This window comes from Ochotona curzoniae, unplaced genomic scaffold (genome assembly GCF_017591425.1).
Source record: "Ochotona curzoniae isolate NIBS_2020 unplaced genomic scaffold, NIBS_Ocur_1.0 contig_3437, whole genome shotgun sequence".
In the NCBI taxonomy this organism is placed as follows: Eukaryota; Metazoa; Chordata; class Mammalia; order Lagomorpha; family Ochotonidae; genus Ochotona; species Ochotona curzoniae.
Genome location: NW_024465862.1, coordinates 942,181 through 1,014,269, shown reverse-complemented (window position 1 = coordinate 1,014,269; position 72,089 = coordinate 942,181). Strand labels below are relative to the sequence as shown.

Below are 72,089 nucleotides of genomic sequence, written 5' to 3'. Positions count from 1 at the left end.
GCTGGTTGGGCGCTGCGGTCCCTTCTGGTACAGGCAACCTCACCTCGGCATTCCATAATGTGCACTAGTCTTTGTTGCGACCGACCCTGGGTCGACCCACACTGGTGCCTGGATTTGCCAGTGGATGATGTGGACAGATTCAGCCTGGTCTTGCCCCCACGTCTGCCAACTGTATGCCAGTGGGTAGGTTTCCATGGCCTTTTCTGGGCTGTTTCCTATCATGTTTCTTGCGTTTACCTGCTGGGTCTGTGTCCTGCCAGAGGAGTTGCCCAGGCTCCTCCATCAGAACCTCTCCCAATGCCAGGTTTCACGCTTACCAGTGGGTCCATGAGCCAACCCTACTCAGTCCACCTCCTGTCATAGCAGGAACTGTGGCTTTTCCTGACTGGCCTTCAACCCAATCTGGTTCTTGCTGTTGGATGTTCCAGCCCAGCCATGGTTTGTCCATACCCACGTATGGCTCACACATGGCTCAGTAGGGGTTTGAGACCCTGCCTAGTCCATCCCACATCTGCCCTGGTCCTCCAGAACACCAGGGGGAGTCGGGGTCCGGCCCAGTTCGGTGCATCCAATCCCAGTCCACACTTGTGCCAAGGGAGACTACAACTGTTTCCAGATCAGAACGCAGCCCCCTTCCAGGCCACGCGCCTCTTGGTGGGAACCTCAGCCCAGCTAGGGTTGTCCCCTTTGCTCCCCAACCGGGTCCGTTCCCAGGCATAGATCACATGCCTGCCAATGGATGCTCTGACTCAGCTTGGCACAGCCCCTCCCCTGTCCCGAACTCTGCCTTAGACACTGTGGCTTAGCGTCCCAGGCTCCCACAGACCAGCAGGTACAAGAGCCTAGCTCGGCATGACCTCTGCTCCCTCCTGGTTTCTAGTTTTACTTGTGGGCTAAGGTTTGCTCAGTCGTGCCTAATCTACTCTGTTCCATTACCAGTTGACACATTGGCCAACTGTTGGAGCTACTTGTGCAGGGCAAGCCCCAAGCCATAGCTTCTGCATGACTGGTATTTGGTGCTCAGCATTATTAGTGATTACAAGTTTTGCTAAGGAAGAGTTACTGCCTGTTTCAGGTCCAAGAAGCACAATGGGTTCAACCTGGAGCTAATTAAGCAGCAACTCAAAGAACCAAATCCCCAGAGCTCCCCAGCCGGGCGGCCAGCAGGCGGAGCCTGGCACCAATGGCGCACTGGCCGCCCGGGGAGGACGGCTCACCATGTGCCCATGGCGGCCGTCCGGGATCCAGGCATGAGACGCCCCGTCCTGAGACCCACCAGCTGCCAGGAGGCTGCTGGAGGTTTAAATAACCCAGGCCCAAGGTCGCGCCCCTCCCAAATCCCATTCACCGCCCCATGAAGGCGGCGGGTGGGCCCCGGACCTGCCCAGTCCCGGAGGCCTCCCCCCCTCGGTCTACTCACCCCGAAGGAAGCGGCCCCCGAAACCCAGCAGGCCCGGGGAGGACGGCTCACCATGTGCCCATGGCGGCCGTCCGGGATCCAGGCATGAGACGCCCCGTCCTGAGACCCACCAGCTGCCAGGAGGCTGCTGGAGGTTTAAATAACCCAGGCCCAAGGTCGCGCCCCTCCCAAATCCCATTCACCGCCCCATGAAGGCGGCGGGTGGGCCCCGGACCTGCCCAGTCCCGGAGGCCTCCCCCCCTCGGTCTACTCACCCCGAAGGAAGCGGCCCCCGAAACCCAGCAGGCCCGGGGAGGACGGCTCACCATGTGCCCATGGCGGCCGTCCGGGATCCAGGCATGAGACGCCCCGTCCTGAGACCCACCAGCTGCCAGGAGGCTGCTGGAGGTTTAAATAACCCAGGCCCAAGGTCGCGCCCCTCCCAAATCCCATTCACCGCCCCATGAAGGCGGCGGGTGGGCCCCGGACCTGCCCAGTCCCGGAGGCCTCCCCCCCTCGGTCTACTCACCCCGAAGGAAGCGGCCCCCGAAACCCAGCAGGCCCGGGGAGGACGGCTCACCATGTGCCCATGGCGGCCGTCCGGGATCCAGGCATGAGACGCCCCGTCCTGAGACCCACCAGCTGCCAGGAGGCTGCTGGAGGTTTAAATAACCCAGGCCCAAGGTCGCGCCCCTCCCAAATCCCATTCACCGCCCCATGAAGGCGGCGGGTGGGCCCCGGACCTGCCCAGTCCCGGAGGCCTCCCCCCTCGGTCTACTCACCCCGAAGGAAGCGGCCCCCGAAACCCAGCAGGCCCGGGGAGGACGGCTCACCATGTGCCCATGGCGGCCGTCCGGGATCCAGGCATGAGACGCCCCGTCCTGAGACCCACCAGCTGCCAGGAGGCTGCTGGAGGTTTAAATAACCCAGGCCCAAGGTCGCGCCCCTCCCAAATCCCATTCACCGCCCCATGAAGGCGGCGGGTGGGCCCCGGACCTGCCCAGTCCCGGAGGCCTCCCCCCCTCGGTCTACTCACCCCGAAGGAAGCGGCCCCCGAAACCCAGCAGGCCCGGGGAGGACGGCTCACCATGTGCCCATGGCGGCCGTCCGGGATCCAGGCATGAGACGCCCCGTCCTGAGACCCACCAGCTGCCAGGAGGCTGCTGGAGGTTTAAATAACCCAGGCCCAAGGTCGCGCCCCTCCCAAATCCCATTCACCGCCCCATGAAGGCGGCGGGTGGGCCCCGGACCTGCCCAGTCCCGGAGGCCTCCCCCCCTCGGTCTACTCACCCCGAAGGAAGCGGCCCCCGAAACCCAGCAGGCCCGGGGAGGACGGCTCACCATGTGCCCATGGCGGCCGTCCGGGATCCAGGCATGAGACGCCCCGTCCTGAGACCCACCAGCTGCCAGGAGGCTGCTGGAGGTTTAAATAACCCAGGCCCAAGGTCGCGCCCCTCCCAAATCCCATTCACCGCCCCATGAAGGCGGCGGGTGGGCCCCGGACCTGCCCAGTCCCGGAGGCCTCCCCCCCTCGGTCTACTCACCCCGAAGGAAGCGGCCCCCGAAACCCAGCAGGCCCGGGGAGGACGGCTCACCATGTGCCCATGGCGGCCGTCCGGGATCCAGGCATGAGACGCCCCGTCCTGAGACCCACCAGCTCCCAGGAGGCTGCTGGAGGTTTAAATAACCCAGGCCCAAGGTCGCGCCCCTCCCAAATCCCATTCACCGCCCCATGAAGGCGGCGGGTGGGCCCCGGACCTGCCCAGTCCCGGAGGCCTCCCCCCCTCGGTCTACTCACCCCGAAGGAAGCGGCCCCCGAAACCCAGCAGGCCCGGGGAGGACGGCTCACCATGTGCCCATGGCGGCCGTCCGGGATCCAGGCATGAGACGCCCCGTCCTGAGACCCACCAGCTCCCAGGAGGCTGCTGGAGGTTTAAATAACCCAGGCCCAAGGTCGCGCCCCTCCCAAATCCCATTCACCGCCCCATGAAGGCGGCGGGTGGGCCCCGGACCTGCCCAGTCCCGGAGGCCTCCCCCCCTCGGTCTACTCACCCCGAAGGAAGCGGCCCCCGAAACCCAGCAGGCCCGGGGAGGACGGCTCACCATGTGCCCATGGCGGCCGTCCGGGATCCAGGCATGAGACGCCCCGTCCTGAGACCCACCAGCTCCCAGGAGGCTGCTGGAGGTTTAAATAACCCAGGCCCAAGGTCGCGCCCCTCCCAAATCCCATTCACCGCCCCATGAAGGCGGCGGGTGGGCCCCGGACCTGCCCAGTCCCGGAGGCCTCCCCCCCTCGGTCTACTCACCCCGAAGGAAGCGGCCCCCGAAACCCAGCAGGCCCGGGGAGGACGGCTCACCATGTGCCCATGGCGGCCGTCCGGGATCCAGGCATGAGACGCCCCGTCCTGAGACCCACCAGCTCCCAGGAGGCTGCTGGAGGTTTAAATAACCCAGGCCCAAGGTCGCGCCCCTCCCAAATCCCATTCACCGCCCCATGAAGGCGGCGGGTGGGCCCCAGACCTGCCCAGTCCTGGAGGCCTCCCCCCCTCGGTCTACTCACCCCGAAGGAAGCGGCCCCCGAAACCCAGCAGGCCCGGGGAGGACGGCTCACCATGTGCCCATGGCGGCCGTCCGGGATCCAGGCATGAGACGCCCCGTCCTGAGACCCACCAGCTCCCAGGAGGCTGCTGGAGGTTTAAATAACCCAGGCCCAAGGTCGCGCCCCTCCCAAATCCCATTCACCGCCCCATGAAGGCGGTGGGTGGGCCCCGGACCTGCCCAGTCCCGGAGGCCTCCCCCCCTCGGTCTACTCACCCCGAAGGAAGCGGCCCCCGAAACCCAGCAGGCCCGGGGAGGACGGCTCACCATGTGCCCATGGCGGCCGTCCGGGATCCAGGCATGAGACGCCCCGTCCTGAGACCCACCAGCTCCCAGGAGGCTGCTGGAGGTTTAAATAACCCAGGCCCAAGGTCGCGCCCCTCCCAAATCCCATTCACCGCCCCATGAAGGCGGTGGGTGGGCCCCGGACCTGCCCAGTCCCGGAGGCCTCCCCCCCTCGGTCTACTCACCCCAAAGGAAGCGGCCCCCGAAACCCAGCAGGCCCGGGGAGGACGGCTCACCATGTGCCCATGGCGGCCGTCCGGGATCCAGGCATGAGACGCCCCGTCCTGAGACCCACCAGCTCCCAGGAGGCTGCTGGAGGTTTAAATAACCCAGGCCCAAGGTCGCGCCCCTCCCAAATCCCATTCACCGCCCCATGAAGGCGGTGGGTGGGCCCCGGACCTGCCCAGTCCCGGAGGCCTCCCCCCCTCGGTCTACTCACCCCAAAGGAAGCGGCCCCCGAAACCCAGCAGGCCCGGGGAGGACGGCTCACCATGTGCCCATGGCGGCCGTCCGGGATCCAGGCATGAGACGCCCCGTCCTGAGACCCACCAGCTCCCAGGAGGCTGCTGGAGGTTTAAATAACCCAGGCCCAAGGTCGCGCCCCTCCCAAATCCCATTCACCGCCCCATGAAGGCGGTGGGTGGGCCCCGGACCTGCCCAGTCCCGGAGGCCTCCCCCCCTCGGTCTACTCACCCCAAAGGAAGCGGCCCCCGAAACCCAGCAGGCCCGGGGAGGACGGCTCACCATGTGCCCATGGCGGCCGTCTGGGATCCAGGCATGAGACGCCCCGTCCTGAGACCCACCAGCTCCCAGGAGGCTGCTGGAGGTTTAAATAACCCAGGCCCAAGGTCGCGCCCCTCCCAAATCCCATTCACCGCCCCATGAAGGCGGTGGGTGGGCCCCGGACCTGCCCAGTCCCGGAGGCCTCCCCCCCTCGGTCTACTCACCCCAAAGGAAGCGGCCCCCGAAACCCAGCAGGCCCGGGGAGGACGGCTCACCATGTGCCCATGGCGGCCGTCCGGGATCCAGGCATGAGACGCCCCGTCCTGAGACCCACCAGCTCCCAGGAGGCTGCTGGAGGTTTAAATAACCCAGGCCCAAGGTCGCGCCCCTCCCAAATCCCATTCACCGCCCCATGAAGGCGGTGGGTGGGCCCCGGACCTGCCCAGTCCCGGAGGCCTCCCCCCCTCGGTCTACTCACCCCAAAGGAAGCGGCCCCCGAAACCCAGCAGGCCCGGGGAGGACGGCTCACCATGTGCCCATGGCGGCCGTCTGGGATCCAGGCATGAGACGCCCCGTCCTGAGACCCACCAGCTCCCAGGAGGCTGCTGGAGGTTTAAATAACCCAGGCCCAAGGTCGCGCCCCTCCCAAATCCCATTCACCGCCCCATGAAGGCGGTGGGTGGGCCCCGGACCTGCCCAGTCCCGGAGGCCTCCCCCCCTCGGTCTACTCACCCCAAAGGAAGCGGCCCCCGAAACCCAGCAGGCCCGGGGAGGACGGCTCACCATGTGCCCATGGCGGCCGTCTGGGATCCAGGCATGAGACGCCCCGTCCTGAGACCCACCAGCTCCCAGGAGGCTGCTGGAGGTTTAAATAACCCAGGCCCAAGGTCGCGCCCCTCCCAAATCCCATTCACCGCCCCATGAAGGCGGTGGGTGGGCCCCGGACCTGCCCAGTCCCGGAGGCCTCCCCCCCTCGGTCTACTCACCCCAAAGGAAGCGGCCCCCGAAACCCAGCAGGCCCGGGGAGGACGGCTCACCATGTGCCCATGGCGGCCGTCTGGGATCCAGGCATGAGACGCCCCGTCCTGAGACCCACCAGCTCCCAGGAGGCTGCTGGAGGTTTAAATAACCCAGGCCCAAGGTCGCGCCCCTCCCAAATCCCATTCACCGCCCCATGAAGGCGGTGGGTGGGCCCCGGACCTGCCCAGTCCCGGAGGCCTCCCCCCCTCGGTCTACTCACCCCAAAGGAAGCGGCCCCCGAAACCCAGCAGGCCCGGGGAGGACGGCTCACCATGTGCCCATGGCGGCCGTCTGGGATCCAGGCATGAGACGCCCCGTCCTGAGACCCACCAGCTCCCAGGAGGCTGCTGGAGGTTTAAATAACCCAGGCCCAAGGTCGCGCCCCTCCCAAATCCCATTCACCGCCCCATGAAGGCGGTGGGTGGGCCCCGGACCTGCCCAGTCCCGGAGGCCTCCCCCCCTCGGTCTACTCACCCCAAAGGAAGCGGCCCCCGAAACCCAGCAGGCCCGGGGAGGACGGCTCACCATGTGCCCATGGCGGCCGTCTGGGATCCAGGCATGAGACGCCCCGTCCTGAGACCCACCCGACATATTCCACATTTTAAAGGGAAAAACTGTCAGCACAGAATAGCATACCAAGCAAAGGTTTCTATTGTTTTTCCAAAGGAAATAACATTTCTCCATAGTAATGGAAAGCTCTTCCACACCTACCCTAACAATGATACTGAAAGATGCTTTCTTAACAGAGAAAAGGAATAGCAACTACCAAACCAAAGGCAAACATGCAGACCATGCCAATAAAAAGAGAAAAGCCTGTACTAGTTAAGAAGCAAGACCTCCACCTGCCATCTTAGACAAAAATTTGCTCTAAGTGAATCAACGACCTCAATTTGCACTCAAAACCATCAAACTTATCAGAGGAAAACAAAGAAAACACTGCAAAGCAATGAGTAACACATTGTTACAATGACAGGACCAAATCAATGCCTGTCAATAATAACCCTGAATGTAAACTGAACGGGAAAGGATGAAACAGGATATTCCAAGGTAATGGAAAGGGAAAATGAGCTGGTGTAGCCATTCTCATATCAGATAATACAGAATTTGACTTGGAAACCTTTACAAAGATGAAAGGGGACATCACACAAGGATCAAGGGATCCATTCAGCAGGAAGAAATCACGTTAATGGTACACCTTAATTGGTACACACACCAAATGCCAGAGTACCTAATAACATGGAAGAAATATTAATGGATTTCAAGGAACAAATTGACTCCATGCTCTATCCCACAGAAAGATATGGCATCCTGACACTCACTAAAAATGGTGAACCCTGAAGGTACAGAGCTGGGGGAAAGCCAAGACAAAGACACCAGGGATGCCACCAGCCCACATGTGGACATCAGTGACAGAAAGCTGACCTGTCCCCAGAGGCTGGAGTAGGACTGGGCATTGAGGGTCACTATGTCCTTGAGGTGTTCTGGGAATTTTTCTATAGCTATATGGTGCAGATGGCTGCACAGCCCTGTACATGTATTAAAATAACTGGCACTTACATAAAGGAAAACCATAGGTCACATTCTATTAATTGTATGTTAAGAAAGCTGTTAGGGGAATGATTAGAGCAATCCAGAACTGACTCTGCTCCTTCACATGTGTGGAGTATGCACAAGTGACCATGCTGGTGGCAGGAGGATGCTGAGGCCATGTCTTCTGGGAGACTAGAAGGGATGTCACAGCAGAACCTGGCAGAGGGGAAACACAGTGGCATTTTTACAATCAAGAGTGGGCAATGTGAGATCTGGATTCAGTCACCATTCCTGAAGTCCCAGTACATTGCACAAATTCTGCCAAAAAGGACATCATGCCTCTTAATGGCTTAAACTCTGTGCCTCTGTATCCTCACCTGTGAGACACTTCTGTCCCCCTCATTTTCCTCCATCCCATTCCACCCCTCCTCACACCATTTCCCATGATGTTATAATGGTATTGTCATTTATCAACAGCTACAAGTTTAATATTCTGCTAGTTAAGTATATAATGGCATTGCAGGCCTAGCAAAGTTAGAAAATCTGACACCATGCAGCCAAAGTATAGGAACTTGTAACTAGGAGCCTGCCCAAGTACACCCTCTTATCCTAACAGGCCTGGAAAACCCAAGAGGTCACTCCTACTTGCCAGATGACAAAGAAAAAGATGTCTGATATAAACCATTACATATTGGGCATTCTCCATGGAATCCACGTGGACTCTGCAGACCCCAGCTGAAAACACCTTCTTTCACTACTGTTAGACACCAATGTCAATATTGCTAGACCCTGTATGCAGTCAGTATCCCTCTACTCACCAGCTGTTCAGTTATAGCTGCTCCTGCCCACCATGGCTAATGCAGCAAAATAAAAGTACAGCAACACCAGGGATGGGGAAACAGCATCCCGGGGGCTCCAAAGTCAAGTACAAGAGTTGTGGCATGCGCATTCCAGATTACTGCACAGGAATGTAAAAAAGGACCAACTGTTCATTTTCATATTGAGGACATCAAATTGAGGAGGCCTTCCCTTTAGTAACAGGTGTGGGACTCAGCCTGTAGCCCAGGGGAAGAGAAAGCTGGAGCCCACACTCATGGACACTTCACTGAGCAAGTCCCATTGCCAACAACGTGTCCACTGCAGGGAGTCCAGAGCCACCACCACGATGAAAAGGCCTGGCCCTGCTCAGGACAGCCAGTTCAGAACTCACCAGGCTACAGTCTCCAAGGCAGTGAACGCTCCTCAAAACAGCCCTGGCAGCTGTTTTGATCAACTTTATCAGTGCATTCAAATAAAGTCTTCACCAACCCCCAGACTTCCTTCCCTCAGCCCCATCCTCCCACTGAGGTGCTCCAGCCCCTCTCATAAGCACAAACCAGCACACAAACAGGGGATCAAGGCCTTCAACCTGGCCTCATCTCCCAGCTCTGCAGCGGGGATTGGCAGGGGTGGGGAGGTGATGAGGGGCGGGAACCCAGGACACCTTGCTTGCCTGGTCAGTTCCCTTAGGCTTTCCCATTCCCCACCCAACTCCATGTCCCCCACTCCACCCACGTGGAGGTCTCAGCGCTCCTCTGAGTCCCTGAGCCCATTGTTTGGGTGTATATGTCTCATGCTTTTGTTCCAGCAGGACAGGAGGCATGCCCTGTGACAGCCCCTCAGGTCACCCCTGTGATTCTGGGAAAGCCTGGTAAACCCAGAGCAAATCACCACCTGGGCCTCCTGCCCCAGCCCTGCCACTCAGGCCAGCAGCTCTCCTGGGAGGCCATGTCTGTCCACCCCCACAGCCTTTGGTGAATTTCAACATCCTCCCGATCCCGCCTGTCTCCAGCAGCCTGGAACCCACGCTGTGTCCCTGCCACGCCCTCTCTAAAGGGCGCTGTCTCAGCTAACTCCGGGATCTACATGGCTCAGCCAAGCGAAACCAGCCTGGAGTTCCATCCTCCCTGTACACCTTAGCCACAGAGGCGGCAGCACCCGGGCTCCACCCTGGGGCACCCCGTCATCTCTCAAAGGCAGGAGTCCTCGCCTGTGAACAGAGGAGAAGGCCTTGTGTCCCAGGCAGGGGCAGGATCCGCCCCTGGGTGCCATCCACACTGCAGCTGTGCCTGAGGAGCCCAGCAGGCCCGCCGACACCCGGGTGAAGGCCAGAAGCAGCGCCAGGGAAGAGCACTGCGGGTTCATGGGCGTTAACGGCCTCTTCAGCAAGGCACTGTGGGCCGCAGCGTCCAGTGCTGAGGAGGGAACAGAATGTTCCACAAGCACAGTTAGACCCGCCCCTTGTTCCGCTCCATTACCCCACATGACCTGCTAATCTTGCCTATGCCCGCCTCCTGTCACCTCACGTGACCTGCTACTTCCGCCTGATGTCCTGCCCACTGAAGGGCAGTTTAAGGATCAAGGGCCATATTGGCCACCACATATATAATTAAAATATAATCTTAAAAGTAAAATATATGTAAAAAATATATATTTAATTATATAAAATGTGAATATAAAATACATATTTTGAGTTAATTATATAAAATACATTTAATTATATATCATGTATTTTTTAAAAAATCAATTTTCTTAAATATATATTTTACTTGAAAAGCGAAGTGTTAAAGTTGGGATAACAAACACATAAAGAGAGAAAGGCAGCATGTACGCAAGTGGGACCTTTTCCTGTCTGATGCGTGAATTGAACTAAAACTAGACGGAAGATGCTTCTAGCATCAGGATTGGTTTAAACTTCATATAATTCCAACTAGTGTCTAACAAATGTCTTAGTCATTCTTAGTTTACGGGAGCCTGGAGACAATTTTCTGGATGCTACTTGAAACTACTTTCAGGTAGGAGAAACAGAAGACGGAATATAGGTTGGCCCCAAAGAGGACAAAGATCAGACTGGAAGTTTCCATTAGAGGAGAGAAATGACCACATTGTATCTTCTTTGTCTGAACAAGTAGGCTGTTTTCTGCTCAGGATTCTTAATCTCCTGGGCGGCGGGTGGGGGTCTTCCCTAGCCTCACACTCCTTCCCCTTATTCTCAGTCCTGTGCTATCTGCTCCGTCAGCCCACCAGCATGTGTGCCCCCTGCCCTCTGCCCGCCCACCCTTCTGTGTGTGCCCAGGCTTCACCTGGCAGAGCAGAAAGCACACAGGGCCCCTGAGCTCACCCACGGACACTCCTGCGCCCAGTGCACCCCTGCTGAGGCGATGGAAGGCTCGGCTCCACCTAGACTCTCACAGAGGGGCACCGCACACACCTCAGAGAAGCAGCACCAGTGGAAGGCTGGCCGTCCTGGTCTCCAGCCTGGACCAGGCCCTCCCCGCGGCCCTGGACGCCTCCTCTCCACTCCACCCCACCCAATAGACATCTCAGAGGGGACCTCGGGCTCCGGCTCACGAGGTGCCGGGACGTGCCAGGGCCAAGCAGCTGCAGTGGAAGGAAGATAGCGGCCAGGGGCGCTGTGCCCAGCCCCCAGCGCTGGGGTTGGGCAAGGGGCGCCAAGGAAGCCACTGGGGTGCAGCCCGTGGCCTGGAGCGCCCATGGATCAGGATCTTGCCAGATCCTGCTGGAGAGCAGAGCGTGAACGGCTCCCTTCCTGTAGGTTCTGCTCACCCACACTGGAACAGAGCCGCTTCCTCATGTCCTCAGCTGAAACAAATACTTAACTCAGTGGAAACACGAAGAAAGCCGGTGGGGCATTGGGCACAGCTGCTGTCACTGGAGCTCACCCCGCAAATGAGAGGACAGGCAGCTAAGTCTCCTGCTTTAAAAAAAAAAAATGCTTCCATCGTGGATTTTGGACTACTGCTTAAGACACCCTTGACTCCCATTAGACATACTTGCATTGGATTCCTGGCTCTACATATTTCCTGCTTATTTTCTGAGCATTGCAATTTGTTCAAGAACATCACTTCAGCTATTATAGCTTTTTCTTTTTTCTTAAGATTTATTTTATTTTTATTGGAAAGGCGGATATACAGAGAGGAGAGACAGAGAGGAAGATCTTCTGTCCGATGATTCACTCTCCAAGTGAGCGCAACAGCTGATGCTATGCCGATCCGAAGCCAGAAGCCTCTTCTGGGTCTCCCACAAGAGTGCAGGATCCCAAACCTTTGGGCTGTCCTCGACTGTTTTCCCGGGCCACAGGCAGGGAGCTGGAAGGGAAGCGAGGCTGCTGGGATAAAACCAGAGCCCATATGGAATCCCAAACGTGCAAGGCGTACAAAAAAAAAAAAAAAAAAAAGAAAGAAAGAAAGAAGAGTCATTTTTCCTCCTGACTTGAAGCCAACACCACCATATTGTGTGAGGATCTATGGAAAGGTGGGAACTAAAAGACTAGGCTTTTTGATAGCTGAAACTGACCAAGTCTAGACCCTGAGTTGTAGACAGACACTCCAGGGAATTAATTCTGCTAGCAACCTGAATGAGCACAGAGGAGGGTCTTCCTCGGGGCAGCTCCAAATGAGAACACACCTGCTTCAACCAGGATGACAGCTTAGTGGGCTCACATCAGAGAGCACACTTAGCTGCATTCAGACCTCTGACCTATAGAAACTAAGAGATAATGACATGTCTTGTAGTAAGCCACCAAATGTGCAGTAATCTGCAGCACGGCTGTTGAAAAGGAACACACTTTCAAGTTAAACTGTATTATTATTGCTTCTCAAAAGAAATATTTTGGCTGATTTGCTCATATTTAACACTTTATTTGCTCAGTCTTCTTCTTGAATACATGCTCCTGATGACTGATAAACCTGAAAGACTCATGTTAATGAAATACTGGCCATGGAGGTTACTTCAGAACGTCATGGAAAACAGAACTCACAGATAAAGGAGATCACACACATGAGGATCTTCAAAACCTTCATAAAATGGAATTATGCAAAACCCATGTATGAGGAGTGAACATTTCATAAGCCCAATAAATCTCCACTTAAGATAATATAAGCCTGTCCGGGCGTTGGGGTTCGGGGCAGCTTGCAACTTCCTACAGTGAAGCGGCTGTAGGGGGGTGCCCCTGCCAGGCCGGATCCAAGGCTGGGGACTCAGGCCAAAGCCACTGCTGAAACGCAAGGAAGAGTCCTTGGATTTGGGTGGCCAGTGCAACAAATGGTGCCAACTCTGCCTGCTGGCTGCCCATTGGCAAGCTCTGGAGTTTTTAGGATATGAAATTGCTGCTTAGTCACACCTATGAATAAGGCCAGTTTCAGTGTAGGTGGGAGATGAATTCTGGGTGACTCACAGTTAACAGGGTCATGAAACTTTCAGTCAAGCATGGGGACTGAGACCTGATGCTTTGGAGGGGAGTGTCCATAAGACCTATTAGGGCCAGATTGATTCACTAGCTAAATTAGGAATCCTAAGATGGGCTGTTAGCATAGAGCATCTCTCACGGCCACACACCAGTCCACACCAAAGCTATGGTTGGAGCCTCTCTGGCAGGGCTAGGCACCATTACTTGACTGGGTGGTGGAATAGTGGAGTCTTCTCATTTGGCAGGATCAAGACACTAACCAGCACTCCAGAGAACTTGTTCTGGGGGTAAAGTGTATGGGGGAAATGTGGGCTGACCGCTGTGGAAAAACAAGTCCCGCAGGTTAGCTTGAGAGCTGGGGTGGAGAAGGGCCAAGCTAGGAGTGACCATGGCACCTGCCATCACTTCCAGGTAAAGGAACTGATGGCAATCTGGGCAGGTCAAGTCAGCTCCACCCAAAGCTGCATCTGAAAATAGGATGTGGGGTGGGCCGAGCTGCAACTGGAAGGTGGCAGACTGCACAGGACCAAAAAATACCTCAACTCACAAAAAAGAAAAGAACTCAGGATGCAGCACATGCCATTCTGACCTAGGCTCTTACCCCAACTGGTCTTCATGAGGCAGGAATACTACGGCACAATGTCAAAGGGAAAGGCTGAGACAGGTGAAAGGCTAAGCCAACTAGGTCAGAGCACCCACTGACATGTGCACAATCTAGGGTTGGGAATAGACTGTGGGGAAGCTATGAGAGTACACCCTTGCTGGTTGGGATTCCCATGGGAGAGTGTGAATGCTGCAGTGGGCACTGTGTTCCGGTCTGGATATGGCTGCAATCCCCCTAGCCGCAAATGTGGACTGGGGCAGGGTGCACCAAACTGGGCTAGACGCCAGCACCATCTGGCACTCTGGAGGACCTGGGCAGAAGTCGAATGCACTAGGCTTGGTCTCTGCCCCTACTGAGCCATGTGTGAGCAGCGTCTGGGTATGGACGAGCCTTGGCTGGGGTGAAACAGCTAATGCCAAGAACAGGGATAGAGTGAAGGCCAGCAAGGAGGGCTGGCCCATGGAATCACCAGTATGCACAAGACCTGGCATAGGGAGAGGTTCTGAAGGAAGAGCTTGGGAAACTCCTATGTCGGAACACAGCCCCTATAAGTAAGCACAAGAACCACGATATGGAGCAAACCAGATCAGGCCAGAGGAAGATACCCACCATCATACATCTGGCATAGGTGGGGGGCAGACCAGGCTGAACCCGTTCACATTAACTGCAGGCTTGGATTTCCAGGCACCAGCATAGAATATGGGTCAGGCCAGTTTCAGCCGCAGCACATTCCAGCGTACATTAAGAATGCTAAGGTTAGGTGAGCCGTACCAGATGTGGATGCAGTGTCCAAACAGCACACGTGAGAACTGGAGGGGGATGGGGCAAAGCAGGCAGGGGAATGTGGGCTCCCCTGCTGAACAACCATTCCCACTGGACTGTTCCGACTGGTGAAGCAGAAACTAAAGTGGGTGAAGGTTTGTTGGACTTTGCTGCAGATTCAGATGGCAGAGGCGAGCACCAGGGGATAATTCTGTTAAGTTAAATCCCAGAACAACCAGGAGAGTGCATAATCTGCAAGTTGGAGAGGCCTAGTAGGGAGATAGTGGGCACCTTCCTCATGGGTAACCTCTCCCACTGGAGAGCACAAAAACCAGGACAGGGGCAGGGGTGGCTAGACAGAACAGCACCTGCCAGTATGTGCTTGGGCTGCATAGCAGGTTGGTTGGGTTGAACTAGGCTTCAATGCCCATTGACAAGTACAAGAGCTAAATGGGAAGTCAGAAAGACTGAACTAGCCTGCAGCACATACTGACATGCATGGGAACCAGGGCAGCAGGCAGGCCTGGTGGGAGTTATGGGGAGTTGCCCCAACTAGGCTGCAGCTCCAACTGGTCTGCGTGAGAACCGAGTATGAAGTGGGCAGGATCAAGCTGGACTACAACACCCATCAGTTCGTGTGGAAGACAGGGTTGAAAACAGAACTGAACCAGCAATTGCAACAACCAGCATGTGCATAAGCTGATTGGGGTGATGGACTGTGCCAGACCCTGTACTGGCAAACTCACACAAGAATCAGGTTTGGGATCATCTCAGATGAAGTTTCTTTGGGGAATCCCTTCAACTGAACTGCTCATCTCAGAACCCCAACCATGAAGACACTATGTCAGCCAGTAGATTCTGAATAGGTTTCATCACGATTGGATCAGCGAGACTGGCAGCAATTCAGAACTGTTGAGTTATCAAAACTGCTTGAGCAGGACCTTCGGAGCTTGCCTCACATGGGGGACCAGGGATAGGTGGGAGGCTGGGTGGGGCTTTTCCCTTTGTTTCTCCCCTGACCCCAAATGCAAGGAAAAAATGATATTAGTGTGGAAACAATGGTATAACACACTCTCCTGTAGCCCTTGACCCTTTGTACCTTAATCAACTAAGCAAAGATTATTTTTAAAATAAATTTTAAAAAAAAGGATAACATAAGCCATACTGGAGGGTCTAGTTTTAGTTCCAGCTCTACTTCTAATTCAGCTTCCCACTGATGTCCACCCTGGGACACAGCAGGTGGGCGCTGAAGTGTTTAGGTCTCTGCCACACATGTATGACACCTGAAGTCAGTTACATACTCCTGGCTTTGCCCTGATCAGCTCCTACTGTAGCAAACAGCTGGGACAGATAGCCATTGGATGGAATAGCTTTCTCCGTCCTTTGAGTTAATAAACAAAATTTTAAATAAATAAATAAGCAAGTATATGTGAGTGCAGATAGTGCATTGATTTAATTACTATTTTCTGTAAAGTATATATCTAACAGTGTCACAAACAGAAAGTAAACATGAAGCACCTAGAATAGCAGTGCCACAAGAAAGCACTGAGATTATCTTTTAAAGCACCACACCACTTATTTGCACATATGACATGAAAACAGAGGCTAAAATGACAGAGAATTGGCCTTACTTTTTATCTTTGTATCTGCCTGCACTGACAATAGCCCAGAGGTCCAAAACTCAAAATTGTTCATTTTGTTCCTGACAGGAATAATGCAAAGAAAGTTTCCCAACTCAACAGGCTTCAAGTCTCCAGAACAAGTCTGCATGCTTGTGGCTGCTTATGGCACTGAGAGCCGTGTGCCATAAAAACAGGATCTTCCAACTCGAGGTTTGCGCATGTCCCATTTTGCTGACAAACATCTGAAATGTTGGTGTGATTTCTTAAACTCCTTTTTTGAAAACAGAAATGAAAACTTGGTGTGGACTCAGGGCGAATGCCAGGCAGGAATTGGCGCCTCCAGATGGACTTGCTCGGATCCAGCACTGACAGTCTTGTTACTCTCTAATCCGTCACAGCTACTTCCTTACAGAAAACCGAGGCATACACTGGACTCAGAATCACAGCAGATCACTGGATGTCAAATCCGGGAAAGGTCTGGCTTCTGACGGGTGGTGCAGTGGCAGGAGGTGTGTGTTGGGCACGGTGTTACACCATGCGATTCAGTGCGGTATGTCTCATTTAACACTCCTCCATTCTGAAACTGAAGACAAAAAGAGCAATGTGATATAATTCAATAATCCTTCAAATATTGGAAGTCATTGAATGACACAGTAGCAATATGTGTTGCAAAAGCATCAGTTATTTCTATAGGTCATTAAATTTCAAATGTTTTGACTACTAAATTTTCAGTCTTCCATTCAATGAAAACATATACTGTATATGGCTTGCCAAATTTCCTGATATAATAATTTAGTTTTTCTAATAAGTAGCAAGAAATGTTGAGAATGGCACAGGTGGGTGACTTAACTGTGTTCAGACTGCCTACATGTCAGCATTCAGGAACTGAGGGATCCACGTGTCACAGTCAGAGATGCTTGGTCATAGGCAGGTTTGCGTAGAGCCGACTGCATCCAGGCAAGTTCTTGGTATCAAGTGAATTGTTCAGATGCCCACATTGAACCGGGGTTGACCTGGGCCACTTCTGAGTTTCTAAAGATTCCTTGGCATTTCTAAAATACAATTTCCCAGATTTCTAATTTGTAATAACTGTCAATTAATGAATATTACTAACAGCAGCCTTCTAATCTAAGCCATTACAAAATAAAATGTCTTTTAGTGTCTTATGCTGAAAATTTAACTTTAAAAATTAAAAATATTTTAAAAGTGGAAATCTTAAAAAGTAACACTTTTTAAAACAAGCAAGAAAGTTAAATTTTCTATTTGAGGCAGATTTTTAACTAACTTCACCAGATAATTTAACCCAGCTTACACTAAAGAAACGTTCATTTCGTATTAGCCCTTGATTTCTTTTTAAATAATGCAGGTAGACATGCCTCACTAGTAACATACAATAAAAAGTACAGGTTGATAGAAAACCACTACTGGAAAGAGAAAGATCAGTCATCTATCTAAAATATTCACAACATGGATCGTTATCCATCCTGCAGGTAAAAAGAACCAGAAAGGGCTTACTTCGTTCTAAACCACTCACCTGGTACACAAAAAGACTGTTGGTCTGGGACTGTTGGGATGCACTGCATCTACCCCATGAAGGTGTGTGACGCCCCTGGCTGGCACTGGTACATCAATACGGCCCCAGAATATCACGTCTGAGAAGGTACCTCAGCTGACTTTGTATCATTCCAAGAAACTGATCGTCAGGAACTTGTAAACAAAAGTGACAAAACCCCCTCAATTAAAGACAGTATGGTAGGTGGATGAGTCAAAAGTGTGTGCAAGTGTTGTTGTTCTTTCCCCTTCCCTGCTGGTTTCTTAGACCCTCCCAGTCCCAGCCAGTGCCTCTGCTCCAGTGAATATGACGAATCCTCCCGGGCAGCATGGGGCTTCTCTGTGCAACACAGCAGCTGATGGCCAGTCCATGAGGTATGCAGCTGCGCCTGGTGCTCAGGAAGCCATTTAGGCAGGAGTCAGCAAGGAACAAGCACTAACCTCTCCGTGGGGGAGCAGATCAGGGGCAACTGGTTTGGGTGCTGGAGCTTCCATTGTCCAGGTCAAGGTGAAGGTAGGGCAGGCAGGAGATCCTGGGGAGTCAGTGTGGCACCCAGGACTCTGTGAGGACCCCACTCCTGACCCAGTGCCAGGCAGATCTCTTTCAGCTCCAGGTTCTCCCACAGCAGCCCTTCTGCTGACCCTCCAACTTGACCAGCTTCTGACAGCAGTTGCCTAGGTCCTCGTGCATGGCCTGGGATGCCTGGGTCCCGAGGAGCTGTCACTGCAGCAGAGCACCCAGCTCACGATGGCACTCCAAGTCCAGGAAGCAGCACAGGTTGCACAGCTTGCAGCTCTTGGCCTGCGAGAGAGGGTTCAGCTTGGTAACTGAGTTCTTTCCACCTGCACAACTATCTTTCATAAGAAGCCTAAAAACTGCTAGGCCACCTCCTCCCATCTGAATCACTAAAAAAGAAAACAAAATACAAAATTAAATGATCAAACTCCTGGTGAACATTTTAAAGAACAATTCTGAAACAAAATCCCTCTGACATATTTCTGGATGCCTCTATCACCAAACAGGCTACTCTCTTGACAATGTCTAATGCAGTATGTTGAAAGCCATAAACTCTGTTCTTTAAGGCTGTTTTTCCTGTTGTACACCACATCTGCTATTTAAAATGTTTAAGGGAAGGTGAAATACCAGGCAGGCAATTCTGATAAACACATGGAAGATAAACTATTTTCATTTTAAACACAACCCTGTTTTTCTACAGCTCAGAACTTCACAATTTTGAAGTATATTCCTGTATTAACATAGATTAATCAATCAACATGGCACCACTAGTGAAGTCCCAAGTAAAACCATTGACCAAAGTGGTCGTTTTTGTCGTAATTCATCTATTGCATTCTGTAAGGAGACGATGCACAGGGAATATAACTTGGATCAATTGTAACGGCACGATCTGAAGAGCAAGTTCAGGCAAGCAGTTTCCTTGGACACCTGTGGGCAACACCTTGGCCCACACTGATGGGGAGCCCCGACTTACTCCGGACATGGGACTCTGCACACACAGCATGTCAGCAGCGTGAACTAACGCATATCCCGACCCTCTCATGCACAGCTCGGCCTCCGTGTAGCCCTGGACAATCTGGCCTCTGTCGGACAACAGGGTAAAAAATGAAATTAGATTTTACTAAAAACTCCCCCAAAACTGATAAAATATATTCCTTTCTGAAATATTTTTGCTTCATAAAATTCATTATTTCACATGATAAAGTGCAAAAATCCACTCTGTATATTTGAACTGTGCCCTTTTGCTCAGAGATACAAATTTCAGTTTTAGATTATTTTCTCCTAAATAAAACTTTGAAATTTAGAAGAACTATCAGAGCAAATTACATGTGTCACACAAAGCCATTAATAAAAATCCAGAATGCTTAGTTCCCGTTTTGGTGGCAGACATTTTCAGCTCACATTTCTGAATTCTGACATAGAAAGCGGAAAGCACTGATGTACATTGCATGGGGTTGAAAGCTTACTCGGAAACTGCTGCATAATCTTCTGAAAACTACGAAGTACCTAGGACTAAAAATCAAATATCTGCATAACTTAAAGTGTAAACAAAACCAGGATCACGTGTAAGCAGAAGAATGAGCCTTATTAATACGAACCCATTTCCTTCTCTCTCAAGTATTCTAAGAATTACAAAATAGTTTACATAAATTGTGAGTCTAAGGAAATACTTTTTAAAAAAGATTAATTTATTTTTATTGGAAAGGTGGATATACAGAGAGGAAGAGAAGCAGAGAGGAAGATCTTCTGTCCAATAGTTCATTCCCCAAGCGGCCTCAAAGGTTGGAGCTGAGCCAATCCAAAGGCAGGAGCCAGGAGCTGCTTCTGGGTGCAAGTCCCAAAGCTTTGGATCATCCTGAACTTCTTTCCCAGGCCACAGGCAGGGAGCTGGATGGGAAGCAGGGCTGCTGGAATACGAAGCTGCACGCATATGGATTCCTGGCACGTTCAAGCTGAGGACTTTAACCACTGTGCTATCGTGCGGGGCCCAGAAATCTTTTATTTTAAAAGGATGCACTGAAAGAATACACATTGAAAGTTAATACGACAATATTATCTATATACAAATATTTTACATGTTAAGAGAGAATTACTAAGAAAAAACATGCTTTGATGAAATAAAAGTGAAACCTTCCATTTACTTAGCATCACGGCCAGTAGGTGTGAAGTCCAGCTTGTGTTCAGTTCTAAAGATGAACTTTTTGGCTCAGATTTCAAGGATGGACGGTAAGTGAAGAGGAGTAGCTATGGCAGACAAAGCCAGCTGGGGAGGAGTACTGAGCCATCCTTCCTATTTTATTCTGTCCAGAAAGATATTTTAGGCTTTCCTGGAAGTTCATTGCCTTAAAAACCCAAACCAAAGCAAACCATCCACTGACATTGAAGGGCTGCATCTCGTCTGCTCCTGATAATTCCACAGAAGTTACTAAGACTGAGAACGGCTGCTCCTCTCTCCACAGAGCTCTGCTGGAATGATGGCAGTGCGAGGAAGGTACCCAAGGTACCAGTAAGAGAGCTACTCTTTGCTTCCAGTGGTCCAGGCAGGAATATGGGAGTCATTCTCTGAGCACTAATTTCCCCATCAGCCTCATCCAGACTAGCTCTTTGTACACGAAGTGCTCAATATGCATTTCCTGGGTAAAGGAACAGTGATGAAGTAATCAAATGTGTTTAGTAAACACCAAAAGAATCATTAAAATAAAGAGCACAGAGCCCTGTTAGGAAAAAAAAAATACAATTTTAGAAAGCAGGAAATGAAGACACTGTGACCATGAACACAGTCAATTTGCTTGATTAAAACGACATCAGCCAGATGAAGGGATGAGTCTGACACCAACCGCCTAGGAACACAGGAGGAAAACATCCCACTGCACATAGAACCCATCTCACAGCTCCTACAGCTGACCTGAGCACCACTGCTAGGAAAATTGCCTCAAGTACAATTTAACCTGTGGGTTGGCACAGCTAACTTCAAAAGTACACATATGGGCCCAGCGTGGTAGCGTATCAGTTAAGGTCCTCTCCTTGAACGTCCGGGATTCCATATGGTCACCGGTTCTAATCCAGGTGGCCCCACTTCCCCTCCAGCTCCCTGTCTGTGGCTTGGGAAATGCAGTCGAGGATGGCCCAAAGCTTTGGGACCATGCATCCATGTGGGATACCCGGTGGAGGCTCCTGACTTTGGATTGGCTCAGCTCCAGCCGTTGTGGTCACTTGGGCAGTGAACCATTAGATGGAAGATCATCCTCTCTGTCATCCCTCTCTATATATCCACCTTTCCAATAAAAGTAAATAAATATTAAAAAAAGCAAACATACAAGCAAAAACCATTGCTTGGAAAAAGCGAGATTTGAAATTTTGATTCTCTGTTTAGGTTTCCAGAGATTTCACAAAAAAATATATGCACATACAACCTATGTCGAATGGCCTCCTGCACGCACTGGACTCTGAGGGCCAAGCAGACAATCAGAACAACAGATCCTTCCACTCCAACATCCGACCCAAACCCCCGGTGACACACAGCCGGGTGCTGAACCAGTACAGCGAGAGACAGCACCTACTGTCACGTAAAGATTTTGCATGCATGAATATACAACCATGTTCTGGACACTATCAAATGGCACAAATTTCCCATGGAGCACGCATTAAAATACGAGATGCTACACATACTCCTACTTAAAAAGGCCTAGGGCGGGCCCGGCACAGTAGCCTAGCAGCTAAAGTCTACAACTTGCACACGCCAGGATCCCATATGGGTGCTGGTTTTAATTCCAGCAGCCCTTCCCATCTAATTCCCTGCATGTGGCCTGGGAAAGCAGTCAAAGATGGTCCAAGGCCTTGGGACCCTGCAACTGCCTGGGAGACCCAGAAGAGGCTCTGGGCTCCTGGCTTTGGATTCCCTCCAGCCTTTGTGTACCCTTGGGGAGTGAACCATCGCACAGAAGATCTCCCTCTCTGTCCCTCGTCTTCTCTGTAGATGTAATTTTCCAATAAAAATAAATAAATCTTCAAAAGACAAAAAATAAAAACAACGAAAAGCTATGGCTGAGGCTCTGTAAGTTAACCCTCGGCTTCCAAGTGCCAGCAACCCATACGGGCATTGATTCATGTCCCAGCTGCTCCATTTCCAATCCTGCTTCATGGTTATGACCTTGGAAAGCACTAGAGGATGGCCTAAACACGAGGGACCCTGCATCCATATGGGAAACCCAGAAGTTGTTCCTGGATATTGGTTTCAATCGGCTTGGTTCCAGCTTGCAATCATTTGGGCAGTGAACTAGCAGATGGAAGCTGTCTCTCTTTCATATTCGCTATAAATCTGCCTTTCAAACAAAATTGCATCTAAACAAACAAACAAAATAATGTTCCAGCTTCATTCTATAAAGTTCCAAACCCCAAGGCTCCATGTCATTTCAATCTTTCTTACGGCTCTAAACGACAGGGTCTTCTGAATTCTGGGTGACACTCAAGGTCTGAACTAATGTTTATGAAGTCACTTTTCTTTACAAATGTCCTGCACAGAAATCACTACTCACAAGGCTGTGGTATTGTCTGCTGAACCTTCATCCTAGTCGGTAACATTCTAGCTAAGACACCCACATTTCTTTTCAAATTATTTTGTTGACAGAATGTAAACAACAGTAGTGTCGGACGGAAAGTATCACTATGCTTCTCAATCTGCGTTTATGGGGTTTCTTCACCCTATGTAAATAAGATAGATTTTAAAAACAGAAATACATAATATAAGAAAATCGGCTTCACTGGATTTTCTTGTTTTACCTCCATAGTGAAAGCCAGCATGCTAACGTTGGCACCTTACCAGGAAGCCCCAGGGTTATCCAGTAGACACCTCAGTCAGCACATGAAGCATCTCTCCGTGAAGGAGTTTTCCGGGGGAAGCTGGTCTGGGTTGTAATTGACTGGCTGAGTGACAGCATTAGTTTCTGTAGATAGAAAAAACAACGCACGTTTTTCTTTCATTTTGCTTAAAATATTAATTTCTTAAAAAAAACCCACATTATGAAAAATCAATATTTCCCAAAAATCCAATGAAAACTGAAAATTACAGTGTTTATGGCATAAACCTCTACAACATATCTTTATAGCATAGAACTTTCATTTCTATCTATCCTGAGCTATCACTGTCAGCAATTTCCATGTCTTCTAACACCTTTTGCTTGCTTAACACTTTCACAGGTTTCTGAGAACACTTTTACACTGGGAAATGCTTTCTTACACTGGTACATGTTAGTTGACTTATTTGGGATACTGTAAACAGAAAGTCTACTCACACTCCAGTATCGCCCTTGTACATTCTTTCCACTTTTCATGAGGTTTACAATTTGGGTAACATCTGGTGACACCTTGTGACATAAGAATGTCACTTCAATACACCAGGCTCCTTGGGACCCGGCCCTGGCTGAGGCTACAGACTAATGTCTTTCCACTCTTCCTAATGCCAGCTGGGGCTCTCTGCCCTAAAGCGTCTAAGCCTTCTTTCACAGAACCCCTCAACACCATCTTTTGGAAGACGTTCTTACCATCAGCTCCCTGTCCAGGTCTGCCCCTTGCAAGGGGTTTAATGCCCAGTGTAACTGATGCTGGAATTCAGCTCGGTCCTCGATATGGATATGTTCATACACACTCTCATGTATGACATCATATGAATGTGAAAAAAAATTATTGTAAGTGATATCATTGTATATTCTATATTACTTTAATTCTCTCTATCTTAAACATCTACAAAGAAAGCTCCATTGTAATCAACTGCACCAAGTGTGTTACTCAGTAATGGGTCACAGCTTACAGTTTTTAAATGTTGCTTTAAACTCTTTCCTGTTTATGATATGACTGTTTCTTAAACATTATATCTTACTCATTCTATGAGTATGTGTGAGAAAAAAAGACTGGCAAATGTCTATTTTTTCCAATTTTGCAACAGTTTTAAATCATATGATATCATGAATAACATAGCTATGCAATTCATTAAAATTCAAGGTTTTCCTATGACATCAATGTATTTTCATTTACATGCAAGACATTAAAACTGAGATTATGTGGCAAGGTTCCAGCATCTCTCTCCAGAAACAAATCTTCTACCATGAAACCAATTCTATGGCAGCCAACACACACACAGCACCAGAATTATCTTCTGAAACACATATGTGACATGCGCTATTCCTGGCTTCCATTGTGTTTTTGGAAAACAGTCTCTCTCCTTGCCAGGCAGACAGTGCTCGTAAGACCTGCAGCCTGTGCGCTTGTCAGAAACCCAGGGCAAGCCACAGTAAGACCTACTAAACCAGAGCACTTGGGGATGTAGCCCAGAGCCGGTAAGTTCTTCAGGTGATTCTGCATGCACACGGCAGCTTGAGAACCAGACATCTAACAATGGCAGCACTCAACTGTACTTACCACCTGTTCTCTAATTATCTGATGTTCTTTCCCCTCAGATTAGTCAAACATGAAGCTTGCCCTGATTCCTTTCTGAACTTGAGATTCTGGCTAAGGACATTATACTACAAGAAACTTCCAAGGCTTTGTATAATCCTGTACTTCTTTCCATTTTCATACACATTTGATTAGGCACAGGATACACTGCCTGTACACAAGGTTCTGCACATATTTCCATCCGTGTGCACTCCATCTGGTGACCCTTTAGAGATGGTGCCCTGGTCTCGGGGTGTCCTTGCATTGGATCCCATGTTGGGCCCTGTGGCATTGTGCCAGACCAGTCTGCTTAGTGAGGTCTGGCAAGTTCCAAACACATTGCCCCTTTGGCTCCACCATCATGTACATGTGGGACATTCTCTGGGTGTTTGATAGAGATGAACCACCACACACAGGGACAAGGAAGAGGAAGCAGTGAGGTGCCACAGCACATTGGTAGCATCCTGTTCTGCCTGATGAAGACAGAACAAAGAGAGGAAGATGGAAATTAAAGGCTCCTCGAGTTCTCAATATTCTCAGTGCTATGCCTGTCAGACTGAAGGCCAGTACTGACTCATGGGCTAGTACTGGCTGGGCAGTGAGGGGACACAGAGTGTAGGGAAATTGGAAAAGCACCCTGAAAACAACACCTTTCTGGAGTTTTGGTGTTGTTGGTGACAGGCTTCAGTGTTTCATTCTCTGACACACAGAAATCCAAATCAGAGTCCAGCATTACAAATGTCAGGGATGAGACAGCATCACCCTCTTGTGCTGGCCAAAGTGTTTTTCCTACTTGCATTCACACTCATACTGTAAAATAGGAACTCTATGTTAGCACAAGATATAAAAGCCCTGAGACTAAATAAATTTACAGAAAATAAAATCTTCTCTACTCCCTCTCTAATTGCCTTTCAAATAGTCTTTTATAGAAAAATACTTGAATGAAATATTAAAGCTATTCAACTGAACATATTTCTCAATTGTAACTATAGTGTTTTATTTATTTTTATTGGAAAGGCAGATTTACAGAGGGAGAAGGAGAGACACAGTTAAAAGTCTTCCATCAACTGTATCACTCCCCAGTTGGCTGCAATAGATAGAGCTGAACCAGTGCAAATCCAGCAGACAAGAACTTCTTCCAGGTTTCCCACACGTGTGCAGGGTCCTATGGTTTGGGCCATCATTTACTGCTTTTGCAGGTTAAAGTCAGGGAGCTAGATGGGAAGTGGAGCAACTGGGCAGTGAACCAGCAACTATATGTGATATAGCTGCTTAAGGGTTAGGATTAGCTAATTGAACAACTCTGCTGGACCCAGTTTTCCTTGTTGTTGTTTGTTTTTTGTGCTGTTTGTTAATGAGGCTGCCCGGGTTTGGCACAGCAGTTATAATGCCACTTCAGACGCCTGTATCCCACACTGGAGTACCACAGTTCCAATCCTGGCAGTTTTCAACCCAAATCCTAGTTAAAATACACTTTTGAAAAAAGATTTATTTATTTACTTTTTTATTAGAAAGTCAGAAATACAAAACGAGACAGAGAGGAAAATCTTCCGTCTGATGATTCACTCCCCAAGCTGCTGCATTAGCCAGAGCTGTGCTAATCCGAAGCCAGGAAACTGGAGCCTGGAGCTTCTCCAAGGTCTCCCATGTGCTTGTAGGGTCTCAAGGCTTGGGCTGTCCTTCATGTCTTTCCCAGGCCACAAGCAGGGATCTGCATGGGAAACTGAGTCACCAGTATTAGAAACGGCACCCATCTGGATCCCGGTACATACAAGGTGAGGACTTTAGATACTAGGCTCCTGTAGCAGGCTCTAACATACACTTTGTTAAAGTACCAATATTCATACCACCCAGAGGGGATTCATAGGACACTTCCAGCACTTTAGCCTTTGCTGTTATAGGCCTTTGGAGGAATGCTCCAGCAGATGGAAACTATTCTTTAAATAATCACATGAGTAAATTAATTTTTAAAAATACATATTCATCTGATTTTGTCATGGTTTTAGATGCCAACATTGTGAGTAACTCACTGGGATTTATTTTAATTCTAGCAGTCATCGAAAGGCAAAATAAGTTTTCACATACCACTACTCTCTATCAAGTAACATTTGGTTATGACATATTTGCTGATAGATTTATGATTAACTTGTGCTTACATTCATGTCACAAAAGGTATACTGTTTTCTGCTATGCAAAATACACATCTTTTAAAACTAGGTTCAAACTATTATTTGCTCAGGATAAGAAATATTCTTGGTATATTCAGTCATAACTTGAACTGACAAAATGTAAAACCTGGATGTAGTTTCTTTGTTGAAAAAGTTATCCACATTTGAATTTCTTGAAGATGCCTTCCTCTCAAGGAAAAAAAAAAGTTATTCTGGTCTTCTATGTCTCCCTCACAAATAATTTTTAAATATGACATTTTAAAGAAGGAGAATAGCCCAGCTGTAGGAACTACCTCGGCTTCTTTGTATACAGGTTAGTGTTACACTGCCGGAAGAAAATCAGCCACAGGCAGATGAGCATTCTGCGCCTGATTAATGCAAAGTCGATTTACTATACCACTATGTCAGCATAGTTACCTTTCCAATTCTTATATTTCTTGCTCTAAAGATCTAGAGGAATTGGGAGCAAGTGCCACCCTGGACACATGCTGCCCATGGACAACCCACCAGCTTTGCTGTTACTACATGGAGGATAGATGTGCATTGCTGCAGACTGGGCTGTATCATTCAATGGTGTGTAAGGGGACTGGAAGTGGGCATGTGCCTGGATGGGGAATCCCTCATCATGTCACAGCTCCTGCTGACACATGCAAGCCAGCACTGGTGGCAGGCCAGGCATGACTGTAGCACCCATTGGAAAACATGAGAGCAATGTGAGGTGGCAGTCCTGGAAGGGAACCCCATGAGTCTCCACAACTATGCTGAACACCTGCTGGGACAGGAATAAGTCAGGCCTGGACACAGACCTGAGGTCTTCAGAGTCACATAAACTAGGACACACTACCCACTGGTGCATGCAAGGTGGGAACTAAGGTTAGGCCGGATTGAACTGGGTTCCAGAACCCACTGGCACATGTGAGAGCCAGAACTCAGTATCAATCTGATAGAGGCTTATAGGAGCCAGCCAACTGGGATCAATCCATTTGATACTCACAACAGGAAATTCCAAATAAACATCTGATCTGGCCTGGAAACACATGTTGTAGATTGCAATCCACCTGTTGATGGCTTTATGAGACGGTAGAAAACAAATGCAAAGGCTCCAAAAAGACAAAGAGGCAACCTCTCTGATTCAACAGAGTAAGGTATTGGCCAAAAGCAAAATATGAAAACAAGAAAGGCTAAATAACACTATAGTATATATTCTCTAACAACCATCCCAATCTGTGGACCTATAAAAATAAAGGCACTAGGCCTGGTGGACTAGCATGGTAACTAAATCCTTCATCTCCAAGCAGCCAGGATTCTAAAAAAGTGCCAATTCATGTCTCTGCCACTATAGTTCCCATGCTGCTCCCTGCTGCTGGCCTGGGAGCACAGCCAAGGATGGCCCAGGCCCTTGGAAACCTGCAGCCACATGGGACACTCCCAAGCAGCTCTGGGCTCCTGGCTTCAGATCAGCTCAACTCCAGCCAGTGTGGCCCCTCGGGTAGTGAACCAGCAGACACAAGATCCTCTCTGTATCCCCATCTCACTGTCAATCGGCCCTTCAATGGAAAGAAATCGATCCTGGGGAAAGTCAGAGAGAATCAAATCCAAGATCAAGGAGACACAAGCTGGCAGAGCTCATGGAAGAGTTGAAGGGAATAGAGGTGAGGTAAAGGAAGAAAGCCTGGGGCAAGGGTTCCCGCCAGCCCAACTGTGTCCCTGCAGGGCCCATCCAAAAGCCTGCACAGTGCCGCCTAGAGGAGAAAAGTCCTCGCATTTCCCCCATCCCTGCTTGCACCACCTCCACATCCCTGCTACCCTACCTACACAGACACTTGGAGAAGACCAACTCCATGGACCACCAAGAGGCTTCCCCCATCAGGGCAGGGAAGTGGCTTGCCTAGTTGCCCAGCAACCGGGGCCTGGTGAGCCTCCTCCTGGGAGACACCCTCAGCAATGCAGCATATGCAGGCGTGCGCACTGTGTCAGTGGCTGCCTGCAGCCCCAGCTGCCTCCTCGTTGTGGGTGTTCAACCCTGGCCCCGTCAGAGCCCGAGGCCCCCACCCACCTTGTCAAGGTTGTTGGTGCCCCCTTCACAGGGCACGTGCTGCTAAGGACCCTCCAAACCGCGTGAGCCCACCTATGGCTCCTGTGATGCTCCCCAGATTCTGCTGTGTCTGGCCAGCATGCCCAACATGTACGCCCAGCACCTTGTGGCCTTGGATGGGTCCCAACAGGAGGCCCCAGCAGCCAGCAGGTCCCCCTACTGACTTTTCAGCTGTAGCTGGGGATCCTGCCCGTTCTCTCTCCCTGTGCCTCTTGGCTCAGCACCACACACTTTCACTTTCCCCTGCGGCTTTCCCAGAGCCAGTAACAGGGAGCTGGATGGGAAGTAGAGCAGAGACGACTTGAACCTACAGTCCTTAGGGAATGGCATCATGGACGGCAGCAGTTTCACCACAGCACTGGCCCCAGGACCGCTGTGTAGACCCCTTGCATACCTCAGACAATGTCTACATCCCAAGGGGTCCATCAGGTTGGCTGCCTTTCCTGCTCACTGCATAGTCTTGTCACTTAGGCAGGACCCTCACACACTGCACACACCTTCAGCTGCCTTCCCACAGTAGGTGCAGGTCCTGTTCCCTAGAGGGCATCGTTCACTTTGCCTTCCAATCTCTCCCCACAAAGGCTCGGACCCCTGCAACTTTCTTTGAAGGATTGGATATGAACAGTCTGTGTTATTCTTATGAGGGAGGTTTACGTAGAGGAGGAGAGGTTCCCTGCCCTAATGACCAGCATGGCCCGAGCTGAGACCATCGGAAACAAGGAACTTGTTCTAGCTGTGGTCCCCATACAGCTGCAGTGTGCCAAGGCTTTGGCCATCCTCAACTGCTTTCTGTGGCCACAAGCAGAGATCTGGAACATAAGTGGAACAATCAGCACAACATGCACTTGCTACAGGAAATGCCAGCACTTGTAGCCAGACCAGTAGGTCATTACGTCATCTTGCCTTCTCCAGTTGACTGATCCTTACAAGAACATTCTTCCATAGCAGAGATCAATTACTTGTTCAGGAATCAATACCAGATCCCAATGATCAAATGAGACACTCATTAGGATGCCAATCTAGGTCTAAATCTTTGCTTTTGCTCTTCTTCTTTTTTTTTTTTTAATTCCTTGATTGGAAATCACTAACATTGATAGGTCCTCCAGTTGCTGGTTCATTCACCAGATGACTGCAGGGCAAGGCCTGAGGCACACTGCATGCAGGTGCTTCCTCAGTGTCTCCCACATGGGAGCAGGAGCCCAAGGACTTGAATCATTTTCTGCTTTTCCCAGAACATGAGGTGAGACCTCGATGGGAACTGGAGTACTGGGAAATCAACCATCACACAAATGGGGTGCCAGACACAATGCCAGCTCAACTTTGGTTATTGATATCTTAAAAAGAATATTATGTTTTATTTGATTCATATTTATTTCTTTATTTAACTTAGGATTTATTGATGTTTACTGGAAGGGCAGATTTTTAGAGAGCAGGAGAAGTAGAGAGATCTTCCATCTGGCGGTTCATTCCTAAATTGGTCATAATAGGTCTGAGTTGATCTAAAGCCAAATTCCAGGAGCTTCTTCCTGGTCTCCCACATGGGTATAGCATTCATCAATGGAGCCATCACACCAGGCCCTTCACTTTTATCAAAAACATAACACGCACGCACACACAAAAACATTGAATGGTCAAATGTATTTTGCTTTGTGAGGCAGTCAGAAAGACACAGACCATCTTCTATTTACTGATTCATGCCTCCAGTGTGTGCACTGGTCGAGGCTAACACATGTGGAATCCAGCAGCCCCAAAGTTCATCCAGGTTTGATCTGGGTTTGGCAAGGACCCCAATCCTTGAGTCATCACCTGCTGCCCTGCCATGGTGTGCACGGGCAGAGAGGTTGCCTCAGGAGTGCAGCCAGGAGTGGAAGCCAAAGCCCAATGTGGGGTGGCAGTTTCAGTGTGTCCCCAGCTACAAGTCAACTGCTGTCCCATAGGCCTTCCCCTCCGTAGCTGACTTAACATCTGGCCCTAGGGCTGTATTGGGAGCTCAAAGAGGGAGAGAAGGCTTGGTGCAGTGTTTCAGCAGCCTAATAGTCCAATGGCATGCACCGGCAGCCCCTATGGCCATCAGCTTATATCCTGGCTGTTCCACTTGTGATCAAGTTGCCTGTTGATTTCCTGGGAAGACAGTGCAGGATAGCCTGAGCCCTTGGAACACTGCACCCATGGGGGAGACCTGGAAGAGGGTCTCCGGGGTTCAGATGTTCTCAGCTCTGGCCATTGTGGTCCTCTGGGAGTGAAGCAGCCAGCAGATGGAAGATCTCTTGCTCCATGTCTCTCTCTACCTTTGCCTTTCAGTTCTTCAAGAGACATCTTGTAGAAAAAGACCCCCTCCACTCTGGAGCAGGTGTTTAGGCTGCTGCTTGAGACACCTGCATCACTCCATCAGCATTCCTGGCTGTGGCTCCTGAAGCCAGCCGGCTTCCCACCAACAGAGCCTGGGAGGCTCAAGGAACTGGTTTCCTGCTGTTCTTGGGCAAGACCTCCATTGCGTTCCTGGCTCATGGATTTTGCCCCAGGCCAGCCCCAGTCATTGCAGCTCCATGTGAAATGAACCAGCAAATGGGAGCTCCCTTGATCTTTAATACATCCTCTTTGAGAAGGCCACTGATATAATTTCCAGGTCTCCTATTTTCCCTGTAGCACCAACTTTCAAGAAACATTTTGAAAATTCAATTCAATTCCCATGTGAACGAAAATGCCTGATTCCCATTAATCTTCAGGACCTACCAGTCCCCCTGAATCATGACACACACTGGACTAAAGAACTAGGCAAGTGAAAGACCACCCCTTTGCAGAAGGCCTTGCTCACTGGGTAGACCCTTCCTGGGAATGACCCCAAAGAGGCGAGGCATGTCAAAAATGAAAGAGGTGGGGTCTGGGGCCATAGGCTGCTGGCCCAATCCTCACCTTGTATGCCCACCTCAGGATCTTGGGATCCCTTAGAGCCAGAGCTCTGCTTCAAGTGCTTGCTGCTGCCCATCCCATGCAGCTCCCTGCTTGTGGCCGGGGAAAGCAGTCTAACATAGTCCAGGCTCTTGGGACCCTGCACCCACATGGGGCCCTAGGAAGAATCCCCTGGCTCCTGGCTTCAGATTGAGTCAACTTAGGACATTGGGGTATTGAACCAACAGACACGATCCATTCTAAATCTCCTTCTCTCTTTTCCTTCTCTGTGAATCTGCCCTTCAAAATCATAAGGAAATTCATTTTAAAAGGAGGAGGAGAGGAACAGGAGAGCAGGGGGAGTGGGAGCAGGAGGAAGTGGAGGAGATGGAAAAGGAAATTTATGATAAACATAAAAAGAAGAAGAGACGAAGATGGAGGAGGCACCAGTTTGCAGAGCTAATTAAGAGCTTGAGGAAAGCCATGAGATGGGAAGTAAGGGAAGTGAGCATTGGAGGATGATTCCCGTTGGCCGCTGTGTCTCCTCAGAGCCTTTCCCAAACCAGGCACTCATAAGTGCCAGAATCCTGTTGGAGGTCACACCCACAAGGGCACCTGCCCCCTCAGGGACACCACTGTGTGCCCCCTCGGGTATAAAAGTGATCGTGCTATCCCTGCCCTCCGTCCCCCATACCACACCTTCATACCCCTGGCTCACACACAGACATGTTGAAGGGGACTGACCTTGGACCAGAAAGCAGCTCCACACAGCAGGGATGGGAAGTGGCTTGCCTCGTTGCCCGGCAACCAGGGCGTGGCGCGCCTCCATCTCCTGGGAGACGCCCTCAGTGACGTGACACATGCGCACTCACAGGCACACAGGGCGGGCCACAGCCCCAGCTGCCTCGTCCTGTGGGCCTTGGATCCCTGGTGCTGGTTAGAAGCGCGGGCAGAGCTGGCCAGGGAATCTGGGACCAGGACCCCGGCTCTGCCCCGCCTAGTCATCCTGGAGCTGCTTGTGTGGGACACTTCCAGGTAAGGCTTTGTGTGCCAAGGACAGCCTCTCAGAAGCATTAGCTTTTTTAGAGCTTAAATAGCAGGGCTGAAAGAATTGCCCATGATGACGCTGCAAATGTGTGAGTCTTGCTAAATGGCTCTTTCTCCAATGTCAGGTAGTGAAGTTACAGTCTTTCTAACAGTCCTGTTTTATTAGCAGAGATATGTACTCAGTAACCAATACAAAAGTGACAATCCTGGCAATAATAGAACTATGTCATACGGACCAAATCAGTACAGATGATTTTCTTTAATTAATTTTGTCTGGAGGGAAGAGGTCAGTCAGTAAAGATCTCACAGTGGTATGAGATTTTATAGAGTATTGGGGGATGAATAAGAATTTAGCAGAAGCCAGACAGAGTATTCATAGAAAGGAAAATTGAGAAATCATGGACATACTGAATTTGTAGACTCCGCAATCATTTAAAAAAGATGCATTGATCAAGTTGAAATTGAGAAATAAAAATAGATAAAGCTGAAGAAGTGGGTAGGGCTAAATTATGGATTATCTTGAAGTTATGCTAAACAACATGCACTTTCCTCTGGTGCTTCTCAAACGTTATGCACAGTTGTCTCAGTAACCTGATTTTTTTTAAAGACTTATTTATTTTCATTGGAAAGGCTGATATACAGAGAGAAGGAGAGACATGAAGATCTTTTGTCCGATGGTTCACTCCCCAAAGAGCCACATTGGCTGGAGCTGAGCCAATTCAAAGCCAGGAGCCAGGAGCTTCTTTCCAGGTCTCCCAAGCAGGTGCAGGATCCCAGATGGGAAGCGGGGCTGCCAGGATTGGAACCAGCATCCATATGGAATCCTGGCACGTGCAACGTGAGGACTTAAAAAACTACGATATTGTGCTAGGCCCCTTCCATTAAGAAAAAAAAAATATTTTTATTGAAAAGTCAGATATATACAGATAGGAGGAGAGGCAGAGAGGAAGCTCTTCTATCCATTGATTCACTCCCAAGTGACTATCATGACTGGAGCTAAGCTGATCTGAAGCCAGCAGCCAGTAGCTTCTTCCAGGTCTCCCATGCAGCTGCAGGGTCCCAAGGCTTTGGGCCATGCTTGACTGCTTTCCTAGGTCACAAGCAGGGCAATAGATGGAAATTGGGGTGGCTGGGATGAGAACCGGGACCCAAATGAATGCCAGTACATGCAAGGCGAAATTTTATCCACTAAATTACCATACTGGGCCTGATATCTTCCATTCTATGGGCAAATGTCTGTAAAAAAAAAATCAGTACTTGAGGCTTTATCTGCTGCCCCATCCATGGTATGGACTGCTAGGAAACAATTGGAAGTGGAGCTAGGGTGCCAAATGGGCACATCAGTACCACATGTGGGCATTCCAAGTCGCATCTTAACCACATAACACCAAATAGCTACCCCTCTCCCTGGTCTCTAATCTGCATATTCCCTTGATGAGAAAAGTACCTTTCCCATGAAGTTGTGTGGACTACAAGGGGTTAACATCGACAAGGTGCTTTAGTCTACCATCTCCTTCTCCAGGGAAGTTTTCAGTGCTGACATTCAAACAGTTCATGGAAAATGTATATCTTGGGAAAATATGCATATATGTAAAGAGTGTTTTTTTGGAAGGGAACCAAATGAATCTTTGATGGCTGTATAAGTGAGTCACGATCCATACAACCAAAATCTCGTATTGGTTCAGAGGATATGGACAGCTTCTCCCTCGCGCCAAATGTTCTGTTGCTATGAACTTTTGGAAATTCTCTCTCTCTCTCTCTCTCTCTCTCTCTCTCTCTCTCTCTCTCTCTCACACACACACACACACACACACACACACACACTCCATGATGTCATAAGACTTTCTCCACCCCTCCACAGATCACTTAGAATCACTGAGTCAGGTAATCCATGGAGACCCAACTTAACTTTGGGACTTAAGCAATAACAGCTCACTGCATAGCAGGGGCTCTAACACCTCACTTTATCCTCTCAGGCCCTTGACGAGGCAACGGAGCCCCTGAGAACCTAGAACAACCATCTGAAACATATTGCATGTAACTGGCTCTATGCGGCTGTGGAAGACTTCACTGTATTCTTTATCATTGATTCTATCCTCCCTTTATGGGCTTTAATAAATGTTATAGAAGAAAGAATGCCACAGCATGTCCCTGATTATTCCTCCTCCAAGGCCAAACTGGAAAGTTTCTGTCACTTAATGAAATTTTTGTTGCACTAAGTACCCAGAGAACACAACGTGGTTGCTCACCAAAGCCACAGGCCAAGGTTGACCTTGCTGTCAGCTATAGTGGGGTATTGGAGAATGGCACCTGCAGTAGTGTGTTTTCTGTAGCTTCAACAAAATACTGGGGGCTAAGTAACATATAAAGGAGAGAGGTAGGAACAGCTACTGTGGTAAAGAGAATTAAGCATTAAGTTTTCTCCACCTCTCCACATTGTCATGCTTAGGCTTACACGTCTGGCACTTGTACCTTGGAGGGAAACAGTTAAATCACGTCCAGACCACAGTGGTGCCTAACACTATTGTTTCGAAGGTTTTGTACACTGTATACCATGATAAAGTTTTGCACTGAGCAGCATTTTACACCTGGTGAAAGCATGCTGGGTCATGTTATTCCTGAGTACTGCCCTAGGAGGTGGAAGTGCATGTTGTTATCCTCACACTGCATATGAAGAAGCTGAAGATGTAAGGGGTGAAAGGGCTTCCTTTAGGGACCAGAAGCAAAGGCCAGAGCTTGAGTTCAGATGCGGGCTTCCCACACCTTGTCTACTGCATCTCTGCAGTCGTCGTGGCTGCCTCTTTTCACAACGAAGGAAACCTAATTGGTATTGATGGCTTTTGAGTGTGTGTGCTGGCTGAGGGAAATGAGGATTTAACCTCTCAGCTTCAAAAAGCAATGATTTTGATTTGTAAGTGTAATTGTTGTGTTGTTAATGGCCTTTATTAGTTTTTGCACAACTTTTTAGCAACATTAATTGAAATCAATAGAAAAGAAAAATTCAGCAAGCCCACCACCCAAATCAAACTGTGATTTTTCCACGATTCTCTGCCAGCTCTTGGCTATGCACTGACCCACTTCTTATAGGACTGGGAACTTTATCATTGTTACAGTTTCCCATTGTGCTATTTGTTCTGCTTTATTAGAAGCATTGCTCATGCTGCTCAACAGTCTTTGCAATCAGTTCTTTCATGGCTCCACCATATGTCAGTAAGGTTGGACACACCAAATTTACTTAGCTATTTCCCTGTAATTTGATGTTAGGGGTGGTAGTTTGTGTTTAACACCAGCTTTTTTGCTACCTTCTAATTCTGACCCAGAAAATGTGGGAGCACGAGGGGACATTTCAAATTTTCTGGGAAAGGGGAATTAAATTAAAAGGTTGGTTGTGGTAGGCATTTAACTTAGCAGTTAACATTTTTTTTTCAACATTTATTTTAGTTTTGTTAGAAAGTCAGACACACAGAGAGGAGGAGAGACAGAGAGGAAGATCTTCCATCCAGTGATTCACTCCCCAAAGTTGCCGCAATGGCTGCAGCTCAGCCAATCCAAAGCCAGGATCCAGGAGATTCTTCCAGGTCTCCCACACGGGTGCAGGGTCCCAAGGCTGTGGCCATCCCTGATTGTCCTCCCAGGCCACAAGCAGGGAGCTGAATGGAAAGTGGGGCTGCCGTCATTAGAACCGGCACCCATATAGGATCCCGGCACATGCAAAGTGAAGACTTTGGCTGCTAGGTTACCACACCAGGCCCACAATAAACATTTCTCAGGACACCAACATCTCATATCAAAGTAATGGGTGAAAAATCAAATCTCCCCAATTCCAGCCTCATCCCAGTATGGATCAGGGTGGCATCAAGCAATGCTTATGTACCTCAGCTCTTGACCCATCCAGATCCCTGCTTGTGGCCTGGGAAAGCAGCTGAGTACAGCCCAAAGCTTTGGGACCCTTGTACCCCTATGGGAGACCCTGAAGAAGCTCCAGGCTCCTGGCTTTGGTTTAGCTCAGCTCCAGGAATTTCAGCTGCTTGGGGAATGAATCATTGGACAGAAGATTTTTCTCTTTGCTTTTCCTTCTCTTTGTATATTTGACTTTCAAATAACAATACATTTTAAAAAGTTAAATTTCTTTTTTGCAAACAGATACGAGATTCACTCATAAGATTTCCTTTTTTTTCTTGATAGTCAATAAGTTTGTTAATAAACCTGTCTACAGAACACTTGTCTGAAAGGATCTCTTGTGTTGTATATCCAATCCATTATTCCCATACAAGTGATATCTCAATCAGTTGTTTTCATACAAATGACATCAAATCTATTGTCATCCTACAAACCCCCCTTCTCTATTTTGTAAATTAAGCTTGAATATAGGTTTTTCATAATACACTTTTTCATGAACCTTTGAAGATCCCTGTATGCATAGATTTCAATTTCTTGCATTAAAATATCTTAATTTCATTTTCCACAAGCTTTAAAATATCACCTATTTATTGTAAGATAAAGAGAAAGAGAAACAAGACTTGCATCCACTGAGTCACAACCCCAGTGACTTCAATGGTCAGCCCTGGGCCAGGCCAAAACTAGTAGCCTGAACTCCATCTGGGTATCCTACACAGTACAGGGAGACAAGGACTTGGACCATCTTCTGCTGCTTTCCCAGGCACATTAGCAGGGAGCTAGATGGACGTGAAGTAGCAGGGATCCTAACCAGTGTCAGCATTGCAGGCCTTGGCTTACCCACTGTGCCACAATGTCAGATACTCCATGAAGTTTTTGAAATATGTTTGTATCATGATTGGCTCCAGTCACCAGGACTCGGGTGCTGCCAGCCCCCTAAAATGTCGGAGAAAAGAAATACCAGAAAATTGTTTATTTCATGGCCTAGAATTTTAATTTCTTTCACAGCTTTTGGTGGGCTCATTAAATCTGTTTGAGTATGTTTTTCGGATATGGCATCTAGAGAATGGGTCAACTGACTACATTAAGAGCCTTTACCACCTTAGCTTCCATCATACTGAAAGCAAGCATGCTGAGAAAATCTAGGGAAGGTGAAAGGGCTAGCTTAGTTATAAAAACGTTTGCAACTTGCAGTGATAAGTGGACTCCTTCACATCCTGCAGCACAGGTCACTTTGCTCCTAGCATGGGTGTGGCTGCTTGCAGAACTGTGAAGCTTCAAATTGGCATCATCCCACTTCTGTCTGATCTGGCATGTTTCAATATCTGTTAGGCTTCAATCCAAGAATCTTCTCTTTCCCCGTTGCTCAGGAATTTTTCAGCTTGACCTTTTGGACCCAACATAAAGCCTCTGGTGAGTTTGATAATTCCAACAATTTAAAATATGCCATCAAATAGACACATGGTGGGATTACTACCAGGCTGGGCATTGCAGTTATGCTGGTGTAGGTCTCCTGTTGGTCTAGGTCTCCAGCTGTAAAGGAACAGAGCCCTGGAGGGTCACTCACTTCTGCCACAGAGACCGAGAAGCAGAAGACATGGTGCACAGGCCTGAGAGCCACACGTACTTGGACTTAAATCCTGGCTCTCAGTCTCCCTTGTTGATTGGGCAGCTCCTCTTCTGTTTCTTCACCTGACAAATGGCATCAATAACACTTGCCTAGTGATTGTCCTAAGAGTTAATTGCTGTGACAAAGCTGATTAAGCTGCTACTTGTGACTCACTTTGAAGTGTTGGTTAATATCCTGGTGGCTCCACTTCTGCTCTGCTCCCCACTAATGCTCCTGGAAGATGGTTCAAGTACCTGGGCTCCTCCCACACACATATGGAAGACCTGGGTGAAGCTCCTGGTTCATCATGAATCAGATCTGGAAGTTGGGGACTTGTAGGGATATTGGGGCCTCCTACTCCCTCTTATGGTGACAGTAGATGAAGATTCTCCTCTCCATTTCAAATAAATAAATTACCAACGGAAAAAAAAAAACAGAAAAAAGTGCTGGCATACGATAAGTTGGCATATGATGAGTATATGATTAGTATTGGTTTCCTTTCCATTCTCTGAGGAGTACTAGTTCAAGTATGTGATATCTATGTGTGACAAAACAGGCATGTACGGTGATCAACAAGAAGAAACAGAGAGTTTGAATCTACATATCTGGCACAGATTTAGTCAGCTTCTCTCTATTACACAAAGGAGAGTACTCTGCACACACAGATGGCTCAATGTGCCCATTCCCTGCAATGCTTCCTTCTGTGCTACAGTTTGATTACAACATTATTCCTAACCATTATCATCAAAATGCATTGAGGTCTCTGGTGTTTTGCGTACATCTTCCATGAAGAGCAAAGACAAAGTCCACAGATAATCAAGCTTGATGTACAGTCCAATTTCTTGACACAACCTTTAGAATAATGGGCTTCTCAGGCTTGAGGAATCCTTGGGTGGTTAATTTCAGGGGAATCTGCAACAATGAAGTAAACATACAGAGAAGCAGAGAATTAAGCACAACCAATAACAGAAGCAAAACAGAAAAGCTACAAGAATAACAATACTGAAAAACGCTAACATGATTCCTGACTATATGGTTGACACATTTAGAAAAATCTCATGAAGTTACTTTTTCTATGTTGAAACATAAATTGCTCTTGAGTGGGCAACACATTTTAAGTGTATAAATGGATCTGAACTTAGGCAAAAAAATTCCAACTTTGTGATGCAAAAGAAAGCATGTGCTTGTTTGTTTCTAACATCCCCTCTTGTGTTCCAACTGTACTGTTAATGGCAATTAGGAAAACCTGGTAGTTCTGAAGAGCTTTCATGAATCCTCTTCACGTCATTCTCAGGGATCCATCCATTTAGTATGGGGCAGCAGGCAATAGTTCTCATCTCAGTAAGGGGATGAGAGTTGCAGCAACTGCTCACAACATGAGCAAGAGCAGCATGAAGATGGCTGGAAGCCTGCCAAGCAGGAGGCATCCCATAGCACATGTGGCAGAGACCTGCTTTCCCCAAGTGATGACTCCATTTCTTCACACACTTATAAATTACACACTGAATTTCAGTTGGTGACCAATTCTACTCTCCTAGGTTCCTCTGTAAAAACCATAGTGAAATCAGGGACATTGATGTATGTCCTGATTTAGATTGATATCAACATAATGAAACCAGGAGAGTCCCTCGCTGCATTTCTCTCTCTGATCAGACACATGAGGCCACAGAAAGAGAAAAATTATCAGAATGCGTTAAAGGGATAACCCATAACTCTGCACATGGCACAGAAATTGGAAGAGGAAAGGGACGATTATTGGGGAGTGGATAGTGGGGCAGTTCTTCAGTCCAGAAATACAAGTAGTCAAGAGTGTTGCCATAAAATTCTCTTCTTCACAACTCACAGGGCAACATCCCTGAGGCTGATAGTGGGAATGACTGAAACTCAGAAAGTTCCCTCCAGAATCCAGCTAGTCACTCTGAGCAGTGACCTCTAGGGATTTGATCTGAAACATTGAATTTACCACATTGTTTCTGAAATGTATTGAGCACTCTAGGAAGAAATGATTTGATTAGCACACATTATTGATACAGAATAATGGGCCACACTCCGATGTCTCAATACGTCTACCAGCATGTATTGATCAAGTCAGATTAATTAGCACAGACATTGTACATCACTGCTTTTACACTTGGGGCCTTTAAGTTCTTCTAGCTCTTTATTAAAAAAGAAAACAAAAACCTGTTAGTATGAACTGCAGTCACCCAGCAGAATGTGATGTGGAGCATTCGCAATTATACCTTCCATTTAGCCATGTTGGGACCTGTTGTCCAATCTTGAAAACACTACCTCTCTTCAATATTCTCCACAACTGCACAGCAATTCTCATAGGCTTTCTTCAAAATAGCCATCATAACTCGCAGGAGGTTACTTTTCATTGTCATTTTGACTTGCATTACCTGGTGACTTGAAATATTGACAATTTACTCATATTCTTTATTCTATTTGGAAATTCTGTGGAGAACTGTCATTAATTTCTCAGTTTTTGATCAAGGTGTTTGGGGTTTGCTGTTGAGTTCCTTATATGATCTGGAAAATGATGAACAGTGTTTAAATATCCTCTCCCTGTAATATACCTTAAGAATCAATGTGGAATTCCTGAAGAGGCATCCCACAGTGTGCTCATGTGGATGTAAAATGTCAGCCATTGGTTCTCACTGGTTCAGTACCATAGATTGCCATTTAAATAGCAAGAATGTATCAGAAGAAAGTTTTTAAAAGAGATTGGCATACTTAGGGGATATTTATTCTAGTAAATACACACAATAAAAAATAAAAATGTCACCATGAGGACGACCTCATTTAATCAAATATTTTTATTAGTATTATTGAGAAACTACTAAGAATGTTATATTGTGTGATCCAGCTAAACAAGGGATGAGAGGACTAAAAGGAGATGGAGAGAGAAGATTAAGAAGAAACAGAGAGTTTGAATCTACATATCTGGCACAGATTTAGTCAGCTTCTCTCTATTACACAAAGGAGAGTACTCTGCACACACAGATGGCTCAATGTGCCCATTCCCTGCAATGCTTCCTTCTGTGCTACAGTTTGATTACAACATTATTCCTAACCATTATCATCAAAATGCATTGAGGTCTCTTGTGTTTTGCATACATCTTCCATGAAGAGCAAAGACAAAGTCCACAGATAATCAAGCTTGATGTACAGTCCAATTTCTTGACACAACCTTTAGAATAATGGGCTTCTCAGGCTTGAGAAATCCTTGGGTGGTTAATTTCAGGGGAATCTGCAACATTGAAGTAAACACACAGAGAAGCAGAGAATTAAGCACAATCAATAACAGAAGCAAAACAGAAAAGCTACAAGAATAACAATACTGAAAAACGCTAACATGATTCCTGACTATATGGTTGACACATTTAGAAAAATCTCATGAAGTTACTTTTTTCTATGTTGAAACATAAATTGCTCTTGAGTGGGCAACACATTTTAAGTGTATAAATGGATCTGAACTTAGGCAAAAAAATTCCAACTTTGTGATGCAAAAGAAAGCATGTGCTTGTTTGTTTCTAACATCCCCTCTTGTGTTCCAACTGTACTGTTAATGGCAATTAGGAAAACCTGGTAGTTCTGAAGAGCTTCCATGAATCCTCTTCACGTCATTCTCAGGGATCCATCCATTTAGTGTGGGCAGCAGGCAATAGTTCTCATCTCAGTAAGGGGATGAGAGTTGCAGCAACTCCTCACAACATGAGCAAGAGCAGCATGAAGATGGCTGGAAGCCTGCCAAGCAGGAGGCATCCCATAGCACATGTGGCAGAGACCTGCTTTCCCCAGGTGATGACTCCATTTCTTCACACACTTATAAACTTGCAAAAACTACTCTGAATGTTCCTAATATCGTGGTTTCCAATTCTACTCTCCTAGGTTCCTCTGCAGAAAACATACTGAAGTCAAGGAGATAAATATTAAATGCAACTTTAACTCTAGACATAAGTTTCCTAGGGCCTTCCCTGGTAGGAATCAATGTGCCCATACTCTGTAATGACACTCTGCCACAGCTCGTCACAGGACCAAATCCAGAGAAAGATGGAAAAAGATGAACACTGGACAGCTCCTCACAGCCACTGGAACTGGGATTTTCAGCAGCCATTCCACACAATCACATGGCAGTTCAAGCCTCTGTTACTGCATTTTCATGGTATTAACAGTTTGCATTTGAAGATAGAATCAACAGGGCTATAAACGGAAACACCCTGGGAGAGGAATTAAAAACACTAAAACAAAAGTAATCGTAAAAATAATAATATTCACCTGAGGGTTACAAAACTATGTGCTTCAGAACATCAAAATATAACAATTAATTTGCCTTCTGAGCCATAGGCAAAGTCACAGATTAGTTCTCATCTATCTTGATCATCACATTGGAGTTCTGAAACAAACCCAACACATGTGATGCTGATGATCAAATAGAATGAGCTATTGATACTCACTGATTCGGTTCTATAACTTCTCTCATTAATAGACATGAAGGTAAAAGATCATTGTTTACTATGAACACAGCCAGTGATCATATTTAAATTTGAAATTCCATTTGTACACATCCATTGGAGAAATACTCAGAGATCTCTTGACAGTATAGTTTCAAATAAATTTCAAATCAAAATCAAATCATTCTATAAGCATGTTTTTTGCATGCTGTCCCTGGGATGAGCCCATTAAAGCATATTATTGAAGATTTATTCAAGGACACAAGTGACACTCAAGAGTATAGATTTGAGAAAGCATTCAGAGATGTAGGAAGAACAGAACCAAACCTCATGATTCAATGCAAAATATTCCATTCAAACACAACAACAGTTTTTTTTAAGTTGCCAGAAAAGCATTCTCACTACATGAAGTACACTAACCTGAGTTTCCTCACAAGGCTTGAAGGAGAAGTTCTGCATTAATCTGATGAGAGCAAGTTTTAAATTGATGAGAGCAAACCGCCTGCCAATGCAATTCCGAGGACCAGCTCCAAAGGGAAGGTATGCATAAGGATTGATGTTGTCCTTGTTTTTCTTATTGAACCTGATTCCACAACAGAAATGAGCACACATTAGTGATGCTTAGAACCACAAGAATCACTTAGTTGGAGTTATCAATTGGACCTGTGAAATAATTATAGCTTGGCCATTCAAATCTTAGTGTGATTGAGCTTTAAGAGTTTTAAATTGGAGAGCTGTTCCATTTAGCAATTGCCCTCACCACACAGGGCTTTTCTGTCTTGTTGGTGAGATAATGTGAGTGCTGTTTAAAAAGACACCTTTGCACCTTAAAATTACATGAAAGGTGGTGATGAGTTCACATTTTGGAACACATATGGGAAGTAAGGATGGTGGAAGGGAAAGCAGGTTCCTGCTTCAACTGACAACCATGTGGACATATGTTAACTAAGGAAGAAGATGATGTCTCCTAGTATCTAAACAAAACTTGCCCCCCATTTTCTCTGTTCTCCAACCTCCTTCCCACCTGTCTTCCTCCTCATTCTCTTTCACCTTTCTTTCACTTCACTCCTTATCCATATACATATTCTCTTTCCAAATTCTGCATCAAATACTCTGACATTGCTCCTCTCTAGCATACTCCTCTCTTGCCACAATTGTTTAAGTGAGATACTGACATGACATCTGACGCTATCACACCTTGATAACATCAGTGCTATGTATTTCTGCAATCAGGCCATAAATTATTAGAATATAAAGCTATCATTTGTTCATATAATTACTGAATAATTGATGGTATTGAGAAGATAATGTTTATACTGAAAAATTACCATGGAATATTGTTCTTTGATTTTAAAATACAGTTACAGTTTTGTACAATATTCTTATGGTTCTATAGATTTTTGTATTTGAAAGATTAATCTATCATTTTGGGGGGGAAGCCAGATAAACATATAAGAGGAGTGACAGAGAGGAAGATCCCCATCTGCTCTTTGACTCCCAAAGTGTCCACATTGGCTGTAGCTGTCAATTCAAAGACAGGGACCAAAAGGCTCCTCTAAGTCTTCCACACAAGTGCAGGTTCACAATGCCCTGGTCCATCCCTGATTGCTTCCCAGGACACAAGCAAGCAGCCGGATAGGAAACAGGGCTTCCAGTCACTAACCAGCACTCACATGAAATCCTGGTGCGTACAAGGCACAGACTTCAGCTGCTATGCCAACATACTGTTGCAATATTGGTTGCTTTGCTCACAATATCTTATCAACAGAGGGAGGGCAGTAAATATTTTAGTCACAATAGCATATCATCAGAGCAATGTAGTGTATGAGAGACCTGACATATGTTGTGGGTATTTGTATAAGTATTTGGCCCATGCAGATGCAGAATAAATGCCCCCATAGACTTGTGTTTCTCTGTTACATATGAGAATATTTCAAACATTCTCCAGCTTCAACATTGATAACATGCAGTGTTCTCATTGTTTGGCCCAAGCACTGACACTTAAAGGTTGATGACTAAAGTAACCGAAGAGAACCCTACGGACTTACCACCTAGCATGAATGAAGCTACAGAAAGTAGAAGTCCTGACCTCAGGACACAAAGAATTCATCGCTTTGAAAACAAAGGGTTATGTGAACATTAATTTACTTGACACATAATTACCACATTAGCACTCTGTGCCATCAGTAGGGCCAACATGCCCACAACAAAATTTCTGTCATCAGAAAGTCATGTGTAGGCGATAAAAATGTCTGCATCCCAAGACTTTGGACTTGCCAGCCAGTGTTCTACAAATTTCTTCATTTTTCCTTACCAAGACAACAATGGTAGCTGATCAACCATTTCCAAAGTGTACAATGTCCAAAAGCATGACCTATATCACTACTTCCAAGCATAGCAAACAGCTTTGAGAGCCAGAGACTTCAAACTGAAAGAAGGATTCACTCACTACTAAGTAAGCGTGTGGGCTGCCACAAGACAGAAACTAGAACCAGGACCAGTGCACACAGACCTGACTGACTCTTCTGTCCATCCTCGATGAGGACTTCTCATTAGCACACTCTGTGGTTTTACAATTGCTTTACAGGAAGAGGGCACCGGATTCAAGGTGGAAAACTTTTCTATAAGTACAGTGACATTTCACAGCCAAAGTAATTAGCATAGGAAAACCGGGAAGAATTTTTTAAAAGCCTGTACACCTAAAATAAACTACAGCTAACAAATTATGGCTAAATACAAATATTACCAAAAATATATGAAGATTTATATGTGTATACTTTCTGTTCATATCAGTAGAAGACAACATCCAGGATCTACCTTAATACACAATCCACACACTCAAGTTCCTAATAAAAATCACATAGCATTTTCAGAGCCTCCTGTGTAATTTAAGCTCACGAGATGCAATAACCCTTTGGATTTAAGGATGACAATAGTACCCTTTCTCCAGTTACCACTTTGAACAATTTTGAAAACAATCATTATTTTTCCGTAAGAAAAACTACTAAAAATAATGGATACAAATGATTCTATTCTCACGAGTTCCTTGTCTTCACAGATTTACCACATACGCTTGAGCCAGATTGTTTCCACATAGGTTCCCCTTTCCAGGGATCCCGTACCTTTCAGGGCAGAATTCACAAGGCTCTGTCCAGTACTTCGGATTTCGGTGGAGGACATAGATTGGAATTACCACAATTGTCCCTTTGGGAATGAATATCCCATTTATTTCAATGTCCTTCTTGCATGTCCTCTCAAATCTGCTACCAATTGGGTATAATCTGAGTGATTCATTCACCACCATGTCCAGATATTCCATCTGCATGACAGCATCATATGTGGCAAGTGTCTGGGTAGAAAGAAACAGATTTTGACAAAATGAGATTTGAAATTACAACAGATGTGTCCTCCATCCTGTTCAATGAACAGTGCATTCAGATGTGGAAAGTGGTTGTGAACAAGATTTTGAGTACAAACTCCTAACCAGGCCCAGAAAACATGAACATGGCATTACAAAACTCATGCTGTCTCATGTGTATGAAAGAGATAAACAATGGGCCTGGCATGGTTGCCTAATGACTAACGAACACGCCATGCATGTGCCAGGATCCTCTATGAGAGGTGGATCTAAACAGGTCAGTCCCACTTCTCCTCCAGTTCCCTGCTTGTGGCCTGGGACAACAGTTGAGGACAGCCCAAGGGCTTGGGACTCTGCACCCACATGGGAGACACAAAAGAATCTCCTGGTTCTTGGCTTCTGATTGGTTCAGTTCTGGCTGTTGCAGCTACTTCAGAATCAATCATCGGATGAAAGATCTTCCTCTCTGTCTCTGGCTCCTCTCTGTATGTCTGACTTCCAATTAAAAAAAAAAGAAAACAAGGACCCAGCACGGTGGCGCAGTGTTTAAGGTCCTCGCCTTGCACACCTGGGATGCCATATGGGCGCTGGTTATAATCCCGGCAGCCTCCCTTACCTTCCAGCTCCCTGCCTGTGGCCCAGGAAAGCAGTCGAGGGCAGCCCAAAGCTTTGGGACCCTGCACCCGCGTGGGAGACCCGGAAGATGCTCCTGGCTTCGGATCAGCATAGCAACGACCATTGCGCTCACTTGGGGAATGAATCATCAGAAGGAAGATCTTCCTCTCTGTCTCTCCTCTCTGTATATCCACCTTTCCAATAAAAAAAACAATAATAAAAATAAATCTTTAAAAAAAAACCAAATAATTTTTAGAAAGGCAGATTTACAGAGTAGAACACTGTGCTTAAAGAAAATATGCCAAGTCACAGTCACCTCTCAGAGATAGGCTACAGCACTGCCAACACTGTGGAAAATTAAACGCAGAGAATCCCTTAATCTGCCTCAGAATTTTCTCCTCAAAAATGCTGATTAGAAACTGCTTTGACCCCATGTAAAATATCTGAAAGGGCCAACATTGGCATGTAGCAGGTGGAGCCATCACTTGCAATAACACCATCCCTCATGAGGGTCAGGAGGTATCTATTCCATTTTAATCCATCTCACAGATAATGATCAGGAAAGGCAACATAGTGCATGCCACGACTTTCTATCCCTGTCACCATTGAGGGAGACAATAAGCAACTCTGATCCTGCTTTCATCCTGATGTCACACTTGTCATTGTGGACAGAAAAGAGTGGCAAGAAAATGAAAGTTCTCTCTGTCCCTCCTTTTCTGTTTTTGCTTTCTCTGCATTCGTCTCTCAAAATAAATGAAGAAAGAAATAGTTTTTCTAATTGTCCTACTAGGACGCCCATTATTTTTATATACATGTTAATATGACAATAAATTCAGGTCAAGTGAGGTTCTACAGAGAAAGCAAACCACTTTCACTCCACATATTATTTCTAGAACAGTCCCTCATGTATAGCTTAAGGCTATGTTTTCTGGCCATCAAACAGCCATGCCACGCTAGATTCCAGGCTCCTTCACCATCAAGAGCAGACACCCTGAATCATCTCTTGTCTTCTTTAACACTGGTGGTGTGAATGGAGGATGAGTGTGCCAGGAAGCAGAGCACAGTCTACCTCCCCATGCCAGTTCTGCACAGCCCAAGCCAGCCTCACTCACCCAGCAGCACAACCAAAGTTCAGCCAATGGAAGCAGAGCTAATGACCACAGACTTGAGTAACAAAGACTCCTTCTAGCTGCCAGTATGGATTCTTGTAACAGACATGCAGGACAAACACTGATTTACAAAATTGTTATAGTGCTGTGAGTAGCACCTTCAGCCCTTTTTCAAAATGAGTTTTTCTCTTTAGATCATTCCTTTACTTGTAAATGAAGTATCTTCACTGCATCCTTTGCAAGCAGTCCCCTGAACAGTGCTCTGGAAGCATTCTATCAAGACACTACTCCTGCCCCACAGTGCACCCATCCCAAGTACCACTCATTCACTCACCTTACTGGAAAAAGCTGCATCAATCTCCTGCTGCAGTTTCTGCTGAACATCAGGGTGAGTGGCCAATAAATATGTGATGAAAGAAAGAATATTGGTAGTGGACTCATAGCCACCAAAAAGAAAGGTAATTGACTGGGCTACCAATTCTGTATCAGTCAGAGCTAACAAGAGAAGAAAAGCATTTTAAGCAGAGTTGGTCACTGTGAATCACCCTATAGTAGATGAAAAATTCCATATATGAACAGATGTTATTATACATCAAGTTAAACTACTGCCTACAAAAACAGCATTGGATTTGACTGCTGGATTCACGTCCAGGTTCCTGATTCCAATTCAGCATTCTGGTACAGATTCTGGACAGGAAAAACATGTGGCTCCACTACTTGTGCCCCTGAACAGGCACAGGAGATTTCAACATAGTTCCAGGTTCCTGGATTATCCCTGCCCAGCCTCAGCCATGGCAGCCATGTGTGGAATCAAGCAGTGATGGAGGAATACTCACTCTCTGGTTCCCACTTTAATTCTTATTTTAAATAAATAAATAAATAGTTAATGGAACAAAACCTTTACAAAAGTTTCAAAATTCTTGTAGGAAGAAAACTGTGTAGTACCCAACAGATTGGCTCAATTGGCTAATGCTTCACCTCCCATTGCCAGCATCACTTATGGGTGCCAGTACTTATCCCAGCTCTTCTACTTCCCATCCAGCTCCCTGCTTACAGCCTGGGAAAGCAACAGAGTAGGATCAAAGGTAAGGGTTATGCAGTGGCATGAGAGACTATGAAAAAGACCCTGACTCTCAGTTTAGGATCAACTAATCTCTTGCCATTGTGGCCCTTAAAGAATGAATCGTTGGTTCAAGTCCCTTCTGTCTTTCCTTTACTCTGTAAATCTGATTAGCATTTCCAATAGAAATTTTAAAAATGAAAAAAATGAAGAAGAAATTCAATGTCAAGAAACGAATGTTATTCACACAGTGCCAGAAAAACAAAATTTCCTTGTATTCACTTTATCCAGCCTATCCTATGCACTGCTATCCTCTCTTTATTACACCATCCTCATCACCAATTCAGTTAGGTGATGTCAGGAGAAAGCTTCTCTGTCACACATGCACACTGCAACCAGTACATCATTTGGATAATATGGAGTAGTATTGTCCTTAGGGAAAACACATTGAATTCTATTAAAATATTTGAAAACACTGAGTGTAAAATAATAAGACTTTATTGTATAAAAACTAAAGAATATTTCACCTACATATATGTGAGTTAAATTAGCGGGACAAGAATGGCTTACAGATAGAATTGTGACATTTAGAATGTAGTCCAAAGATGAACTGCCCCTAGGAACTCACAAAACATTCAGATTTCCAGCAACAATTACACAGGGCAACATGGAAATCTTCAAAATTCTGAAAATAGATCTACCATCTGACACAGCCATTTCTCCCTCTGAGCTTCCCATGCATTCTTGGTTACCTTTGTGGGAATCAACTTCCTTAGAATTCTGGGAGTTAATCATGAGTTGCAGAAAATCCACTCGGTGCTGAAAGAGAGGTCAAAGACAAGATAACCCTAGGTCAGAAGTCCATCAGGAGCTCAGCACTGCGGCTGCTCTCTGAGGAGACCCCACTCAAGTCTAGATGTGTGCTGGGAGTGGCCTAAGTCATCATCTTAATATTATATCTCAAAATGATCATATGATTAAAACCCCAAAACCTGGGGGAAAAAAGAACATCTTCATGCAAGTAGCATCAGATTTACCTTTTTCTTATCTTTGAGACGTTCTTCTTTAATCTTTTCAATAGAGGTTTTCAAAAAATCTGTAACATCGCTGAGGTACATACTGATATTCAATGCTTCATATACTGGGGTAAGGAAAGGAAAGAGTGCTACAGGAAAAAGAAAAAAAAGAAATGATAATGAAAAGCAAAATTTATGTAGCACAATTACAATCTCTGAATCAGGAAAGTGAAAGTCCTCAGGGTTCTCAACAAGGAAGCATTTCCTCAGCATTTTCTTCAGTCTTCAAGAACAAACAAGGAACAATTGCTCAACCACATACAGAGGCCATTGCTAGAACGACCATCAATGACCTTTTCTCCATTTTTGCAATGAAAGGGCCATGGACTGAAACACACTGGATAGAATGGCTCAAGTGACTGCAAATGAATAACAGGGAACTGAACACATTCCTTAAAATGAACTGTAGACCCATGGTGACGCATCTTAGAAAACAGCCTAAGAGAAATCTAATCAGAAGTGCAATAACCAACAGCAAAAGAAGAGACAGGCAGAATGAATATTATCATGCCTCCCACACAAGAAGAAGTAAAAATGTTTATCAATGATGAAGCAAACTCAGGAATACATTGAGGAAATGGGGGATAAAGGATTTGAAAACTGACATTCCTTTGCTGAGATGGTGAGGGAATGGGTAGGGGTCTGTATCAGCTCATGGGAGCCTGAGGATATGGGCTTGGTAGGGGGAGCAGGGCATATCACTTGTGGGGCACATGAGGGCCTTTGAGTTCACATCTAAGCAAGCAAGTAAACCTGGGGAATTGCTCACGTTCTTGGTGCCAGGTGAGGTGAGGAGAGGGGCAGGCAGAGCCACAGAACAACATGCTGCCCTGGTGTGCTGTTTGACCATGCCTGCAATGCTTCAATAGGCATGAATTATGGGTGGGTAGAGGGATAAAGCAACATGTTAGCATATGTACCAGAAGCTTGGGACTCTGGTGGGCGGGTAGAGCTCTGGACCAGCACACCACTCACTAGGTTTGCAAAGGTTGAGCTGCAGAACACAGGCACTGATGGGCACAATGACTGTGGATTCATTAGGGAAAGGGGTAAAGGAACATGAGGAAGGGAGGACCACGGAGGGAGTTTGTTGCAGTAAGAAATGATTCCTGAAGAACTCCCAGCAACAAGGCCACTGTACTTGAGAGCTGACCATATGGAGGGGAGAGGCTGTGTCTGGGTCTGACTGATGTACTACAAAATAGGAGACCTGAGTTGGGCTTGTTAGCATTAAACACTGCTGAACACCACAGGCTAGCCCACACAAAAGCTAGGGATAGGGTCCTTCTTGGCAGGATTGTATCACAGTATCTGTCAGTGAGTTTCATCATAGGGGAAGGGTAATATTAGGCTGACCCATGACACCAGCACAAAAGAGAAGCAGGTCTAGGGTTAGATTCTGTGGGCAATATGTGGGCCTACTACTGTGGAATCACAAGTACTGCTGGTTAGCCCAAGATTTGGGATAGTGCTTGACTGAGCTAGGTGTGACCACGAAACTAGCTGACACTCATGGATAGTGGGGGTAGGAACAGGCACAGCAGGTTCTAGTTGCAGCACCTGTATATGCACCACAAAACAGGGTATGGGGCAGACCAGGCCAAAACATTAACCAACTCATGAAAAGACATAGGATGAAAGGGCAAGCTATGCCAGGTATGGATCTATACCACCTGGCATGTGTGAGCTCTAGGTCTGGGACTGGACAAGGTGAGGAACTTTGGAACCCCCTGCCACCAGTGGGCCATAGTTCTTGCTAGTGAGCACAAGTTTCAGGCCTGGATAATGTGCATGCTTCTCATGGTAGCACCACCAGATGACAAGTGTGTGGGGTGGCTTTGAAAGGCTGTGGAACAGGCAGGGTCAAGCAAAACTTAACAAAATGACAAGTGCAAAAACTATGCAGGAGTTTGGATCATTCAGGCTTGGCTATCACACCTACCAGTTTACATGAGGCAGAGATAGGAATAGCCTGAGTAAGGCCTGGATGCAGCACTGCCTACAGGAGTTGGGAGTAGGGCCAGCCAAGTCAGGCTAGGCTACAGCATCTGAAGGCAAAGCACAAGACAGGGGAGGGGGTATACCAAGCTGGGCCAGAGCCACCAGTGGCATGTACATCATCTGTGCCTGGGAACAAGCTTGGTTGTGGAGTTAAGGGGACACCCAGGCTGAGTAATGTAACTGGTAAGTGCAAGGTTTGAGTGGGGGCCGTAATCTGGTCTGGACATGGCTGCAATGTACCTTGGCAAGGGTGTGGACTACATATGGTGTGTGACAGACTAGATTACAATCCAGAATCTACTGGCGCTCATGAGAACCAGGGTAGGTAAAGGACAGCCATGTGTGAGCCATGCCTTTGTGTGTACCAGGCTTTGATGGGCTAAGCACCCAACAATAAGAACCCACATGTGTGACGTCAGGTCAGGAAAGGCCACTGTTCCTGTTAGGATAGGACATGTTTTAAGTCGAGTGGGCATGGACCCACCTGTATGTGAGAGACCTGGCACTGGGACAGTATCTTATGGAGGGTTTTGGGAACTCCTCTGTTGCTACATGGTCTATGCAGGTAAGCACAAGATTCAATGCAGGAAGCAGCCAAGACTAGGCCAGTTTATGGCTCAGGTCTGGGGCAACCCAGGATGGGCCAATTCATATCACCCTCTGGCGAATCTGAGCACAATAATGTAGTGTGGGTTGGACAAGTTGGACCACAATACCAACAATTTCACTTTATGCCTGGGACTGGAGGAGGCAAGCAAGGCTGAGCCATGGTAGAACACAGACTGGAAAATACCGATGTGAGGGGCCCATGCTAGAATGGAAATCATTTAAAGCAATGAAGAAGAACAGCACATAGTGATCAAGCAATCCAAACAGCAAGAAGAGATCAACTGACAGGTTTATTAGGATCTTTTTTAATCTCTAAATTTACTTGTTTTGCTCTCTTGGTTTTCTTTGCTAGTCTGGGTAAAACAGTGCTTTGTTCAACTTGATTAAAAAATAGCTTATTCCTGAGAACCAGGACTGGAGGCAGACCTGGCTAGACAGGTGCTGATACCCACTAGCAAGAGTGTGGGGTGGAGGGTGAAGTGAGTTGAGATGAGTTAGGCTTCCAAGGCCAATGATGTGTACAAGAGCTGAAGGGAAGATAAGCCAGACTGAACCAATCCATTGCACTTGCTGGCAGACACATAATCTAGGGCTTGGGTCCAGCTCAGTGGAAGTTTTGGAGGTCACTCTGAGTGGACTGTACTTTCCAATGGTGTACATGAGGGCTGACTATGTGCAAGAAAAGGTTGATGTGAGCCACAGCACCCATTCTCTTGTGTAAGAAATGGGGCTGGAGATAGTAGAGCTGGTGGAATAGGGATAAGACACATTTAAATAGACAGAAATATTAGCCAGGGTCAAGCAGAGAGGGCACCTTGCAGCAAATAAGAGAGAACAGACTAACATCAGAGGGACATTTGGAGACTGATAGACACAGTAAAGCAGTGAATGCAATGGTGTGGCACTGCAGTGACTGAATACACCAGTAGCATTCAGCAAGTGGTGATTTGAACTGCACCAGGAGTCAGAAATCCACCAGGAACCAAGTTTGAAGTGGAGCTCATTGAGAACTCAGGAGGTGATCCCAGTCAAAGCATTGCCCAACCTGCTGCTTTGTTTGACTTGACCAGGAGCAGAGACAGAGGAGCAGATTTCAAATAGGTAGTGCCAGAACGGGGTGGATTTTATAAGCTAAGTCCACTAAAGCCAAATTGAGTGCCCTCTTCTGTAATGAGGCAATGGCTATGGGACAGAACTGTGCACGATCCAAGTTGTAAGTGAACTAAATTCTGGCTCAACGAACTGCAATGATGTGGCATCCTTCAAGTTTCACCCAAAATAGGTCCAGGTAGCCCCAAGACCTACTGGCCAGCAGATGAAGAAATCCACAAGCTTAACATGAGGTGTCATTTGGTACAGTGCGGCAAAAGCTTTGCCACTGTAGGGACAAGAGTGAGCTGCACATAGTCTATCATCTTGGAAATTACATGAACTGAAACTAAGAGAAGCATTCCATAGACAATGATGCAAGAATAGTGCCGGGTTACAGGAAATAGAGAGTGGTGAGCCAGGAGCTGAGCTATGCAGACCATGGTAGAAGTCTAACAGAAAAGCACAGGTATGAGACTAGCTAGAGGAAGTGGTAAAAGTGACTGCGAACAAACCACTGTGTACCAACCACAATAAGTATAATTGAGTCGCAGACCTGTGGGTGACAGAGCTTGGAAATCTGCCCCATAGAGATGAATCTGATAATCAGAAGCAAAATGACCAAGAGCAAAAGATGACACAAAAGCACAATTTATATTACTGAAGAATCCCCTACAGAGGAGCCAAAACCTTTGCCAACCTTAGGGATCATTGAGGAAGACATCGACAAAATGGGGGATCACGAATTCAAAACACTTGTTTGAAAGCTTCTTATCAACAACAAGAAGCACTTAAAGAAGGCATTCAAGGAGTTTAAGGAATATGTTACACTGGAAATAGCAGGAATGGATCAAATGAAAGCTGATATATCAGAAATTAAGAATAGAGTGGAGCAAATTAAAAGTACAGCAGAGAATCTCCAAAATGGAATGAAGGAAGCAGAAGAAAGAATTGCGGCATTGAAACATACTTCCTCTCAGCAATTGGGCCTACTCAGTGGCTTTGACAGAGAAACGGACAGCATATCCAGAGGCATAAGAGAGTATATCAGGTCATTGGATGCTATAGAGGACACCTGGTACCACAGCAGAGGAAACAGGGCAGAACAAACTGGTCAACTACCCCAGTGAAGCATGACAGCACATATCAGAGCCTGTGGGAACGTAGAGGTGGACTGTGCCAACCAATGAACCTTAGAAAGATATCCTCATCCTTGGATCTGTGAGATCAACAGTATTCTAGAACTGTTGAAATCACTTGAGCAGAACCCATGAGGCATGCTCCAGTTCAAGGACTTTGCAATGACATTGGGTGCCATGCCGCATTCCTTGAGTACTGAGGTGTTTTGGAGGGTGCGTGTGGCTTCTCCCTGTAGTCTCCCCTTCCCCATATACAGGAAGAAGGAGAGGAAAATGAGGACACAATGGTATCACCCATTTTCCCTTGATCCTACACCTTTTCTACTTCAATTGAATTATAAACATCACCAAAAAGCTTTTTTTAAAAAATAACAATAAAAACTGCTCATTCCTATTGCTATATGTAGTTTTTATTTTCAATTCATTTTGATGTGTCTTTTTTTTATCATTTCCTGTTTTCTGTTCACTTTTTCTTCTTTAATACTCCTTGAGATGCATTATCAGGTCATTTGTTTGAGATTTTGATTGCTTTGTAATAATCTCATGTTATAAATATCCCTTTCATGGGCCCGGCGCGGTAGCGCAAGTGGTTAAGGTCCTCACCTTGCACTCCCAGGATCCCATATGGGCGCTGGTTATAATCCAGGCAACCCTGCTTCCCTTCCAGCTCCCTGCCTGTGGCCCGGGAAAGCAGTCGAGGACGGCCCAAAGCTTTGGGACCCTGCACCCGCTCACTTGGGCAGTGAATCATCGGACAAAAGATCTTCCTCTCTGTCTCTCCTCTCTGTATATCCGCCTTTCCAATCAAAAAATAAATAAATAAATAAATAAATAAATAAATAAATAAATAAAAATAAAATAAATATCCCTTTCAATGTTGTCTTTTTTTCAAGTTTTTTTCCCTACAGATTTATTCAGTGACACATAAGTCACACAGTAGCATAGTTTCTTCAAGAAAATTTTTATTTCCTTTTTCTCAACAGATGGAAAATCACACTCATAACTCCCAGTTTCAACATACTATTAGACCACAGCAAATGGGGCGTGGCCTTCTGTAAAGACAGAGATCAAAAAAACAGAAGTAGAGTCCAGAAGTAAACATTATTTCCATTTTTCCATTTTTCCATTTTTACAATGAATAATGTGAATAATTTATTTCCATATAAGAGAGGGAGCTATTCAGTTGCACATTTAGTGCTGGTACAATTGGGTAGTGACAGACCAAAAGAAAAGAGTCAGACCCTTACTTATCATTCAGTACAAAGCTAACTCCAAGGACTGGCACTGTGTTGTGAGTAATTAAGTCATTTTCTGCAGCAGAGGCATTTCATATGGGTTCTGGTTCAAGTCCTGGCTGAACCAATTCCCATCTAGGCTCCTGCTAATGTACCTTGGAAATGCAGCAGAAAATGGCACAAGTTCTCAGACCCCTGCACCATTTAAAGACATTCATGCAGCTCCTACTCCTGGATTTGGCTTTGCCCTGCACCCAGCATTGAGGCAATTTGGGAAATAAGCCATATCAGAGATGAAAATTTCTCAATCCCTCATCCTCACCTCTACACCCAACTTCATCACCATCTCTGTAACTCTGCCATTCAAATCAATGGAAATAAATCTTTAAACCCTTAAAGGCATCAACAGCAGATATAAAAGTGGGTGATTCTAGCATAAAAGCCACGAGGCTTGAGTGCATGGCTTCAGACTTGGAAATGGATGCCTAGAATTGATACCCAAATCTCAAACAATAAAAGGAAATACATAAATTCTACATCACCAAAGTTAATCATTTGCACTTACACAGCTACTATGTATGCAGCTAAAAGATACCCACAGAACAGGAAAAATAAGATGCTGCACCCTTTGCCATTTCTATACTTGCAGGATCAAGGTATGTCTAAATAGCACAACGAGTGACATATGATTGCTTATTAATCAACAGACTATCGCAATAATATAGGGGAAATCAGAGGAGTGAGGATTTGAAGAGGGGTAAAAGAAATTAAAGAATTTATGGAATTGTATTGTAAGATTAAATTATTTAGAAATGAATAATACTGGAATAAACAAAAAATGATTCACACTAACACAGAAACTGTCAAGAGTGGTAAAAGATAAAAATCAGGAGAAATCTTACAAGCAATTTATCTGTAAAGAGATTTATCTAAAAAACAAAGACTTCTTGCAAGTCAAAAACACAGAAAAAAATAATTCAAGTAGTATGGCACTGGAAATTGAGTAGACAATTGTTGAGAGAAGGCATGAAAATGGTAAATGATGGTTAATGTGATTATCAATTTGAGGATGAATATTTAAACCAACATGAGTTATGAATTCTATTCACTAGAGAGGTAAATGATGAAAAAGATGGAAGAGTCAAGCACTGGCAAGGAAGAGAAAAAGTTGGAACCTTATATACTCCAGGTGAGAAAGCAAAATTATACAGGTATTATGGAAAACCCTTGAAAGTTACTGAAATAGTTAAATAGAATTATTGCCACAAATTCTACTACTGAACTTATATTCAAAAGATTGAAATGGATATCTAAATCACAAATTTAGCATAAATTTTCAAAGAATGAACTCAGTTTTCAAACCAAAGCAATAGCAATTCAAATGCCTGACAACTAATGAATCCATTGATTAAAAAAAAAATGGAAAGTGACACAATGGAATAATGATACTTGCTGCTAAGTAGAAATGATGTTATGACACACACATCAACACAGAAAATCATTGAGAAGCTAACAATGATTGAAATAAGCCAATCACAAGCGAGCATGTATTACACAATTCCATTTGAATGCAATTTAAGAAATAGTCACTCTCTGGAGATAAAAGATTAGCAGTAAAAGGGGCAAGGAGAGATGCGAGAAGGTACAGAATTGCTGGAGTGACAAAAATATTCTAGAGTTGGCAACAATGATGACAACTGTACATTTAAAATGGGTACATTGTTGTTTCTGAGTTACTTCTCAAAGACATATTTTAAAAAGAGGAAGAAATGGTGCAATACTTACTGACTGAGAAAAGTAAAGGACTAAAGAAATTAAGATTTAATAGCCTCCTGAGGTTTTTTTAAGAAAGGATCATCTGGGTTTCTGAGAGAATCAATCTTCACTCCAAAAGATGTTCCAGTGATGACATCCATGCTGTATGCCTCAAAGATTCTGTGGAGAGAGATACAAGGACAATTAAAACCAACATCTACTTGCCATTCTTGAGCCACACGTGCAGCAGGAAGTGCTGAGAAAACACACGTCAAGCAAAACAGCAGAGAGCCAAACAATTCCTGGACCACATCCAGAGGCAGGCATTGAGGCTCAGTGGCTAAGGTTTAGTAAGCACATATCACCAGTCAGAATTCTGTTTCAAATCCACCTGACCACACTTCTGATCTAGCTTCATGCTAACACATCCTGGAATGAAAAAGATGGTAGTTTAACAGCTTGTTACCCTATCACACATGCAGGACATGCATGAGTTCAAACAACCTAGCCTGGTGAACCAGCAAATGGAAGATACCTCTCTTTCTCTCTCTCTCACTGTCTCTCTCTCTCTCTCTCTCTCTCTAACCCATTCAGATAAACATCTTTATTTTAAAAATAGAACTACCACCTAAATCATCAGAATGATCATTACTAATATCACTCACATTCAAGCATATCAAGGGTGGAAGATACAGTTGTCTTTGCCCTGGGTAACAGGGACTCTAGTAAAATTAGAGATGCATCTAAGCTCAAGCAGAGTTAAAGACCATAATCACACAGAACCAGTTAGGACTGCTCAGTTAGGACACCCATTGGCTCCAGTGGAAGGCGGGGCTGAAAACAGAACCCACCCAGCAATTGCAACCACCAGCTGATCAGGGTGATGGACTGTGCTGGGCCCTGTACTTGCTGGTGCATACAAGAATCTGGCCTGGGAACACCTAAGACAAAGTTTCTTTGGGGATCTCCCAAGTTGCAAAGCCAGACTCAAAACCCTAACCATGAAAGGATAGAAGATGGAACAAGTTAATCAACCACCTCTGCTATAGGTTGACAACAAAATACCAGGCAAATAGAGATGTTATGATAGACAATGTCAATCAGTGAATTTTTCAACGACCTCATTGTGTTTGGAGAAGTGAGATTGGCAGTGATTCATAACTGGTGAACTATCAAAACCACTTGAGCAAGGATCTCAGAGCATGCCCCACATGTGGGACTTGGGGTGGGTGGGAAACCAGGTGGGTCTTCTCCCTCAATATCCCCCTTTACCTCAGATACAGAAAGAAAACAATATGGAAAGAATAATCTCACCCACTTTCCTGAAGCCCTTGAACATTTTTACCCAAATTAATACGTAAAGATTGTCTAAAATAAATAAATAAACAGAAAAAGAAATTTGAAGTAAAAGATATACTTCAATATTTAGCTTATTTTTTTTAAATATAATCAACAATTCCATGAAGGCATTTGGTTCTTCCTACACACACACTGGGACTCTCATGGCATAGACCCTGCTTCCCGATTTGTTCCAAATTCTTTCCTTAGTTCACAATCCCAATTCCATACCATCTTAAAACAAAACAAAACAAAACAAAATCATTTTCCTTCTTCCTATGCATGAATTTAGTCTCTCAAATAGCCAAAGTGACAGCCAAGCCGGAACTGTCTAATGTGCACTATTGCACAAAAACCCAGTCTGTCCAAAACTTCCTTTGTGTTGTATGTGACCCTTTCTGGTGGAATCATTGGAGTTGTAACACACAAGCGTGTAATCATACACGCTTTTGTATGCTCACTCTAGGGATTCCAGAAGGGAAATTTCAACTCCATGCCTTGTACTGAAAGAGCCCAGAACCGCACAAATACATTCTTACTTACTTGTTCAAATTGATAGGCGTGCCTTTCTCTGCTTCCTGATTCAAGTTTTTCACCAACACATCTCCATAATGGACAATGATGGGTAACATCTAAGTGTACACACACAACACCAGCCACAGTGAGATGCAGAGATCCAGGTCACATAAGGAAATCATTTTCTAATGAAGCAGGAGTGACAAAATGACTCTCTATATACACCACTTAATCCACAGTTAAAAGTAATTATTCAAGTCAAAAGGATTGGATTACCAAAACAGAGGTAGCTCACCAACATTTTTTAATGAATGCAATTCTCTTCTAGATTATAAAGACAAAAGATCCGTTTAAGAAACAATGGTGCCAATAAACTTTCTGCTTCCAATGGACTAGGGTTGTATTTCCATTTGTTTCTCCAGACTCAATTAGGTCTAATTTATTACCTCCTTGATTTTTCCACTACTGAAGGTTGGAGACAAAAGTATTCTTATTCTCTTCCATTCTTCACCTTAGAATTGGTGACAGAGCTTTTCATAAATCCCATTGGTCCAAAAGACTAAAATTCAAATAAATAAAGACATTTTGCCCAGCATAAGTTCTGAAGATCATCACTGTTGTAGATGCTTATTACACACAAATCAGGCATTTCAATGTATTTAGTAGAAGTCTACCAGTTGGTATGCTAAGATTATGTGCTCAATAAATATTATTCTAAATGCCTAGCCTCATAAGAGAATAGATGTGCTGTGGTCTGAGGCATTTGTTTTCCATTTCCCCATAAAAATCAATTAGCCATAAGTCAGAGAATCTGTCATTCCAGGAGACTAAACAGAAATAGAAACATCCTCTAACATAGACAGAACAGAAATGAATTGCAGGTGGACATCCAGATGACCAAAAAATCCTGTATGTTTCTTTGAAACAATTTTGTTTTGCACTCTGCCCTACTCTGTATATACCAAAACATGCACATGAACAACAACTGATAAAAGAAGAGAACTTTCCTTAAAAAGTAAAAATGCATTTCATTTAGGTTTAGATTTTAGACTTCAAGATACTTATTCACCCCCCAAACTATGAAATCATAGTATCAAGCAAAGAACTAAACACTGAAATCCTGTTATTTACAGCACAATGCATGGAATGGAAGCTTATTATATTCAAACCAATAAACATTACACAAAAAAGCAAACCCCAAATGTTTCTCTCATGTGTAGAATTTTTATAACACATTCTGAACAAAACGGAGGCTTTGAAGCACTGCAAGAGGAAGTAGAGAAGGATGTTGAATGGCAGGCATCATAACACTGTGTCATGATAAAATTCAGCATCTGATACAGTGGCACATCTATACTTCACAACAACTTATATTTTTGTTGAATGAAACACTGAAAGAGAAAAATGTATATGCACTGGCATAAAGAAAAATAGAAGAAAATAGAAGGAACAGTGTCAGTGGGACTGCATAACTGCACCTAGTGTGCTATTTATGATCCAGATCCCTGCTAGTGGCAGAGCAAGGCAAAGGAGGATGACCAAAGTGTTTTGGTTCCTACATCCATGTGGAAAACCCAGAAGAAGCTCCTGGCTCTCAGCTTCTGCTGGGCCAAACTCTGGCCATTGCAGTAATTTGGGAGTGAACCAATGGATGGACACTCATGCTCTAAGTCTCACTCTTGCTCTTTTTTACCCTCTGTTTCATTCTTTCTCTCCTGTCACTATCTTTTTCAGTAATAGTCTTCTGGTATATTTAAATGAAAAATCCTTTACAAAATTAAAGTCTAAACATGTTAACATGTAAACATGTTCACTACCTGATCAGTTCATTCTACATTTATTGTAATATCATACAGTAAAATTTTAAAAAGTATTATATGTAACCAAAAACATACGTTTTATGATCATTTTTAAAAGTAGATAATACCTCTGAGATTACAAACCTATTGTGAGGCCAGTGTTTGGCACTGCGTGCTAACCCTCGTTCATTGCAGTTCTGATATCCTGTATCAGCCCTCACATGGTATAGCAACATTCTGATCCAGCTTCCTGCATATACCCTAGAGACACAGGAGTGAATGGTGAAGTCATCTGGTACCTGCACTTACATGGGAGACCCAGAAGAAGCTCCTGGTTCTGAGCTTTGGTTAAACTTTATTTTTCCATTGCAGCCATTTCTAGAGTGAACTAGTAAATGAAAGACTTCCTTCCCTGTCTCACCTTCTGTTCTGCAAAGTCTGTCCTTCAAATAAAAATTAAACAAATCTTTACAAATTAAACTTATTTGCTATTCTGAGGAAATAATGAGATTGTATGGAAGTCCATTTGTGTCACTATCACCACAAGGAGAAAAGGAAAAAGAGAGAATTATACTGATCATCCTCAGAGTGGCCCAGCAATTCAAAATTCTAGGAAACATTTTCCAAATTGTAAAGCTATACTTTGTTTTAAAATGAACATTTCCAATACTTCTGCATAAAAACCCCTAAAATACAGAAATCCATGCAAATTTCCTCAACTTAATGAAGAAAAAGAAAAAGAAAAAAGATACTGTTATACAAAAAGGAACAGAAGAAAAGATTTTCAGTCAGTACATAATGTAATGGGGAAACTCAATATTTCCCATTCCCATCAGTCAGAACACAAGACCAATGCACAGAAATCACCTTCATGTAAAAACTTGTGAAGACATCATACAAATACAATTGCAGTCACTTCTGATGAATATAAACAATTGAAATAGAAGATACAGATATAGATATAGTTGAGGATACAGCTATATAGAGATAGATGGATGGATAGATAGATAGATAGATAGATAGATAGATAGATAGATAGATAGAGGCATGCTATGGAAAGGCATGCTGTGGTCATAGACTGACAGACTCACAACTCTAAGGACACAGACTCTAACACAGTTCATCTGTGGTTTGTTGTGGATAAAAGTGAACTATCCTGGAAGGCTTGGTCAACATGGACTCACACACACATTACTAGTTAGGACACGGGGATTAAGTACTCTTCACCAAGGTATGGAAGATTTCTCTGCACACCCTTCCTAAAACTGTTTAGCACCTCAATTGTTGAAATGTCATTGAAATAGTCACAGGAAGTTGTTAAGACCATGCATCGAATATTGACATATTGGTTGCTCAATACTTTGCCAATTTATCCCTTAACGTTATATATTGTTGCGGATGTTATGTTGGGGCTTTTAATTGACCAGAATTTTACTCTGTTGGCTCTGCCTTCAGACTGGAGAGGGTCTCCCCAAGAAGCCACTGAACTTGACCAGACAATGAGATGCTGGACCCTATGTTTGATGTATGCTTGCAATGAAGAAATCTCAACTAAACCTGAACTGTGGTTGTGCAACAGCAGGGAAGAGCCCACCATGGGGGGAGGGTTGGGAGAGGGGTGGGGGGAACCCCAGTGCCTATATAGAACTGTGTCACATAATAAAATGTAATTATATATATATATATATATGTATATATATATATATATAATTTAAAAAATGAACTATCCTAATTTGTATGGAATGACAAGAGATCAAGAACTGCTAAGCCAGTTCTGAAAAATAAGGTGGGAGAATTCACTCTACATGTTAAGGGTTATTATAAAGCTACCATGACCAAGACACTATGGTATTATTGGAGGATTAGACAAAGTGATCTGTGCAACAGAACAGATGATGAAGCCTAGACCCACACATGACTTCTAAATGACTTTCAAAGGTGATAAAGCAATTCAAGGAAGTGAGTGAAGGAGTGTTGAAACAATTGGGTAGCACATAGTCCAAAATTTACACTAGTCTAAACCTCAAACCTGACATAAATACTAGGTCAAAAGAGATTCTATACATAAAGCATAGCCATAAAATTGTAAAAAAAAAAAAAAAAAAAAAAAGAAAAAGAAAGAATGGACAGAAGTGCTAGGCAAATATCAAAAGCACAATGAACAAAAAGGCATGCATGAGACTGTCAGTCATTTTGTTGTGAGTTCATTCTTGTATACCAGGGCCCTAATGAAGGTACAATAGAACTAGATCTTTGTTATTTATGGGCAGTACAAACAATAGTGATTGGAAAGACATTGTCTCCTACATGGTTGGGAGACACTCCAGTGACATCATAATGGACTTGGAAAAATTCTTAGAAGACATACATTGTACGACTGCAGGGGATAAAAGAGGAGAGGGGAGAGAACTTGGAGGAGAGGAAAGAGAGACTCCAGTGCCAAATAAACTTCATTTAAAAAGTTTAAAAAGTTAAAGATTAAAATAAATATTTTCATTCAAATTTGAAAAAATAAAGGGAACATTGGGAAAAATCTAAATTAAAAAGTTAAAATTACTATAAGGATTCTGTTAAAAGTAATGTATGAGATACATGTTGTGGCCCCAACAAAATAGTAAGAGGGACTCTCTGTAATGAAAGAATTCTCATCTAGTTTGTGCTGCTAGTTACACAAATCTACATATCTGTTCCATGTGGTTAGCTACACACACACACACAGAGGAAGAGGGGGGGTGAAACATGAAATCTGATCTGAATACTGTTTGTTCTCTACTTTCCACTGGATAAATACACTAATTACAAAATGAAATGAAACACACAAAATGAAATATCCCTGATAATTGTGGTACTATATAATATTTAAAAATAGAAGCTTAACAATCAAGCCTTAAACTTGAATAATAAGCCATGCCTACCCATCGGTTTGTGAAGCTGGAGTAACATTCTTTCAGCAGCACTGTTTTCAGCAGGTCTGGATCAGTGATGACCAGCACAGGCTGTTGACCATCATACAATCTATTATGGGAAAACAGAAATGATTAAACACAGCAAGCCTAATGCAATAGCCACAGCCAAGCCCAGAAACCACACTTTGATGCTAGTGTCATGTTTCTCATACTCCCTTTGTATAACACAGTGCAACATCCCTTTTTGGTTCAAGTTAGAGTAGGATGTAGAGTAAGATTCCAACCACAGAAGACACACTAGTGTTCATAAAGGCAAGATCACCCAAGAAAAGGAAAATAAATTTAGAAACGAAATAGCTCATCATGAAAACCACACATCTAGAAATAATAACTAGATTGCTGCCACGGTGGCATAGCAATTGAAAATCTTCACTGGAAAGGCTGCTCAACACTAGAGTCAGCTCCCACGTAGCAGCCTGGGAAAGCACAAGATGGCCTATGTGTCATCCTGACACCCTTGTTCAAGATTGAATAAGCCTCTTGGTTCCTGGCCTCTCTTGTTCTCATACAAGCTATTTGGCCACACAGGGACTCCACTCCCAGAAGGAAAACGTCCTTTTCTCTGTTCCTTTTTGCCATTATGATTATGAAGACATAAGTAATAAATATTTGAATGAATTTTAGAGTATTTCTTACATCTAGGTTCAAAGAGTGTAAAAGATAAGAGAATTTCATATTTCACTAAGTAACAGAAAAGCTGAATTTGAGGTAAAGTTTCAACTTATGCATAGTTTGTTCATCATATACAATTTCAAGAAACCCTTTGGTAATATCATGTATTTCATTATTTTTTCAATTTCCCGTTTGGTCATTTTATGATACAGTTCCATAAACGCTTAGATTACCCTTCCACTATATTACTGTGGTAAAGTCCTTCATAAACAGTCACAAGTCCAACATTCTGCTATTTAAGTATCCTGATATAATGTATATAGAGAGTAGCAGAGAGTCCAGCATCTATTGTTATGATATATGCAACACTTTCATAGTGAGATCCATCTGTGATTTTGAACTTGAGATGCATACTACTTTGTGTCTTCATGTCTGGATATGATAGTCTCTCTTACACAGCTACTATATATACCTTTAAATGAAATCCATAAAACAAGATTAAGAACAGGAAGAAACGGGCCCGGCGCGGTGGCGCAAGTGGTTAAGGTCCTCACCTTGCACGCCCTGGATCCCATATGGGCGCAGGTTCTAATCCAGGCAGCCCTGCTTCCCTTCCAGCTCCCTGCCTGTGGCCCAGGAAAGCAGCAGAGGACGGCCCAAAGCTTTGGGACCCTGCACCCGCGTGGGAGACCCGGAAGAGGCTCCTGGCTTCGGAACGGCATAGCATCGGCCGTTGCGCTCACTTGGGGAGTGAATCATCGGACGGAAGATCTTCCTCTCTGTCTCTCCTCTCTGTATATCTGCCTTTCCAATGAGAAAATAATAAAAATAAATATTTAAAAAAAAAAAGAACAGGAAGATAAACAGAAAATTTGCAACAACATGAAGTCAAATATGGGAGTGAACATTTCCCTACTAGTGATGATGGCAGTCAGTCACCACATCCTATACTGCATTGGCTGAGTTCAAATTGAAGCTCCAACCCCAGATTCCATATGATGCATGAGAAGACACTGAGGTGTAAAAGGTGATCACATGGGTGGTGGCGTCCTGTCACCCTCATGGGAGATCTGGAATATGTTCCTGGCTCCTCCCACCTACCATCCATTATCTGCAGCCAGACAAACCCTAGCATTCCTTGGCATTGGTGGCATGAAACAACAAATGGCAGAGATACTCTTCTCTCTGTGTGTCGCTCAATTTTTAAAAAATGGTATTACACAAGTAAAACACAAAGGCAAGTGAATCATCTAAGAGTGACAAATACTAAATCCTGCAAGGGAATTTATGCTTGAGTGAAAAGAGGTCTAGTGCTGCATGTTTTCAGAACAGTTTTCTCTTCCATGTCACCTCAGAAACTCCTGGACCAGCTCTCAGAGTTTGATGAGACAAGACCTGAACATGAAACAAAAAAATAGGAAGAGGCAAAGTCTTCTCTCATTTGCACGTAGATTCCAAGCCTATCAGTTATACCTCTTCATGAATGCTGAAAATGAAAAGTGTGCCCTGTGTGTCATCAAGTATATCAACCCAAGAGAGGCCCAACTAGTTTAAATAATCCTATGTTTATTCTCTAGATTCAGGAGAAGAAAGCAAAGAAATTTGTATGCTTATCTTTACTGAAAGCATTGGTTTAATTTTTTAAAAAACTAAAAAGAAATCATACAGTTACAGAGACTAATACATACATATGTGCATATATATTGCATAGATATGATGTATATGTACAACATATTTACTTGTACCTCTCAGTTGTTCTCTCTTTCCTAAAGAATTCAATTCACACATTCCTTTTTTGAAGGTATATTCTACAGAGATGGGATGATTGAAAAGTAAAATTTTCACTCTTCTAATTCACTCCCCAATTGGCCATAAATGCCAGAATTCAGCTGAAGCAAATATGTAAACAGGAGCTTCTTTCTAATTTCCCATGTGGGTCAGGGCCCCAGTTGTTGAGCCACTCTCCACTGCTTTCCCAAGCAGTCAGCAGAGCGTTGGATCAGAAGTGCAGCAGCTGGACACCAAATGCAGACACTGACACCTGGGCTGAGTGCAGTCCTTGGTACAACAAGCCTTTACAACTTTACCCTGGATAAGCTTATATCAAAAGGCTCTGAGCCAAGGTTGTCGCTTAAACAGTGAGTACCTCACCAGAATGAGAAAGTTTTCCAAATACTCACCCCCACATATTTCCATATTTTTTATAGCATTTCATGTCAAAATCCCACACACCCTGTGAAGGCAAATTAAATGAAATGTGATTATTTTTGTAAGCAGAGTAAACTTGATCTCCATTAGAAGCAAACTGAATAAAATGCAATTACAACTAGCTTAATGCTGTTATACTTTAATTATCCAGAATTTCAAAATTTGCTGACACCTGGGAGAAAAAGAGTGAAGACATTTGAAGTGCAGAATTCTAAGGCAATCTTGAGTTTCCCTGAATATCGTGGAAACCCAGTGGCTTAAACTTGTTTACAGATGAGACGGAACCTTCATCACTGTGAAGAATTTTCCTGGGCCTCTGTGGTTTCCACAAATCTCTTAAACCAGCAAATATTTTCCTCCATAAACACTTGAGGAAACTGAGACTTGGGGAAAGCTGTGAGGTTCCCAAGGATTCATCCACTCACTTCTCTAGGTCTCATGAAATTTCTAGACTTCTGACAGAATTAAGAAGCTAAAGACACCAGTTAATCTCTCTTGATATCAAAAATGTAGGTCACTCTTGGGTATGTCTTTGAGTAGGAATGTGCATTGGTGAAAGAATGTGTGTGAACTCACCTTCCAGTTTTGGAGCAGAATATGGGCATGAGGAACAGATATCAACTTTATACACACAGAACCCAGCATATTATTCTTTTTAGATTTATTTATTCTTATTACAAATTAGCTATATAGGGCCCAGCGCGGTAGCGCAGTGGTTAAGATCCTCGCCTTGCATGCCCGGGATTCCATATGGGCACCAGTTCTATCCCGGCAGCCCCACTTACCTTCCAGCTCCCTGCCTGTGGCCCAGGAAAGCAGTCAAGGATGGCCCAAAGCTTTGGGACCCTGCACCCGCGTGGGAGACCAGGAAGAGCCTCCTGTCTTCAGATTGGCAGAGCATCGACCATCACACTCACTTGGGGAGTGAATCATCGGACAGAAGATCTTCCTCTCTGTCTCTCCTCTCTGTATATCCGCCTTTCCAATAAAAAAATAATAAAAATAAATCTTTTAAAAAAACCAAATTAAATATATAGAGAGAAAGAACTTCCATCCAATGATTGATTCTCTAAGTGACCGGATTGGCCTAAGCTGAGCCAGTGCAAAGCCAGGAGCCAGGAGACTCTTCTGGGTCTCCTGCATGGGTGCAGGGTCCCAAAGATTTGGACCATCTTTTACCGCTTTTGCAGGCAACGCGCAGGGAGTTTTAATGGGAAGCAGGGCCATCAATATTAGAACTACTGCCCATATGGGATTCCTGCTCTACAAGGCAAGGTCTTTAACTGCTAAGCTACCTATTTGTGCCCTGACCCAGGATATTATAATAAATGCATATAGACGTGCATTCCAGCACAGTAGCTAAGTCACCTCTCTCTTAGATCTGTGTATCTGTGTCGTATTTCTGAGCCTGCCTCCTCACTATAAATATCCACTGTTACATATCCTCAGCTACATGAGGAAGGCTCAACTACCAAGGTACCTCCATTCTACTCAGAAGACCTGGATTCAATCAAACTCCTGAGCTTCTGACCCAGTGTAGTCATGGATATTGAAGGTATTTGCAGAGCACACAAGCATTTCAAAGCTGTCTCCCTCCCCCCCCCCCAACTACTTGTTAACGAATAAATACATAACATCCGTCCTATATTCCGGTCATAAAAAGTTATGTGCCTAATAAACTAAAGTTTCAAAGCTATGCATCAAGAAGAAACCAAACATTATTATGACCTCTGCTACAATCAGGAAAACTGGAGTCTAGAACACAGAGCTTCATGAATCAACATGGGGTCCACATGCTGCATTGTGCAAATACCAAACTTGGTTATATGTTCCTGAGAAAGTGCCAAAGAAAACAAAGTTCTCTTCATGATGTTCACACAGTGTAAATATTAAGGCACAGCTGAACTTTGAGCATGTCTGTGTTGATGAAACACAGACATTCCATTTTTGATTTTTATTTATATTTATTGCAAAGTCAGATAGATTGATAGATTGATAGATAGATAGATTCATACATACATACATACATAGGAAGAGAGTCAGAGACGAAAATCTTGTGTCTGATGATTCACTCTCCAAGTGATCACAATGACCAGATCTTTGCTGAACCAAAACCATGAGCCATAAGATCTTCTAGGTCTCCTAGAAGGGTCCCAAGGCTTTGGGCAATCCTCAACTGCTTTCCCAGGCCACAAACAGAGTTAGATGGCAAGCAGGGCAGCTGGGATTAGAACCAGAGCCCATATGGGATCGTGCAGCATTCGAGGTAAGGACTTTAGCTGCTTGGCCACCACACCAGAGCTAAAATGCCCTCTTTTACTGAAGCACATATGAGGATTTTGAACCCAGACTAAACTCCATCACCTGGAAGCGATCCGCACATCTGTCAGAAAGTTAGTAAATTAAAACTTGTCCCCTGTGGAGAACTTCGTTTCATAAACCACAGCAGTCTATGGAAATATGTGAAGAAAAACAACAGTTCAAATGAAACTCACCTTGCAGTAACCCATGATTGTTCCCAGGAAAGGCAGAGGTGTTGGCCCAGGAATACCCAGCTTCTTAAAAAGGCCATGTGTAGAGGTGCCATATCTGTAAAGTCAAGGAGGAATCACGTCACAGGTGTAATAGAATTTTTAGTGGACACCTGTTCAGATACCAGAATAGACAAGCTAGGGACGTAACACATAGTCAAATGATTAACAGCAGAACTCATTATCTACTTCCTCATTACAACAACTCCACCAAGAAGTAGTAATGACTTGATAAAGACTCTGAAGTCTTCAAAGTCCTGGACTGAGTCCCTGAAAATCTCCCCCAAATGATAGTGGTACTGAGAGGTTCAGGCTGGAATGCCCGCAAGTTATTTCATTCACTCGTAGATACAGTGAGGATTCCTGTTCTGGGTCCAAACTGGGGAAAATAATTTCTCTTTGCTCTGAGTACAAGTTGTCGCATATCTGCCTCCAACAAATATGGGAGTCACTAAGAGTCTCTGATGTCATTATTCTTGCAGTTTGCTTTCAATTTTAGACTTTACATTCTGTGTCTATAACCCATATCCTATTTATGGCATGGCTCTTCCTAAATTTGCCTTCACACCATATATGTATTATGTATTAAACATATGTTATTGTTTGAAATTCATGTTTGGGGGTACTGCCCTATATGTAAGATATAAACAGGGAGAAAATGACTCAAAATGAATTATTGGCATCCCTATTTCTACAAAATTAAAGTTGTGTTTGCAGGTTTCATTGGCCATAAGAAATGTGAGCAATTTTCAGCAATCTAAGTATTTTCCTTTTTTTTAATATTTATTTATTGCATGGATTCACATATGCCTTAAAAGGTGTGGCACAACTGATGAGTTACTCCTCACTAGGCTATTGAACACCCCTCCTAAAACTGTACTACACCTAAAATGTTGACATATGCTTTGTTAGAGTTATAAGCCAGTTTTGACTACCCTAAAAACTGCCAGGTTCTGCAAAATTACACTTCAACACTATAACCTGCTAAATACTAAAATGAAAATAGACACAGGAAAGCTGAATAGTACCCTATTGGCATTTAAAGGTGTATAGAAGCTGGTTGTATATAAACTAAAATTGAAATGCCATGACAGTCACAGGATGTGGTTAAGAACTTGTATTTTTTAACATATTGGTCACACATGTCAATTAATTCCATAATGTTATAAATTGTTGTTGATGTTATATTGGGGCTTTTAATTGATCAGGATGATATGTGGGGAGCCATGCAGTGGGGTCGGATGGCATGGGTGTGTGATGAGCACCACTCCTCAGTTAGCAAGGCTGTGAGGAGTTTCTCTCTGTGAGGCAAGGCCCAGTAGAATGTTTCCTGTCACCTCATTGCTGCCTCACCCCATTGTATGGAACTCAATCACCTCTCTGATATTACACAGAATTCTTCTGAGGGTGTTGTTGTCGTTCTTCTGCTAATGTGAAGTGATTCCTGTAAGTGGTATGATACCTCAAATTGATCAATCATGTTATGATAAAAACACCTTTAGTAACGTAAGGCTATGACACACAGTTAAAATTATACAATAGTACAATTGAGACCACAATGTTTCCAAACATCCTGTTACGTGCCCACTTTTGTCCTGAGGTTTGTCCAAATATAATTAATGTTTTCCTTAAGAAATGGTTTCATAATATCTTGGAACAGATGGCAATCATGGAGGTACAAAGAGTTTGTTTACCATGCACCTCGAACTGTTACAACACATGATATGACGCATTTTCCTCTCTTACCACAGAAAGCAAAAGTATGTGGGGCATGTTTTATAAGGAAATAGATGTGAACCCCCTCAATATGTTTTAAGAATCTTTATCTTATATTGGCACTTATACTTTGGGAAAGAAAACAATTTATATAGATGAAAGGAAGTTTCTTATAAAGGCCCTCTGTTTGTAGATTGGCTGAGCTGCCCTGATCCCTTTCACTGCCCTTGAACAAAAGAATGAAAAACAATTGAATCAGCACTAGGTGAAGGTGACGGTAATTAATGCATGATTTGATTATAAGAGCTAGCAAAGAATCTATGTTATATGTTTTTATAAAATCCTTTCTTTTATGATCTCTTAATTCAGTACTCTTAATATTTCAAGCAACATTAGTTAGTTTGTTGTCTCTAACGAATTTTATCTTTAATTTTTTTTTTAAATTCCTTGTCTGGTAAAGCTTCCATATCTTCATCTCACATCTCCGAAATAAATATTGGCTTTTGGCCCTTTTTTGGTGGGGTACTGGCTCTTTCATCCGGATCATTACTTTTTCTGATAGTTCTTCCCATTGCGTTAATGTATCTTTTGCAGAGGCCAAGGCACTTGTGTGTTGAGAGGTCTCCAAGCGCTATCCTGCAGAGATTGGAGCCTGCAGGTGTGGAGTAGCAGGGGTGGGAATATTCAAGGCACTTTTGGTGTGTCCTCAGTGCACAGAACCGCAGGGCACCACCTCCAAGGCCCCATAGATTCAAGGCACACTCTCAACGCCTCCTCTACAGGTACGCCGCCCCAGGACATGGAGGAATGAAGGTGCTCTCTGGGTGCGCCCCCTGCATGGGGGTCCACAGGACATAGAATATTCTAAGTACTTTCTCGGTGCGTCCTTAGTGCCAGGGACTGCAGGGTG

The 72,089-nt window shown here is 45.1% G+C and overlaps 1 protein-coding gene across 1 annotated transcript; it reads right to left on the bottom strand.

The window, feature by feature from the left end:
* Nucleotides 1-41,090: 41,090 nt before the first annotated feature.
* Nucleotides 41,091-71,572, bottom strand: LOC121156615 (cytochrome P450 3A6-like). Its single transcript, XM_040980408.1, is given in 15 exon segments — nt 41,091-41,243; nt 42,868-43,030; nt 45,570-45,796; nt 47,864-48,024; nt 49,342-49,408; nt 49,627-49,754; nt 57,524-57,581; nt 57,583-57,673; nt 59,375-59,463; nt 59,794-59,858; nt 59,861-59,906; nt 64,062-64,161; nt 66,905-66,957; nt 69,428-69,528; nt 71,545-71,572. Coding segments are annotated over 15 exon segments (1,473 nt in total). The 3' UTR covers nt 41,091-41,147.
* Between the last annotated feature and the right edge of the window lie 517 nt (nt 71,573-72,089).